General features: G+C 39.3%; 3 protein-coding genes and 1 pseudogene across 6 annotated transcripts in view; 1 reads left to right on the plus strand and 3 right to left on the minus strand.

Moving 5' to 3' along the window:
- The window catches only part of LOC136221523 (ubiquitin-conjugating enzyme E2 4-like), a 9,733-nt pseudogene extending 8,623 nt beyond the window's left edge, over window positions 1-1,110 (plus strand).
- A 1,871-nt stretch (window positions 1,111-2,981) lies between these two features.
- Window positions 2,982-4,941, minus strand: LOC136216820 (heat shock 70 kDa protein-like). Its single transcript, XM_066003371.1, has one exon. The coding sequence runs from the start codon at window positions 4,482-4,484 to the stop codon at window positions 2,982-2,984; it is 1,503 nt and encodes a 500-aa protein (XP_065859443.1). The 5' UTR covers window positions 4,485-4,941.
- Window positions 4,942-33,962: 29,021 nt separating this feature from the next.
- On the minus strand, window positions 33,963-36,631 carry LOC136221536 (protein LYK5-like). 2 transcript variants are annotated; one of them, XM_066008908.1, is made up of 2 exons: window positions 34,845-36,631; window positions 33,963-34,333 (listed from the first exon to the last, which is right to left on the minus strand). In XM_066008908.1, the coding sequence occupies exons 1-2, from the start codon at window positions 35,584-35,586 to the stop codon at window positions 34,329-34,331; spliced, it is 747 nt and encodes a 248-aa protein (XP_065864980.1). In that variant the 5' UTR covers window positions 35,587-36,631; the 3' UTR covers window positions 33,963-34,328. The 2 variants fall into 2 exon arrangements, with proteins under 2 accessions (XP_065864980.1, XP_065864988.1); XM_066008916.1 differs by lacking the exon at window positions 33,963-34,333 and having other exon boundaries at window positions 34,342-35,435; window positions 35,532-36,631.
- A 34,530-nt stretch (window positions 36,632-71,161) lies between these two features.
- Window positions 71,162-72,089, minus strand: part of LOC136221549 (E3 ubiquitin protein ligase DRIP2-like) — a 3,272-nt gene continuing 2,344 nt past the window's right edge. For all 3 annotated transcript variants that reach the window (XR_010685176.1, XM_066008927.1, XM_066008934.1), the window contains exons 6-7: window positions 71,925-72,089; window positions 71,162-71,423 (exon numbers count right to left, since the gene is read on the minus strand). The exon at window positions 71,925-72,089 is cut by the window's right edge. The gene's annotated coding sequence lies outside the window, so the exon portion shown is untranslated. The remainder of the gene's footprint in view (window positions 71,424-71,924) is intronic.

Here is a 72,089-nt window from a genome sequence, read left to right on the forward strand (position 1 = left end):
GCAGTGGCTAATCTATCTCTTACGGACTTTAACATTGTTCATACAGGGCCAGCAGTTCTTTTTTGTGAGAATCAGGCAGCACTACACATCGCCCGCAATCCAGTCTTCCACGAGAGAACAAAGCACATAGACATTGACTGTCATATCGTGCGTGAAAAATTGCAGAAAGATATTGTTCATCTTTTACCAGTCAGATCAAATGCTCAACTTGCAGATTTATTTACAAAGGCTCAACACTTACCAAACTTCATCAAATTCAAATCCAAACTCGGCTTAGTAGATATCTACACGCCTAGTTTGAGGGAGGCTGATGAAATAAAAATCAAGAATGACCATGGCTGAGTCGACAGGGTGCACGTAGGACACACAATAGCATAGCATCTTTTCTTTTTGTATTCTAGGTCACCGTTTATTGTACAGCTATTAGCCTTTCCTTTTTTGTGTGCACAGCACTCTTCTTTTGTGTATTTATACCACTGCCATTGCAGTCACAATTAATTGAAATCAAGGAGTAACAATATTCTTCCTTTTTCATTCCTCTTTCTCAAGACTCTAAATTAGATGTTCATACGTATCTAATTTAGCAAACATGGATTTAATGTGATAAAAAATAAAGGTCTGATGCATCAGTTGTCCTTTATACTTGATCCAAAACGTTAAGGGTATTTTTGCAACTTAACCGGAATTATATTATTATAATACGCCAACAAAATTTGATGTTTTGTACTTGTAATTTATTGATTAATGCTAATAAAAATGGTGTTTCCTGCAGATTCTTTCAGAAATAGTATCACTCATGAGTGCTCCAAATGCAGATGACCCACTAGTGCCTGATATTGCTCAGATCTACTTGACTGACAAGCCCAAATATGAGACTACTGCTCGAGAGTGGACTCAGAGATATGCCATGTAGTACAACTTCTCAACAATTGGGTTTCTTTGAATAAGAATGATTTGAGTTTTTTTTAGCTGAATTTTTGTATTTTCAACAGAGTTTAATGTGTGTTTCATTAATCATGTTTTAAAATGTGATATTATAATTATGTTTGAAAGTGGACCTTTATAATTGATCTATAAAAATGTAACATGGTGTGATAGAATCTATATATAATTGGCCTAATACATAAATAACCCCTGAACTTGTTCAAATGTTACAACTGCTCCCTCCAACTTTCAAGTGTAACAACTTACCCTTTAAATTTGTCTAATTGTAAAACATAACCCCAAATTAGAATTTTTTTTTGCCCCATACTTGAAGCAACCGTAAAAACATTTTTCCGGATTCGTATCACGCTAAAGATCTGATTATCACACTCCAAGAGCGTTGCAGCTTTTGTATTTCACGTGTTTCTTCAATTGCAGTCCATGTCAGCAATTTGGGGTTATGTTTTACAATTGAATAACTTTGAGGGGTTATGTTTTATAATTGGACAAGTTTGAGGGGTAAGTTATTACAATTGAAAGTTCGGGAGGGCAGTTACAACATTGGGACAAGTTCAGGGGGTTATTTGTGTATTAGGCCTATATAATTTATACATTTCCTACATGCCCCTCAAGATGGAAGTAGAGGTAAAATGATACGAAACACATTTTGATAAGGACTGGAAACATAGTATTAGAGGTGAGAGGTTCTGAGAAAATGTTAGCCGGCTGCAGTTTTGTAGAAATATGAGGTGTATGAAGAAAATCAGTTGCAATGTGTTCTCTAATCTAATGACAGTCGATGTCAACATGTTTGGTTTGATCATGGAGAATTGGATTTTTAGCGAGCAATAGCAGATTCAGAGTGTAGAATATCTGAAAATCTGTGAGAAAATCGACTTACCTTTTATTCTTAATCAAGAAGGGATTTAATCTATCATACCAAACTCTAGAAGCTCTAGAAGCTTGCTTTAAATCATACGAAGCTTTTCTTAACATATAATTTGGAAATAAAGATAAAAGCTAGAGGAGATTCTAACTCGGTGACACTAAAAGGAAAATCATGGACAATGCTCGCTAAACCATTTGCCACTCTATTCTTGTCTCATGAAAAAACACATGTTGAAACTTTGAGGCAAGACTTTTAATACAAGCTGCGAGAATAATAGAATGAGCTCTTTTTAGAATGAGGTTTGGATATATATTTAACTACTTCCTGAGTTGTTAAATTCAACCAAAAGGTTAGAAATACCTAGGCACGCCGCAAGATCGAGACCTGTAAGTAGATCCCAAAGCTCCGCATCAAAGGAAGATCACATATTAATGTTCTGCACAAAGCCCGTGATCAAGTGGTCCAAGGAATCACAAATAACTCGCCCCTGATATTAACCCGTTCTCCTTTCTGGACCATATCCCTGTTCAATTTAGACCACCCTTCCCTTGGTTTGAACCAACCAATGAGTTGCTCCATTCTAGCACATTTCTAAGCAGTGGTGAATACATGATTGTTCTTTTGGGAAGCCGATTTTACACATGGTGTGTAAATTTTTTTATTTTTGCTAAATCCAACTTGTTCAATTTTTTTGTATGTACATGTGTTATAATCAGAGTGGTCAAGAACCAATTTTAAATAGCAATGTAAAATTTTTCAAATAATTCATTAAACCTCAAGCATTACGTTTAAAGATCATATTTTTTTTTTGCTATCCTTAAAATCTTAATATTTCTCTCCTCGGAGAGATCAAATCAATCTTTAATCCACCTCTTCAATATCACTAGAGATAGTGTTACCGTTTGACTCTTTAGGCATTTCAGCACCATCCATCGGTACATCATCGACACTAGGTCGCCTGTTAGGTTTTTACATAGAAATAAATAAATGGTGGAAATAATAAAATCAAAGGATCCGCATATTAACATGTTTTCTATTTTATTTAAACCATAAACATCAAGTATATATATAAACAAAAAAAACAAAATATTTAGTAACTACTGACCTAGGCTATTAAATTTAGTAATCTCACTAATAAAAAAAACATATTAATTTTTTTTCTTAACCACTAACTTTGACTATCTAAACTTTGAATTATATGTTGAACCACCCTTGGACTGTTTACAATTATCGGACTGCAGAAGCCGTCTAGCTCCTCCAATTTGTGGTTTTGTTCGTCAACTTCAGCTAATTGGTTCCTATCTAACCATTCAATTGCCTCGTTAATTGCTTTCTCAATCTTCTGCTTGTCGATTGGGTCTAATTTTTCGGCGATCTGCTCATCTCTGACTGTACTTCTCATCTCATATATGAACATCTCTAAGGAGTCCTTGGCATGCACCCTGTTCCTCACCTCTTCGTCATGTGCTTTGTACACCTCTGCTTCTTTTACCATTCTTTCTATGTCCTTTTTGCTCAATCTTCCATTGTCGTTAGTGATTGTTATCTTGTTCTTCACTCCGGTAGTCTTATCCTCCGCTGACACATTCAAGATTCCATCAGCATTAATTTCATAGCATACATTGATCTGAGGTACACCTCTGGGTGCAGGTGGGATTCCGGTCAGCTCGAATTTGCCTAAAAGGTTGTTATCTTGTGTTCTGACTCTTTCTCCTTCATACACACAAATCGACACTCCTCCCTGATTATCGGAATATGTGGAGAATACTAACTCTTTCTTGGTCGGAATCGTTGTGTTTTTGGGAATTAAGACTGTCATTACACCTCCGGAAGTCTCAAGTCCGAGGCTCAGAGGTGTTACATCCAGGAGAAGCAAATTTTGAAATTGTTCATCTTGGTCGCAAAGAATTGCAGCCTGCACAGCAGCTCCATAGGCGACTGCTTCATCTGGGTTGATGCTTTTGTAGAGCTCTTTTCCGTTGAAGAAACATTGGAGAAGTTCTTGAATTTTTGGGATTCTTGTTGATCCGCCAACAAGAACAATATCATGAACTTCATTTTTTTCTATCTTGGAATCTCGGAGACATTTCTCTACCGGTTCCATACATTTTCTGAACAAATCCATGTTCAAATTTTCGAATCTCTCTCTTGTGATGGTAACATAGAAATCCATACCTTGCAAAAGGGAATCAATTTCAATGGTTGTTTGTAATGTTGAAGAAAGAGTTCTTTTCGCCTTTTCACACGAAGTTCTAAGTCTCGTTAAAGCTCTAGCATACGCCTTGATATTCTTCTTATGCTTCCTCTCAAACTCCGCAACACAATAATTCACAAGACTATTATCAAAATCCTCACCTCCGAGATGAGTATCACCAGCAGTAGCCTTCACTTCGAATATTCCTTCTTCAATAGTCAAAAGAGAAACATCAAGAGTACCTCCACCGAGATCGAAAATAAGCACATTCTTCTCGCTAGAGCCGGTGCCTATCCTATCCAAACCATAAGCAATAGCAGCAGCAGTAGGCTCATTAATGATTCTCATGACATTTAAACCCGCAATAGCACCAATGTCCTTAGTAGCCTGTCTTTGAGAATCATTGAAATAAGCCGGAACAGTGATCACCGCATCCTTCACAATTTCGCCCAAATAATCCTCCGCAATCCCCTTCATCTTAGTGACAACTATGGAAGAAATCTCCTCAGGAGTAAACTATTTCTCTCTGCCTCTATATTGAACAACGATCATAGGCTTGTCATTGCGGGTGGGAATGACCTTGAAAGGCCAGTGCTTAATGTCGCTCTTGACAAAAGAGTCGGAGAAACGTCTTCCAATGAGACGTTTGGCATCAAAGATGGTGTTATAAGGATTCATGGAGACTTGATTCTTGGCTGCATCTCCAATAAGACGCTCTGTATTAGTGAAGGCAACATAAGAAGGAGTAGTTCTGTTGCCTTTGTCATTCGCTATGATCACTACGCGATCATTTTGCCATACGCCTACGCAACTATAAGTGGTGCCAAGATCAATGCCAATGGCTATACTTTTTGATCTCGATGCCATGGAACAAATTAAAGTATGTGAGAGCGGTAAATTCAAGTGTAAAGAAGGAAGAAAGAAATTAAGAGATGAATTTTTTTGAGGTAGCTCAATATTTTAGTCTTTCGAGTTGAAACTGGTTAGCTCTTGAGATATCATATGGTATATATATACATAAGAAGGTAATTGTTTTTGTCTCTAACCGAATATAATTTAATTTTGTAAGTTTAACAATTTAATTTAATTAAAATTTTAGTTTTAAAAATTTATTATTTTATGTATAACTCATTATAATTCAATTTCAGCTAATTAAGTTTCCATATAAAACCAATCCTTCAAACCCTTATTACATTAAGCAATTTAATTTAATTAAATTTTTAATATTAAAAATTTATTGTTTTAGCTGTAACACTATAATAATTAAATGCCATAACGTGTTTCTTATTAACGAATAAATGATGGTTTTTGACCAGAACAAAAAACATTAAGTAATCCAGTTACATCAATATTTAAATAAAATCTAGTTGTTTTCTCATTAAAAAAATAAAGAGGCAGTTTATTAATTTTTGGATTTGTTATACATAATAAAAGAATGCTGTCAAAAAAAAAAAATACATAATAAAAGAATAAGTATATCATTAATTAAATAACTCATATTCTTAAATTAACTGTTTAAGAATATTAATGTAAGTATGAAAATGACATTGGTAATAAAATTATATATTTAGTATTTTCTTAATTAAAAATAAGTAATCAAATTTATAATGAATATATTTTTATAAAAGTAAATGGATATTAATTCCTAATTAATTAATAAATTAAAGTTTTAATAATATGTAAATTATAAACACTCAGGTAAAATAAATATTATATATAAATTATATTCATTTTTATTTAATTAAAAATAATAAAATTTATTCATATGATATTAAATTATGGGTAAATAATTTTTCGGTCTCCGAGTTTGTATATATTATACTAGTTAATCCATTTGTTTTTAGAAACACACTATAATCTCTTTGAGATTTTATATAAATAAAGATTAATTACAAATAGCTATCATGTGGTTTGGTCGATTTGCGATGTGGTACCTGTGGTATTTTTTTTTACAAACACAACCCTATGGTTGCAAAATTTTACATGTTTTTTTAATTTGGCCAAATTCGGCCGGTAACGATCTCAAAATGAAAATTTTCAAGAATTAAACTTTTTTGGTATCATATTTTCTATGGAACCATATTCTTAATTTTTCAAAATCATCATTTTTGGAGTTTTCTCTCTCTAAACATTATTTTTCTCTCTCATAAAAAACAACATTTAAATGACCTCAAACATAAAAAGTTGAAGAATTAAAATTTCTTAAAATATCATTTAGTTCTTGAAAATTTTCATTTCGAAGTCGTTATCGATCAAATTCTGACAAAGTGAACTCAAATGCAAAATTTTGCAAGCCACGTAATTGCGTTTGCAAAAAAAAAAAACCCCACAGGTAAAGGTTTCCAAATCCGTCAAACCACAGGGTAGTTATTTATAATTAACCCTATAAATAAATATAAAATTTTATAATATTAATAAGGTGAATCGCGCTAGATGCCCTGCTATTTTTATAAAATCCAAATCCACCCTAGATATAGGCGGATTTTAATGGATTTGGATCAAGCAGGACCTAAAATCATTTTTTCTTGTCCAAGTCCAACCCATTGGACGATGATCTAAATGAGAACTCGATCCCTTAAACATAGTACAACACAAATTGAAACCATGTGAAAGTATTACCAGGCCCGTCCCTGAGCCTGGGCAGGAAGGACGCCTGCCCAAGAGCTAGGGATAGAAGGGGTCCAAATATGGTATTTTTTTTTTGAAAAATATGGTATGGTAATTTATTAGTACTGGTATTAATAGGTTTAGACTTTTAAATTAGTTTTAATTTAAAAGTTAAAAAAAATCAATGTACTTCTCCGCCGTCTCTGGAGATTCGTAATTGGAGTATTGTGGATGTGGTGGACTCGGAGGGAGATTGGATTTAGTCGAATTTTGAGGCTTACCTTAATCTGAAAACGCTCCTGAAGATTCAGGGTGTTAAAGTTAGTAGTAAGGAGGAAGATGGGGATAGTCACTGTTGGTCCCTTACAAACAACGGGGCTTATTCTTGTAAATCTGCGTTTGAGGCGTTCTATCTCAATTTGGATTCTCCTCCTTCAGCTGCTTGGAAGAACATTTGGGCCTTGAAAGTTCCCTATCGCATTAGGAGTTTTCTATGGCTTGGTGCTAAAGATAAGTTGTTGACGAACGTGGAAAGGAAAAGACGCCATTTAGTAGAGACTGATACTTGTAGTAGATGCAGAGTTCAGGCTGAAACTACCTGCCATGCTCTTAGAGATTGTGTGAAGAGCAAAAATGTGTGGAGGGAAATTCTTCCGGTCCATTTGCTACCAAATTTCTTGGCCTATCCTGGTCATAGTTGGTTTATGGATGGAGTTAAGGGTTTGTTATTGCCTGAACTGGAGCATGGTGCTATTCTCTTTGCCGTTGTCTGTCACCAGCTTTGGCAATGGAGGAATATAGATATTTTTGGAGAAGGAGCAATTGTCTTTCCTAATTTAATTTCTTTTTTCTCTAAAAAAATTAATACTATTATTAAGAGCTTCAAGGAGGATAGTTTACCTATTACTAGCAAGAGGAATGTGGTTCATTTATTGGGTTGGAATAAACCTGGCGAAGGGACAGTAAAGTTAAATACTGATGGCTCATGTCTGTCGGATGGCAGGATTGCGGCTGGTGGGGTTTTGAGAGACGCTGGTGGTGCTTGGGTGTCTGGCTTTGCTCAGAATCTAGACGTGGGATCTTCCTTCACCGCTGAGCTCTGGAGAATTTTCTCTGGGCTTAGACTCGCCAAAAGTCTGGGCTTGAAAAATCTTCTTGTGGAATCTGATAACCTTGAAGCAGTTAAAATTATCTTTAAAGACGAGGCCTTGTGTTTGAGTAGCCAAAATTTAGTAAAAGGGATCAAAAGGTTATGTCCTTCCTTCGACACCATCAACTTTGGACATGTCTTCAGAAAGCAGAACAGGGTTGCAGACCGCCTTGCTGCTGAGGGCCATGTGAGGATGTTAGGAGTCTCTACTTTCTCGTCTCCGCCGGACTTCCTCTTTTCTATGCTCTCAGATGATCTAGTTGGGGTTAGCTTTCCCAGGCTAATCCCGGATTAGTTTTTTGGGTTTTTTTTGTTTTTGTTTTTTCTTTCCTTTGCCTACAAAAAAAAAACTTGATTTTTTTCAAACCCGATTATTATCTCTCCATAGTCTTTTCAAATTCCAAAATTTATCTAATATTCTTTTCAAATTCCCTACTAAAACGTTGCGCATCAATTCCCAATTTGGGAGTTTTTCCATAATTATCTCTCTCAACCATCAATCCCAACAAAATCCATAATCTACATTTCCCTTCTATAATTACACTCCAATCCCAAAGAATATTATACCTTAATATTGTCTTTCATCTTTAGTTCACCAACTATATAAATAATCAATTTTGTTCTCACCTCACCGTGAAGCTTCCAATTGCCAATGGCCTTTTTTTTAATCTTTAAGAAACGCTATCTGATTCTGATTTACTTCGATTTTCAGAGGAGATTTGGAAGAAACACATCAAAATCTTCCAATTTCAAGAACTTAATTGATAAAACCCGTTAAGGGAGGTGATTTTCGGATTTAATTTTTCATTTTTCTGTTATAGTGATTTATATGGTAAAGAGCATAAAATCTATTAGGACTATTTTATAATTGTTAAATTCGAGAAATGTTTTCTTAGATGCATTTTTACTTCATGTTGTTGCACCAAATTCAATAAAAAGTTTAAGCAATTTGACCTAGAAATATGCAAACCTCTACTTAATCACAGATCTACAAAGTTGAGAAGTAACTATATTTCTTGAACTAATTTTCTATATCAAAATATTGCAAAACTAAATTTTAAAAGTTTTGATTTCACTGAGCACTTTAATTTTAAAAGTGATTAATATTTTATTAGAGCCTTATTTGATACTTTATTTCTGGGTCTCCAAAATCTAAGAATCGGTCCTGAATATTACACAAGTCTTTTTCTAACCGTTGAACTCACCCACGTAAGGCCTTTATACATGGAGATAAGGAAATGTTAACTTTTGTTTTTTATTCTTTTCTTTTTATCACATACATAAGGCATTAATCCAAGGGAAAATTACATAGAAATTCATATTTTAAAAACTATTTACAACTATATCAAGTTATAATTTCTGATTATGTTAAACTAGTAAAATCAGTACTTTTAATATATTTTAAAGATTAAAATTTATAAATTAGAAATCAAGAATATATTTTCTTGGGTTTTAATTTATGAATTGGAGTCTAGATTTTTTAATTATGGTATAAAATCATAATATATAGAGAATAATGACATATTAAAAATTAAGTTTGGTGATATGACTTAATTGTAATTTTGTACTTAATTATGATATTCATGTATTTGACCCTTAATTCAATTCGTGATGCTTTTTTTTTCTGATTAAACTCTAATTGTTTTTTTTAAAGAGAAAAATATAAAGTTTATTTTATTTTTCTACTCTTATATTTATTATTTTATTCTATAATTATTGTGTTTTTTTTCATATTTTTTAGAATTCATATATCTAATCTGATTTTTTTTCCCAGTGTTAAATTCATCTGTCATCCATATTTTTTATATTTGTGCCTTTTCAAGTTCAGTATGAGCAGAAGTGATTTTCTCGTTATTAATACAGTATAAATTATTAGATTTATGTGACTTTAAGACTCAAATTTTTTTTAAAGGATTTAATGATGAATTTTAAATTGCAATTGTTGTTCAGAAATTTGAATATAATTTTAAACCTAATTAATATTTACTAAATAATGCAATTTAATTGACTTATTTTTCATGTGCAATTTTATGTTCTGATTATTGGATAAAACTTAAAATTAACTGCACATTTTGTGTTAATGAAAAAATTCATTTTCTATTAAAGAGGTTTGAAATTTCACTCTCTAATAAACGTTGGTACGAATCCATAATAACAAAAGACCAATTAGGGTTGGACTTGGGACTTCATCCCTCTCTGAGGCCCCATAAACCTCTCATTCCCTCCATCGACTTACAACCATTGTCTCACCTAAGCGCAACAAGTTAATCTCACCTTTAAAACCGTTTATAAAAAAAAAGTACTTTCTCTTGTAGGGGCAGATTTCACATTCTATTTTCAGTATTTTTCCCGACAATTTTACTGATTTTGACATCAGAGTGTATCCATGATTGGTTTGTTGGGGTCAATTTTACACCTGGATGCGTAAATTTTATTTTATTTTTTTGCAAAATTGAACTTGATCTTTTTTTTAAGTATATATACATGTTATCACCCATCCATAACAAATTTTTTTTGATACCACCATAAAACTTCTCAAAATTGAGTTAAATTTGGACTACAAAAGTAAAATTGGGTCGTTTTGAACAAATTTAGAGAAATTTATCCCGTATCATATATTAATTAAGTTGGATTTTATAACTAAATACAAATTTAATGAGTTAATTAACCACTTCCACCTTAATTTTTAAAAAACAGAGGACAAAAAACATCCATAACAGGTCGTTTTTGTTGAAACACATTTCCACATGATTTTGATTTGACAAAATTATTTAAGTTAATCCATGATTAAGGGGCAATTAAATTTAAGTGCTTTGATTTAATTGTACTAATATGTTTGTTCAATGTTGAGTATAAGTATAAATGAAAATAGAATCAAAAAGTAAGACAGGACGAAGTCAGCATGAGAACACAGCACAAGCTGAGTGGAGTGCAACTCAGCATAACAGAGGAAAAGCCATCTTCAGAACAAATATTTCAAGATAAAGCTGACCAAAGCAGCTGAGTGAGATGCAACTCAGTATCAAAGAAGAGAAGTCCTTCTCCAAACTAAGGCTTGCAGACAAAGCTGACCACGGAAGCTGAGTAAGAATAACTCAGAAACAGAGAACAAAAGCAACGTCAATAAAAGTCAAGCTGAGTGTTCGTCAGGACAGCATGAATGATCCGTTTGCTAGAAGACAAGATCCGACAACTGTCTCCACCAATAATAGAAACCTTGGAATTACGCACAGAGTCGATTTCGAGATGCATGGGTCAACTGTCCATTAGCTAAAAGACGAACTAGCACTAGAAGACACACCTGCGGAAAGAAGACAAGCCTGACGCCTGCGGAATTCAGACGACAAGATTGGCCTGCAAATCTGGAGCTGACCAGAACAATGTCGCAAGAAGAGTCGTTTGAATCCAACAGATAATTCCGGATTCAAATGATTGTGTCTTCAGATTTCAACTATAAAAGAACAAGTTCACTCTTGGATCTGAAGCCGATTTTTGCCAAGAAAAATACAAGAGAAAAAGAGAAACGATACAAAGCACATTCAAACAAGAAAAAGATCTTACACCAAACTCTCATTTCTGTGTAAAAGCTAGATTGATTTTGTAATCATCTAAAGTGTTCTTCATCTAGAAAGAACAAGTTTGTATCAATTGTAAAATTAAGAGAGTGGTGCTGAGTACTCGGTTTTAAGTACTCAGTGGTAGAGAAATCTAGGTGTTCGGTTATAGCACTTAGTAGGAGTTGAGTAGACGAATAGAGGAAGGTACTCTTGCATATTCAACTTCCTTGTAAACGGTTTGTGCTCTACCTTTAAAGAGCTCAGTATTGGATTGAAAAAGCCCGGAGGGACTCTGAGGACTGGACGTAGGTGGAGAGGCCGAACCAGGATAAGTCGTGCTGAGTAATTTCTAACTCTCTCAATATATCTATATATGTGTTGTCTGATTAAATTGCTCAGGATATAAATTGCAAAGCTGACACTAAGTAATCTTGGTGCTGAGTTGGAAGCTGACCTAAAGTGTTAATTCCCAACTCACAAGTAAAACAGTTCTAGTCAGCATCTGACTAAAGCTGTCTTACACTTCTCGGCCGTGCGGACCTGAACTAAGTTAAGCAACTTAAAGAATCAATTAAGTCATCATTATCTAATGAAAAAGTTACATTAGTTCTTAACCCCCCCTTGGAACTAATCACACGGGACCAACAAGTGGTATCAGAGCTAAGTAGCTCACTACTCAAAGATATAACCATCTTAAGCTGATCCCGATAAATGGCTGAGAATAGCACTCGTTTCCTTCCAGGAAATCAAACAACACAGATACTTGATAACAAGCAGAGAAATTCTGATCAACTTCCGTCCCTGTGGGGGCATCGTTGGGTTCGACGAGGGGAAGCTCCGATGCCAAAGTCAGTAAGGTGAATCAAGGGAACAAACTGAATTGACAAAGGATGTGAGAATGTGTACCTTGATAGCCTAGGGATGTAGGCTATATATAGCTAGGAAGTCGTAACCTTCAGCAACTAGAAAGTCTCCATTAATGCTCCATTAATGGTGGTTACAGGTTATCTTTAACCTGGCGGTTAGCTAATTGATAGCTCATTAATGGTCTTTATGGCCGAGTCGGCGTTCAGCCGTTACAGTGACGAATCAGGTGAATGAAGGGATTCGCCTTCTAGGTTCGCCAGCGGATCCCTTCAAACTGGATCAAGGAGATCCGCCCGCCGGATCTTCTTTGGGGATCTGTACACGGGGTTTCTCTAGGTGAATATCCTTTTTGGTCAATGGGATAATATCTCAATGTTATCAGAAGCCCCCCCAAAAGTCCCTTAAAGTCCTTTAGGGCTTTTGAGCTTCCGCGCGCCGTCATGAACACCTGTATTAATGTGCACTCTATTCGATGCCAATCGAGGAGTGACACGTGTAACGGGCGCACTGTCCTAGGAAAGAGAAGACGTCATTCTTTCTCCCTTGCTTTCTCTCTCTTTTCCATTTCGTCTTCACTTTCTTCTTTATTGCTCGAAGCTTTTCCTGGGAATTTCAGAGTTCAAAGCTTTTCGATTTCATGTAAGTTCATCTTTTCTTACTTGATTTGTTCTGAATGTTTAGGAGTTCTTCTTCATCTTCTAGATCAACTTCGGAGCTTTTTAATTCGTCCCCTTCCCCTGAAATAGTAGTTGATTTTAGTTGGACCACTTTGTCATCAGAGAACTCATCTTCCTCCGAGGACTCCATTAGCTCTGAGTTAGCTGGGTTTTATAACTTGGCGTGTAATCGCTACCAAACTCGTTCCACTAGGAATCAAGTTCTTTCTACTTCTTTCTCCGGTACCGTTTCGGCCGCTAAGTCCAGGTGTTTTCCGGGGACAATGGCCTCTTCTTCAATCCAACCTAGGAAAAAGAACCATCGAGCGGAGACTACTCCATCACGTATGAGTGCCGCGGATCTAATGGATCTGGCAAATCGCTTCCCTTGGATCAATAACTATGAGACTCAGTTAGCCGCAGCCCATCAACGACCCTCCTGTCCGCCTAGCGGTTTTCTAACAGTATATTGCAGTCATGTGGAGAGAGGGTTCCGACTTCCTCTCCCAAAGATGATGGCGGACATCCTCTCCTACTTCGATATTACGGCCAGCCAACTGCATCCCAACGGTTGGTTGGATATTGCTTTAGACTGCTACCTCGCCTCAAATTTAGGAGTGGTATATACGGGTCGTATCTTTAGAGCTTTCCATAAACCCTCGAAACGGAAGTACGAATCCTATCTCACTTTCGCCAAATTCGGAGTATATTCGCCATTTAGTGACAAAATGTCCAATGTCCATTGCTGGGATGAGAAATTCTTCTATGTGAAGATGAAAGAGGGCGAATCACTGGGATTTCCCTCATTTTGGAATCCCAAGCCTTTACACATGGCGGGCGATATGCGAATATTGACCGATAGTGATGAAGAGGTGGCGGAGCTCATGAAGAAGATCAAGGCGGATGCATGGATATACGCAGATGCTTTAGCCTTCATGATGAGTGATATTCTGTTGATTCGCCGAGAGGGGGAATAGTTCATTTACTCGAAGATTACGCAATTTGATCAAGGTAACCTTTATTTCGTCTTGAACCTTGATTACTTTACTGTTTTCTTTGGCAGGGGTTTATCTAAGGCCAATCACGCTATTGCAGAGAAACGTAGGAAGTTCCTAGAGTCTGAGGCGCATAGGAAAGATCAAGCGGTAAATCCTCAAAAGAATACTGGAAAACGCCCTGCAGAAACAGCGGTTGAGCCGCCACTAAAAAGGAGGAAACCTGCAGCTTCTGGAGGTTTTAAGCTTATGGCGGATGCCATGAAGTCCGCCATGCCTGTAGGGGAGATGGAACAGGTAAGTTGCCTTTTATTTTTATCTGTTCATCAAGTTTTGGACTTGAGTTTTGACCCTTGAATGTTTGTGCAGATGGCGAAGCCTGATATGGGCGGATACTGGTCCGCTAAATATGGCGCTCAAGGATCTTTTGAGAATGAATCCATCATAAACGACTTGGATGAGGCCCTGGGTCAGGTGGGCAAAGTGCAAAGGAATCAGAACCAAATTCCTGGTTCCATTCATGCGCAAAAGGGGAAAACGGAGCTCCTTATGGTGAGTCCCCTAGAAAGGATTTCTTTTTGTAGAGAAAGTTGTTCCTTTGCTCTTTTCTTTCAACGAAACTGTTTGTTTTTTACAGATGTATACCCGCATACGTGCCATGGAGGCCGAGCTCCTTCAAGGTGTGGCGGATAAGGCAACCATTGAAAAATTGGAGAAAGAGGTAGCGGATGCCAATGCGAACATTGCTTCTGCTAATGCGAACCTTGCCTCTGCCACAGCCGCCTTAGTCCTTAGAGACGCGGAGATCGAGAAGCTAAAGGAAAAGATTGTGACAGACGCCAAGAACCATGAGGACGCCCTAGGAGAAGCTGAATATACGGGTGGGTGAGCAAGCCTTCTATTATGGCGAACTGTTCATGGCGTACTTTTCCCTGGCGCATCCCGAGATTGATTTTATAGATCCACAGTTCGCCGTCCCCGAACTAGAAGACGTAGCCAAATATGAAAAAATGTCAGACGCTAAGGAATACCTCCGTGAATATGTTCGGAGATGGATGAAGGGACCCATGGAAGAAAGCAAACCTTCCACTAACGTCACGCTAGTGGAGCTTGAGGAAGTGCCCCCCAAGGCGGGTGAAGAACCGATCACTGATAACGCCCTTCCTCTTGGTCCCACATCTTCCGTGGAAAAGGAGGTACCTTTGGTTGGCGTATCTGAGGCTGTGGAGAAGGAGGCTTCCCAGGCAAGCATCGTAAGCAATGATAGTGTAAAGGAGGATGCTCCCATTATTACTTAGTTGTTTACTTGTGATTTGTAAAAAATCGTTAAGTACAATTTGTTTTAATCCTTTATGGCAGCTATTTATTTTACTATTACGTTTGCGTAAGTAAATATATAGGCATCTAGGATTTATTTTGGAGTAGGTGGCCAGCCATACTCCATTGCATGGACCTTTGTGAAGGTTAGAAGCTGTTTTATTCCATTGAAGGAAGTAAAGCTGCCTAGGGGATCAATTTGCTACCTGTCTTTGAGGTGAAGTGATCCGCCCGTAGGACTTGTGAATCCTTTTTTGGGAAGGATATGTAAGAGAGTGTAAAGACCTTGCGTCCAATGATCGTTTTAACTCTATCGGAGATTGGGATCCTCTTAGAGATGGATCCGCCCATAAGATAGATTCTCTTATGTCTAAGGAGAAAAAGTAGCTATGAGATAGCGATACTTTGTTAATGCGGAGAGCGTTGGATGCCCCCCTTCTTTTTAAGACTGGAATATTGATATTGCTGCAATAAATTTTTAAAAAGAACACAGATAATAGAACAAATGATGTTTATTAATGGGAGAAATGCTTTATTACAGCAAGCAGGTCTTATAGGTGAGCCTCGTTAAAACCTTTAGTAAGAAAAACCACATGGGAAAAAGCTTACTAAAGGAAAAAGAGTACTCAAGACCATGTGTACACCTCATTTTCTGACAAAATATTTGCGGAGATTTTGGAGGTTCCATGTGCGCGGCAATGTGTTACCCTCCATGTCCTGAATTTTAAATGTGGCGGATCCAATCTTGTCCACTATCTGATACGGACCCGTCCAATTGAGCCCTAACTTGCCCTTGCCTTCTCGAGACTGGATTTTTTCGGCCTTTCGGAGCACAAGGTCACCCACATTTAGATCCACAAGCTTGGCATTTTTATCATGGTAAGCGGTGATCCGTTGTTTATACGCCGCCATGCGTACATAGGCTTGGTCTCTTCGATCTCCTACCTGATCCAGACTTTCCCTTAGCCTTTTGCCGTTGTCCTCCTCACAATAAAAGGCCACTCTATCGCTTGGACCTGTATTTCGACTGGGATCACAGCCTCTACACCATGAGAGAGGGCGAATGGTGTTTCTCCTGTGGCCGTCCTAGGAGTGGTGCGATAAGCCCATAAAACGCTCATCAGCTGATCCGCCCACTTCTTATCATGCTCTCCCAATCTCTTCTTTATCCCTTTTACGATCGTCTGGTTCGTGACTTCGTTCATTCCGTTGGACTGGGGATAATAAACGGAGGCAAATCTGTTCAGAATGCCCAACTCTTCACAAAAAGTTTTGAACTCGCTACAGTTGAACTGTGTTCCATTATCGGTGATAATGGTATGCGGAACACCGTATCTTCCTACAATGTTGTCCTTGACGAATTCCACCATTCATTCTGCAGTGATGGATGAGACAGCTTCGGCTTCTACCCACTTGGTGAAATGATCCACTGCCACTACCACATACTTCCTCTGTCGGCGAGTTGGAGGGAATGGTCCGACGATGTCTATTCCCCAGAGGGCGAATGGCCGTCCTTCTACGATGGGCCTCTGGAGATGTTTGGCAGTATGTGATTCATTCGCATGAATCTGGCAATTATGACAAGATTCTACCAATTTTTGTGCATCCAGTTCGGCCGTGGGCCAGTAGAAACCTGCTAACCTGGATTTCTTCAAAATGGTGGCGGATGCTTCATGGGCCCCACATGATCCCTCATGTAGCTCCTTGAGGACTTGTTGTCCCTCTTCCGACAGAATGCACTTTAACCAAGGGTGGCTAAAAGATTTTCTATAAAGGCCATCGTTGATCATGGAGAAATAAGCCGCTCTTCTAACTATCCGTCGTGCCTCTTCCTTATCCTCAGGTAAAGTTCCACATAGCAGATATTGGCGAATGGCCGATCTCCAATCATCTTCTACTGTTGTGAGTAGGGATACTTCCTCTGAAGCGAAGGCTGGAGCTATTTTAACTTCGAAGGGACATTGTGGATCTGTCCAGTTCTCCTCACTAGAGGCCATTTTGGCTAAATGATCTGCCTCAGTGTTGGACCCGCGGGGTACATGAATCAGTTCCCATTTGGTTTCTTTTGCCTCAAGGTGATCTAGCAATTTTTTGACTTCTGCTACGTATTTGGCCAAAACATCATCTTTTACCTCGTAATTCTTGATTACTTGATTGACCATTAGTTTGGAGTCGCTATAGATCACAATCCGCTCGGGAGTGATTTCTTTGAGTAGGCGTAATCCCAATACCAGAGCTTCATATTCAACAGCATTATTAGTTGCATGAAAATTCAATTTTTCCGCGTACCGTAACTTTATGTATTGGGGACCCTTAATCACAATGCCTATGCCCGCTCCATTCGCCGAAGAGGCGCCGTCGGTGTACATTGTCCACTCTTCCATTGGAGGCTTGGGATGATCTATCCCCTCTTCAGTGAATTCATTCACAAAGTCTGCCAAGACCTGACTCTTCAAAGCTGACCTGCTTTCATATCTCACATCGAATTCACCAAGGCGGATTGCCCATTCCATCAACCTCCCAGAAGTGTCCGGCTTCTGTAACACCTTTCTCATCGGTATATTTGTTCGAACCACCACAGTATGAGCCTAAAAATATGGCCTAAGGTGGATTACTGTGGTGACAACAGCCAGCGCCATTTTATCAAGCTTAGAATATCTGGTTTCGGCATCTTTCATAACCTTGCTCACATAATAAATCGGAAACTGCTGGCCATCCTCCTCTTGTATCATGACTGTGCACATGGCTTTATCCGTAACCGATACGTACATGTAGAGGTCCTCTCCTTTCACCGGCCGACTCATCATGGGCGGTTCCGTGAGAAACCGTTTGATCCCCTCAAAGGCCTTTTCACAATCCTCGTTCCATTCGAACGCCTTTTGTTTCTTGATAACCTCGTAAAAGGGCTGACATCTGCGCGCTGAACAGGAGATAAACCTGCCCAAAGCTATGATCCGCCCGTTAAGGCGTTGCACTTCTCTGATGTTCCGTGGTGCTTGCATTTCTAGGACAGCCTTAACCTTGTCAGGATTTGGGCTAACTCCTTTTTCGCTGATCATGAACCCTAAGAATTTTCCATACGTCGCACCAAAAGTACACTTCTCCGGGTTCAGCTTAATATTGTGGCGTCGGAGTACATCCAGTACCTCCTTTACATCATCTGCATGCTTTTCCACGGTTGTGCTTTTAATGATCATGTCATCCACATAGACAGAATAGTTATCACCTTTACTATCTGCGAATATCTTGTTCATAATCCTCTGATAAGTGGCACCCGCGTTCTTAAGCCCAAAGGGCATGACTTTGAAGCAATAAGTGGCCTGATGTGTTACGAACGAGGTCTTGATTCTATCTGAGGGCTCCATGGGGATCTGATGATAACTTGACTTCACATCCGTAAAGGAGTACATGGCGTGACCGGCGGTTCCGTCCACGAGCATGTCAATACATGGCAGAGGATAGTTGTCTTTGGGACAAGCTTTATTGAGATCCGTAAAGTCAATACACATGCGGTAAGATCCGCCCGCCTTCTTTACCAGAACGATGTTCGCCAGCCATTGAGTATAAAGCACCTCCTCAATAGCGTTCACCCGTTGGAGCTTGGTGATCTCTTCTTCTATCACCTTCTGCCTTTCGAGGCCATGGTTTCTCCGCTTCTGAGCTACAGGAACTGCATTTTTATCAATGTTGAGCTTGTGAGTGATCACGTCTGGACTAATTCCGGGGAGAATCTCATCCTTCCATGCGAAGACATCCTCCGCTTCACGGAGTACCTTGGTGATTGCGTCTTTAATTTCGCCCTTGAGCCCTTTAGCCATTCGCACCTGCTTTTCATCCGCCATAAGGTACATTTCTGTCTCGCCCAAGGCCATTGTGATGAGCTCCTCTTCATCCTCCTCTTTAGATTGGGGGCGAATCATTAGTGATGCCGAATATGTCTCCTGGGCCACCTTTTGGCTACCTCTAATCATTACACCTCCCTTGGCCGTGGGGATGTAAAGCGTTAAGTGGCGTATGGAGATAAGGGCTGCTACTTCAGAGATAAAGGGCCGTCCGAGGATGATATTGTAAGCTAACTGACCATCCAAGACAGAAAATTCCAGATCACCTTTCCAGACTTGATCATCGTCTGTAAGCTCACAATCCAGAGTGACTTGGCCTTTTGTTTAGATAGTGTGTCCCGTCACTCCTAGGATATCAACCACAGTTGGCTCTACTTGGACTGGATCAATCATGAGTTTGGCGAAAGCTCGTCTGGTGATGACATTGCACGAACTTCCAGTATCAATCATCACTCTTTTCATCTTCCGGCCTTCCACCACCATAGTGACGACCAATGCATCCGCATGGGGAGAGATTTCAGGACCTACATCGGCAAAGGGGCGATTTAACGATGTTCTGTCAAGAGCGGTGGTCTTTGCCTTTTTTAGCATTGGTTGGTATCCAGGTCCGCCTGCTATGACATTAATGGTACCCTTTCCCTTCTTCTTTGGGTCCTCTTTGGATCTATCGCCATCTCCTTTCTTGCCATCACTTTGGATGAACCGATCCAATTTGCCTCTCTCAATGAGACGCTCGATTTCCCGAGCTAACTCCCAACATGCATCGGTGTCATGGCCATTTTTGCTGTGATATTTACAATAATTTTTAGGATTTTTACCAGTATTGGTGTACTCCCCCCCTTCTGGTTCGGGGTATGAAATGCTCCGTTTGTGTTGACTGTTCTCGATCCACATAAGGACTTCACTTTTAGAAGCGTTGAGAGGTGTGAAATAGGTGACAAACGTTGATTTGTTCTTAGAACCTCTTTGCCTGCTTCTAGAGGAAGAATCCTGATGCTTGTCTTTGTCTCTATCTCGATGGCGAGATTCGCCCTTGTCCCTTTTAGGCGATGACAGTGATCCTCGGCGAATGTCATCCACCTCGATAAAGTCTTTACAACGCTCCATCAATTCTGCCATGCTGGTGGGTTTCTTTCGAATTAGATCTTCTTGCAAGCTCTTACAAGTGGTGTTTCTCACAAAACATTCCACTACTACGGAGATATCCACATCAACGATTTGTATGCACAATTGGTTAAAAGTGTCCACGTACTCCCGAAGGGATTCGTTCGCCTTCTGCTTTAACTCAAAAAGCTTCCCTGATTTAACCACTGGAGGAATACAGCCGGTGAATTTAGCGCAAAATTCCCTGCTCAATTGATCAAAACTGTTTATCGAGCCCGGAGGTAGAGACTGAAACCACCCATAGGCTGGACCCCCTAGCGTGGTGACAAACATTTTGCAGAGCACCGGCTCGGTGGCACGGTTGAGTTTAAGCAGTATTCGGTATTTTCTGACGCGAGCTTCCGGATTGTCAACACCTGTATATATAGCGATATTAGGTATTTTAAAAGCTCTATCTGTTTCCTCCGCCTCAATCCAAGCTGCGAAAGGCGAATCTCTATTGGCGAACGGATTATGCCTGGCATTTTCCTCATTCATACGGAGTACCAGAGCTCTAACTCTATCATCAAAATTCTCCGGATCCGCCCTTGGGCGACCCCTTCGTGGAGATCTGCTTGGAGAGGAAGAAGAGCTTGACCCAGATGATGGATCTGATGGCGAACGCCCTCCTCCGCTTCCGCGTCCGCCTCCTCCTCCGCTACTACCTCCTCCGCCCCCCACCTGGGGGAGCTTGCCCACTACCCCCTCCATGGCTTGCCGATGGGATGTGCCCAACATTTCCTGGGGGTGGCGGCGGCGGTGGTCCACTCAAATGGGGTGTCTCCTTTGGCCTTTTACTCCGTCTACGACCAGTAGATGGGGGCGATCGGCCACGACGGGAGGATTTCGGTCGTCGAGGCGAAGGTGATTTAGACCGCCTACCTTTCTCCTTTCTATGTTTTTTGTGTGTTCGCCCTTCAGATCTGCCAAGGGAGAGATTTGTCCGTGGGCGCCTCAGGATTTTGGACCCACCTAGATTTAATCCAGGACCCGTAGATCCGCCCGGAAGGGTTGAATCATTCCTTTGACTTCCTTCTGCGCCATCAGGGAATAACTCCCGATTGATTTGACGTTCTCCACCTGCTGCCGTGGTAGTTACCATAGAATCCGTGTTGTGAGCTTGGAGAAATGAAGAACTCTGGGCGCCCGGTCCAAAGTTTAACAAGGGCCAAGATGATACAGCCGATGTGGACGCCATGCTCCAATGCGGAGGGAGGGTCATAAACGACCGCAGGCGATTCCCTGTCTCGAGTCCAAACCGCTCTCCGATTGCTTGTGCACACATATTGATGAAAGCATCAGGGTTCATACTACTTTCGACGTGCGTTGCAGGAGAAGTTGAATCTGTGCGGCCAGCACTAGATGGTGTAACTAATGGTGTTTCAATCCCTGAAGAGGGATTCTGATCTCCAGTTGTCATAGTTTCTTAATATGAACGAAAAAACCTTTGTTTGATTAAGGATTCCACCTTCACCGCACCAATTGATAACAAGCAGAGAAATTCTGATCAACTTCCGTCCCTGTGGGGGCGTCGTTGGGTTCGACGGGGGGAAGCTCCGATGCTAAAGTCAGTAAGGTGAATCAAGGGAACAAACTGAATTGACAAAGGATGTGAGAATGTGTACCTTGATAGCCTAGGGATGTAGGCTATATATAGCTAGGAAGTCGTAACCTTCAGCAACTAGAAAGTCTCCATTAATGCTCCATTAATGGCGGTTACAGGTTATCTTTAACCTGGAGGTTAGCTAATTGATAGCTCATTAATGGTCTTTATGGCCGAGTCGGCATTCAGCCGTTATAGTGACGAATCAGGTGAATGAAGGGATTCGCCTCCTAGGTTCGCCAGCGGATCCCTTCAAACTGGATCAAGGAGATCCGCCCGCCAGATCTTCTTTGGGGATCTATACACGACGTTTCTCTAGGTGAATATCTCTTTCGGTCCTTGGGATAATATCTCAATGTTATCAATACTCCCTGAGGGATTATCAATTAGTCGGCCACCCTTGTTTTTCAGATCAAATTATACATTTTGGAAAAACAGGATGAAGAACTTTATTCAAGCTACAAACATGAGTGCGTGGCTTGCAATAGTTCAAGGCCCATATGTGCCTTATAAAACTGTTGACAATGAAAAGGTTGTCAAGAGTGAGACCGAGTGGTCAGAAGATGACCTTAAAAAATTACAAAACAATGCTTCGGCTATCAATATGCTTCACTGTGCGCTAGATGCTGCAGAATACAATAAGATTTCAGGTTGCGAGTCAGCACAGGAAATATGGAAGAAGCTCGAAGTGACCTATGAAGGCACAAGCAAGGTCAAGGAATCCAAAGTGAACCAACATATGAGATTATATGAACTGTTCGAGATGAATGAAAATGAAGACATCTCGGAGATGAACTCAAGGTTCACCAATATTATAAATGAGCTTAAGAGACTTGGAAAGAACTTCACGGAAGAGGAGTAGGTGAAGAAAATCCTAAGAAGTCTTCCTAAGAGCTGGCAAGCTAAGAAGACAGCTGTGGAGGAAGCTCAGGACTTGACCACGTACAAATACGACGAGCTGATCGGATCTCCGCTGACTCATGAGATCTCTATGAAAAATTTTGAAGCTAAAGAAAAATCAGAGGACAAGAAGCAGAAATCACTTGTCATGAAAGCTGACTCAACCGAAGCTGACTCATCAGATGATGAGGAGATGGCCATGTTCACTAGAAAGATGAAGAAGCTGTTCAGAAATAATGAAAAGAACAACAAGAGGCCATACAAAAGAGGCGATAGGTACAAAGCTGAGTCCAATGACAAATACAAAAAGGACAGCTCCAAGCCTGTCACGTGCTTTGAGTGCCATCAAACTGGGCACATTAAGTCAAGCTGCCCTAACTTAAAGAAAGAGAAGAAGGGAAGCAAAAAGGCAATGGTGGCCACATGGAGTGATAATGATGAGTCAAACTCATCAGAAGCTGATGCGAATGAGACAGCAAATATATGCTTTATGGCCGACGACGCTGTTGATCAAAGTCAATCTGAGCAAGCTGACCTCTCTGACGGTTCTGACCAAGAGGAACATTCCAATGAGGTAACATCTCTACACTTGCTTAGAAATGAAATGGTTAACGCCCTGAGTGACTTATATACACTGACCAAAAAGTGTAACAAGAAAATAAAGGCACTTAGCAGGCGGTGTGACGAGATTGAAGAGGTCAAACTCAGTGACCTTCGATATCTTCTCCAAGACAACTCAACTTTGCATGACAACATGGAAATCATGCACAAGTTTGTCTCGGAAGTCCAATCAGACTCAAAAAAACTGAAAAAGGATGTCACAACCCTACAAAACCAAATAAAAAGTTCAACTAAAAATAAATCCCGTGCTGAGTAGTCAAGTACTGGTCAGCATAGACAGTTCACTCAGTGTGACTGTTGTGGGAAAAGAGGACACACAATAGATGTGTGTTGGTATAATAAGCGGACTGTCCAATGTGACTTCTGCGGAAAGAAAGGTCATACCACTAAGGTATGTTGGCATGCTCAGCACAATGGTGCTGACCAAAGACAAAGTCACCATAAAAGGGTAACTTATTGTGACTTCTGTGGTAAACAAGGGCACATCATAAATGTATGTCGTCACAAGATAAGATATAATGCTTCACCTGTTCGCACTAACAAACGAGGACCCAACAATAATTGGGTACCTAAAGATGAATAGTTTAAAATGCAGGTGAGCCTGAGATGCATGGTGAAATCAAAACCGTGGTATATTGACAGCACATGCTCGAGGCATATGACTAGTGATGAAACTCAGTTCATCACACTTGAGCTTAAACGAGGTGGTAACGTAAACTTTGGAGACAATAAAAAGGGTAAGATAGTTGGATCAGGTACTATCGGAGGTAACCCTACTATTGAGTCAGTCTCCTTAGTTAAAGGTCTCAAATATAACCTATTGAGCGTAGCTCAGCTGTGTGACAGCGGTAGAAAGGTTGTATTTGATGCCACTCAGTGTCGGATACTCGAGGGAAAAACAAACAATTTAATTCTAACTGCCCCTCGTGTTGACAATGTATATATGTTGAGTTTAGAAAAACAGTTTTTTAAAAATATATGCTTAGTGTCTAAAGAGGATAACTCCTGGCTATGGCATATGAGACTTGGTCATGTAAGCATGGACCTCCTTGCCAAACTAGCTAGAAAGCAATTAGTTGAGGGATTGCCCAAATTGAAATTTGAGAAAGATCAATTATGTAATGCTTGTCAGCAAGGTAAACAAACGAAGAAGTCTTTTCAAAGTAAAAATATTGTCTCAACCAAGAGACCATTGGAATTACTACACATGGACCTTTTCGGACCTGTCCAGTCACTTAGCTTGGGCAGTAAGAAATTTTCCTTAGTCATTATAGACGATTTCTCTCGGTATACTTGGATCATCTTGCTAAGTAGCAAGGATGAAACATTTGAGATGTTCACAACATTGATTAAAAAGCTTGAAAATGACAAAGACCTAAGAGTAGCTCATATTAGAAGTGATAATGGCGGAGAATTCAAAAACCAACAGTTTGATGAATTCTGTGAAGTCAGTGGCATTGACCATAACTTTTCTTCTCCTAGGACGCCTCAATAAAATGGGGTAGTTGAAAGGAAGAACAGAACAATAGTCGAAATTGCTAGGACAATGCTGAGCGAAAATAGGCTTCCAAAGTATTTCTAGGGTGAAGCTGTCCACACAACATGTTATATACTGAATAGAGCTTTAGTTAGACCTATACTCAAGAAAACCCCTTATGAACTTTGGAAAGGACGAAAGCCCAACATTGGCTACTTTCGTGCCTTTGGGTGTAAATGTTTTATACTTAACACAAAAGATAACTTTGCTAAATTTGATGCTAAAGCTGACGAAGCGATCTTTTTAGGGTACTCAACTAACAGTAAAGCATATAGGGTATATAATAAACGAACTCAAGTTGTAGAAGAGTCTGTCCATATCGAGTTCGATGAAACTGACCCTACAGGAAAGACAACTCAGTCTGCTGAAGATGAACCAAGCTCAGCTTCCGCTGACCAAAATGGAGCTACTGAGTCGTCACCATAAGGGCTGACCAAAGGTAAACACGAACCCGAAATTACCTTTGCTGACCAATCTACTCCTGCAGATATTGTAGAAACACCTATTATGTTGGGGTTTAGTGTCCTATAGACAATTGTTCTAGGATACAAACTTAATGTAAATGAATTGTTCTTTATATCATTTGTTTAATGAGATATATGTTTTATAACTATATAAAGGCAATCCCTTTTAAGCACTAAATAAAGTCTAATAAAAGGAAATCCGTAAGTTTATTTAAAGTGATTATAAAGTGTTCATACAAGCATGAAGTGAGACAAAACTTTATAGTAAACAGATAAACTTAAAACCACCCTAAGTCAAGTGATATGTTTGGGATTGACATATCACTGTTGAGACTTATATGTAACAATGTCTTCTGTCCGACAGAAAGCTGATCTCACAAGCTTCATATATACAGATATCTGGACAGTTACATAGATCCGATGAAACGTTGTTCATTAGGATTGGGGATCCGATTTGAGATAACAGGATGGGTAGATTCATCCTTGTCACCTGTTCATCTCATTGGTATTAATAGGTATAACTAATCCTCAGACTCAAAGGAATATTAATTGGTATTCTGGATTACGGAATGTGATGCTTTGACTCTGGTGTAACACGATCCTTAACAGAGATGACTCTGGGGTGTGAACAGTAGACGTTGGGTATCACAGGAAGTAATTGCGGAGTCGTTATATATTGGATTGAGCATTTATCACTCAAGATAAATGGGAGATACATCCATGGATCGCTTGTGGAAGACTCGACTCTAAATCCTTGCAAGGTGATAGCTTAAGAGTAAGAAATACAGATTTCACTTAACCTATCTTTTTGAGTTGACTCGGCCTGTACAAGTAAAACGAACGTCTCGCTATATGTGACTTGACACCACCCATAGTCATAAGATTCAGTTCAAGGATGTAGTTGATAAAGGATCGAATTATACTGTAACTAATACGGAAAGGTTAACGAAAGAATCAACTTGTCTTCTTATAGCTCTGGGGGAATGATTACGGACTTGCTAATCACATACTCTGTACATCATTCCGTTATGCAAAGATTAAATATAATTCTTTGAAAATTAATTTAATAACGTTGCATACGGCTAGAAGCAATAAGAACCTAATGGATCACACATAAGACTTGGAACCTAAAAGAGAGATAGATGTTAATTAATTGATAGAAGCCCAATTGAGCCCAATAAGGCCCATGGACATAAGGGGGTCGAAATTCATGTAGTGATATACATGAATAATTAATTTGATTTTGTTAATCCTAATTAGATTAGGAATATGAATTAAATTAATTAAGAGATAATTAAGTTAGGAGTTTTAATTAGATTAATATACTCCTATTATTATCCAATAAGGTTATTATTATTATCCTTAATATATTAGATATATAGTGAGATAATAATTAGGAATTCTATTCCGTAACCTAATTCTATCTAACTAGGGATTAGATACAAGAGATTATAAATACCCTTTCCCTTGAGATTTTCGAAATCCAAGCAAGCCATACCCTACTTGTGATTTTTGAAATTCACCTAGTCCAAGAGAGAGAAAATTCGACACCCCTAGCTCGAGGACGAGATTTCTCTACGGCTTCGTTTGATCAATTAATTTTCATCTATTTCTTTTATCCTTGATCTTGTGTTGATTAGTTAGAGGCAATCTACTTTGGTTGCTATTCAACGGTTGATACTAAATTAATCTTCCCGTGTTTTATTTCGTGTTTGGGAACTCGAAGAAGAAAAACAAACAAAAGGGAGAAATTCGTTTTACTACTCCTACATCAGGTCAGTTCACGATTTTGCGGATTCCCGGATATTGAACCGTCGGATCGTCGCGATTTTTGGACAGGAGCTTCTAGACGTATTCTTCCACTTTTCCACCGAAGGGATTGTCGTTCAGAGGTCTGGAAGGTCTGTTTCAAATAGGGGCAGATTGGTAGACAGTTTCTATCTCTTTTGAAGTTGTGGGCACTTCGTTTGCAATGGTAGATAGAACTTCTAAAAGGTATTTCTTCTTATCCTTCTTTATATGAAATAACGGTTAACGGATCTTGTGGTTAAATGGAAATAGGTTAAAAATTTTATATTTCCGCTGCTATACCTTAGCCTAATTTCCAACATATTCTAGACAACTCAACATTGCCCAAAGAAATCAAAATTCCAAGAGGTCATTCGGAGAAGTCCATTCTTGATGCTGCTGAAAACAAGCTGATGACAAGAGATCAGCTTAGAAAATATCTCAGCAATGTTGCATTCGTGTCGGTACATGAACCAAAGAACTTCTCAGAAGCTGAGCACGATGAACATTGGATCAATGCTATGCAAGAGGAGCTTGATCAGTTCAGAAGAAACGAGGTATGTGATTTAGTACCAAAACCTAGGAATCAAAAGACCATAGGAACTAAGTGGGTCTTTAGAAATAAACTAGATGAGCAAGGAAATCTAGTCAGGAACAAAGCCCGACTTGTAACCCAAGGCTATAGTCAGCAAGAGGGCATTGACTATGGTGAGACCTTTGCACCTGTAGCTAGATTAGAGGCTATACGTATATTATGTGCATATGCTAGTTTCATGAATTTCAAGCTATATCAAATGGATGTTAAAAGTGCTTTTCTTAATGGATTTATAAACGAAGAGGTATATGTTAGTCAGCCTCCTGGGTTTGAAGATCCAAAGTTTCCAAACCACGTTTATAAACTCAAGAAGGCATTGTACGGCCTGAAACAAGCACCTCGTGCTTGGTATGAGAGGTTGACCAATTTCCTGCTGACCAGGAACTATGTCAGAGGTAAAGCTGACACAGCCTTGTTCATTAAGAAGAAGGGTAAAAATACTCTACTAGCACAAATTTACGTAGATGATATAATTTTTGGTGCTACTGACGAATCTATGTGCAAAGAATTTAGTAAAGAAATGCAAACTGAGTTCGAGATGTCTATGATGGGCGAACTCAACTTCTTCCTTGGACTTCAAATCAAGCAAGGGAAGAATGGCATCTTCATTAGTCAGTCTAAGTACGCCAAAGAAATGTTGAAGAAATTCAATATGGAAGAATGTAAGCCCATATCAACCCCAATGGGTACTGACACTGTCCTTTGTGCTGACGAAAAAGGTAAGCCTGTAGACAGCAAGTTATATCGAGGTATGATTGGCTCTCTACTTTATCTTATGGTAAGTAGGCCCGACATTCAGTACTCAGTGTGTTATTGCGTGAGATATCAAGCTGACCCCAGAGAATCTCATCTTATAGCTGTAAAAAGAATTTTTAGATATTTGCAGAGCTCAGTTAATGCAGGTTTATGGTATCCAAATACAAATGACTTTACACTCATTGGATACACTGATGCTGACTATGGACGAGATAAGCTAGAGCGTAAGAGTACTTCAGGAGGATGTCACTTCCTTGGAAGCTGTCTAGTATCTTGGTTCAACAAAAAGCAATCATCAGTGGCCTTGTCAACAACTGAAGCTGAGTACATTGCTGCTGAAAGTTGTGTGGCTCAAGTCCTATGGATAAAGCAACAACTTGAGGATTATGGTGTAAAAACAGAAACAATAGAAGTCAAATGTGACAACAAGAGTGCCATTGACTTATCCAAAAATCCAATTCAACACAGCAGGATGAAGCATGTCAGCATAAGGCATCACTTCATAAGGGATCATGTACTCAAGGGTGAGATCAAGCTGACCTACGTTCCTATAGATGAACAGCTTGCGGATATCTTCACAAAGCCTCTGGCTCGTGAGCAATTTAACATACTAAGGGAAGCTATCGGTATGTATAATCCTCTTCACTAAAATTATATGTTTAAATTGAATGTTGAGTGATTACCATGCTGAGTGAGTTGTGCTATATGAGTAACTATTACATGCTGAGCTAAGTATGAACTATATCACTCCATGCTGAGCAGACATATATACTAAGTGATTAACACAAGCTGAGTTGCTAAGCACGCGAACATTCCTTCTACGTAAAACTGACTTCCTAGAATCTCAAACGTTTAGGCTTATCGAAACTGAGTAAAACTCTTATGCACAATAAATGCTAGCACGCGCATTAATAGCCACCTAGGATGACGTAGGCCCAATAATTAGAAAACACATGCGCCGATTGTGTCATAAATGCCAGAATTATTGTCGATTGATCATCTCGAGGTAAAACGGCTACTCCAACGTATCAGATCAACTCGATTTTTCTATAAGTAGTGGACGAATTCCCACTTGTATCTCTTTACACTCAAAATTTCTGGCATTCAATCTCTCACTCTCAAATCCCAGAACCTCTCTAAAAATCTTGAGAAAATCATGTCTGATTCTCAAAACATCTCCGGTGCCGATTACGACCAAAATGGCTCCGATGAAAATCCTCCATCTCCCGCTCAGCAGGAATACGTAGAAACCTCAGGAGAATCTCAAGGTCACAGTCAGCATGACTAATCTAAGGTCATCACTCCGAGTAAGAAACCCCAAGCTGACCAAGCAACACCATCTAAGAAGCAGAAAAAGGGGAAGGGCAAGATACCACAGGAAAGAACCTATTCTTCGGTCTACAACAGTGTGAGGGGATACAAGATAGACCATTCCCGCTGAATGGTCAATCATATGAACTCCCTCCAGGGCCAACTCAACACTTTGTCAACTGCGAACTCACTCTATGCAACCTCTGCTGAGGTTCATCAACTCTTTACCCAGCTAAGTTCTCAACTGACCGGGACTTGTGAATTAGTCTCCTCCTCCTCCCAGTGTTCCATTGAGCAAATTAGCGAAGCTGTTCGCCTACTCAACTTGAGTAAAGAAGAAATGGATACTGACCAAGTCAAGACTAATGAGATACTGTAGTATTCTTAAGCCACCCTTAACCATGTCCGCTATACAAATGCCCAACGTCAGTTCTATGATTCGGCTTTGCTCAAAATGTACCATCAATCATATGCCAAACTGACAGAATCCATCACTTGGATCGAGAAGTCACAGGAGTATCTATTGAGCATGCTAAGTGCTAATATTATCCCTACTGCCACGATGGACGATGGCATGGCTGTGTTTGACGGTCTTCGGGAGAGTACGAGTCAACTCCGAGCATACTTCGCAAAACTCACTCGTGCTGCTCTCCGCGAGATATTTCTTCCCCCTTCATCTGATGCTGGCAAAATGGGGGAGAAAGAACAAGCTGATGGAACTCATCAAATGGGGGAAGCATCCGACAGTCAGCAACAAAGAATCGCCAAAGGGAAAGGCAAAGTAAATCCTGCTCACCAAGCTCAAGTCAACAGGAAGAAATAGACTGGCTAGTTGTAGCTTTTGACTTGTAGTTATGTTTTGTTAATGAAGACCATCTATTCATGCATCCTTTATTCAAATTGACAAATCTTATGTGATGCTTACTTACTTATTGTGCTATGTGTTGATCTGTCTTAATTGAACAAACAAACAAAATTAAAATGGAATATACTCAGTACACATTTACTTTGATACATCCTTTCATTTGCTCTGATACATGATTAATAAGCTCTGATATAATCCGCCATAAACTCTGATACCTAAACTATCCATGTATCAAACTGAGTAAAAATATGTTCCAAAATTTCGAACTCTTCTGAAAGCTGACCTAGGCTCATCTGAATTAGATCTTGGAAGGTCTAGAATTGAACTTAGTCAGTATAAGCATGTCTTAATTTTACTCAATTAAATCTTAGAAGGTTTAGAGTTAATTTAAGTCAATAGATGCAACCCTTACGGGGGAGCAACTTCAGAAGAATGAAAAATAAATCAATCATGGGGAATTTCAAAAATGAGTTCCATTAATTAAATATTTTGCCAACATAAAAATGGGGGAGTTTGTTGAAACACCTTTCCACATGATTTTGATTTGACAAAATTATTTAAGTTAATCCATGATTAAGGGGCAATTAAATTTAAGTGCTTTGATTTAATTGTACTAATATGTTTGTTCAATGTTGAGTAGAAGTATAAATGAAAACAGAATCAAAAAGTAAGACAGGACGAAGTCATCATGAGAACACAGCACAAGCTGAGTGAGATGCAACTCAGTATCAAAGAAGAGAAGTCCTTCTCCAAACTAAGGCTTGCAGACAAAGCTGACCACGGAAGCTGAGTAAGAATAACTCAGAAACAGGGAACAAAAGCAACGTCAATAAAAGTCAAGCTGAGTGTTCATCAGGACAACATGAATGATCCATTTGCTAGAAGACAAGATCCGACAACTGTCTGCACCAAAAATAGAAACCTTGGAATTACACACAGAGTCGATTTCGAGATGCATGGGTCAACCTGCGGGAAGAAGACAAGCCCGACGCCTGCGGAATTCAGACGACGGGATTGGCCTGCAAATCTGGAGCTGACCAGAACAATGTCGCAAGAAGAGCCGTTTGAATCCAACGGATAATTCTGGATTCAAATGAATGTGTCTTCAGATTTCAACTATAAAAGAACAAGTTCACTCTTGGATCTGAAGCCGATTTTTGCCAAGAAAAATACAAGAGAAAAAGAGAAACGATACAAAGCACATTCAAACAAGAAAAAGATCTTACACCAAACTCCCATTTCTGTGTAAAAGCTAGATTGATTTTGTAATCATCTAAAGTGTTCTTCATCTAGAAATAACAAGTTTGTATCAATTGTAAAATTGAGAGAGTGGTGCTGAGTACTCGGTTTTAAGTACTCAGTGGTAGAGAAATCTAGGTGTTCGGTTATAGCACTTAGTAGGAGTTGAGTAGACGAATAGAGGAAGGTACTCTTGCATATTCAACTACCTTATAAACGGTTTGTGCTCTACCTTTAAAGAGCTCAGTATTGGATTGAAAAAGCCCGGAGGGACTCTGGGGACTGGACGTAGGCGGAGATGCCGAACCAGGATAAGTCGTGCTGAGTAATTTCTAACTCTCTCAATATATCTATATATGTGTTGTGTGATTAAATTGCTCAGGATATAAATTGCAAAGCTGACACTGAGTAATCTTGGTGCTGAGTTGGAAGCTGACCTAAAGTATTAATTCCCAACTCACAAGTAAAACAGTTCTAGTCAGCATCTGACTAAAGCTGTCTTACACTTCTCGACCGTGCGGACCTGAACTAAGTTAAGCAACTTAAAGAATCAATTAAGTCAGCATTATTTAATGAAAAAGTTACATTAGTTCCTAACCCCCCCTTGGAACTAATCACACGGGACCAACAGTTTTCACTCGGCCAAGGAGGCCGAAACCATCCATAATATGAATGGTTCCGATAGTTGGAGAGGCCTGAGTCTCTCTAGACCTCTTCCTATCTCCGTCCATGTACCTAGGGATCCAATCCCAGTACAAGTCAACATCTGAAAACAGAGTCAACCATCGAACTCTTGAACCCTAACCTAATAAATTAATAGTGGCGAACAAACGAATGCTAATTAACATTATAATATTATACCACGCCCTTAACATTTTATATTAAATTAATTAAGTAATAATTATAAAAATAATATTAATATTCAAAATGGAACATGTGAATTTGGATTATAAAAAGCTTGCCATACTCTTAACTGGAAGTTTTTTCTTTTTTTCATTCTATACAAACTTCAGATCTTCCAATTCGGTTGCAAAGTTGGATCACAAAACTTCGAAATCAAATTTTGCAACCGGAAAGTTGGTCTAACATAATTGTGACCAAATACGAAAATTCAGAAGTTCTGGTTCACTATTATCTAAATCCTAAATCTATAATATCATCAGAAGCCCTGTCTAAAGAAAAGGCTGCTATAAGCGCAATATCTAAAAATCAGAACCACACTCAGTAGATAATACTTGTCGCTGATCTGAACTTTGCTTCTGATATTAAATATTGCCTATGTACTCTGTAAACGAAAACACGCCAAGTGAGAATAATTTTAAAAAGGTTAAAATTAACCAATAATGGTAAACGACTGTGGCTATAGAAATTTAACTATATGCTCTTGGAACCAATCCAAATCAATGGATTATGTACATAAAAAATTGCTAAACAGGGCTCACACGACGTGTCAAACAACAATACATCGTGTGGCTCCAAGAACAACAACAAAGAAAAGAAGCAAAGGCACGCACACGACATGTGGCAAAAAAAAAAAGAGGGTTTGCTTCATTTAATTAATTCATATGGTGTGTGAGCCTTCCTGTAGATACCCATTTTTGTCCGGACCAATTTTTAAGTTTTTAATAAATTTCACTCAAAATTTGAACAATTCATGAATTATCCAGAATATATGGTATTATCTCGAAAATAATTTATTTGGGAAAAATTGTGCTATTAAGGCTAATTTGTCATATTTCGGTAAAAATATCGAATTATATTCAAAATGCGACTTAATAGAATTAAGGTATAATTTTGACCTATTATGAATTTTATTCGAGATATGTTCCTCATATTTTGAATAAAATTGAATTTGCTTGAATTCGAGTTATAATTTATTAATTAAAGTTCAGATGTCAATCAATCGAATTAACATTTCAATGAGTATTTATTTGTCGTAAACTATATTTAGAAACGTCTATAGTCTGAATTGCGAATTATGATGTAACATCGTATATTAAAGTTAAAGTTAATATTGACTTTGGTTACGATTTATATTATAATTAAACATTTAGAATATAGTTGATTTCTAAATAATGAATTATGACAAATGGATTAAAAAATTGAGAAGTTAATAAATTAACGACAATTGAACGCTTAAAAAGAAATTTTCGGTAATAAATAAACATTGCATTATTAATATAAATATTTCTCTTATTATTTTAGTTTTTTACAGTAATTTTGACGGATCTAAAGACCGCTCACCAATGTCTGAGATACCCAAAAATTCCCGCTATCCCCGAAAAGCAAGATCAGAATTATTCGTATGAGTCCAACAAAATCCAAAGCACAGGTAATTGTAAGTTCAAGCCCGATTCCAAAGCACGGGTAATTGTCAGTTCAAGCCTAACAAATTCCAAAGCTCGGGATTTTGTCCGTACGAGTCCAACAGAGTCCACTCGGGTCAAAAATAATTCAAATTCAATCCGGGTCCGCGTCAAATTCAGGTCAGAATTCAGTCCAACGGCGTCAGTCTGCAAAAAATCACAATTACAGGGATCAAATGGCATTTTTGCCCAAAAAAATCAATAATTCAACACAGCAGGGATGATATCATTCAACAGTCATCGAGAAGTGAAAATGGGCAAGCAGATTGACAAAACAACCCTCAAGGGTACAGTAGGGAAAAATGATGAAACTCAATAATTCACAGTAAAATTTTACTATAAATAGGGGAGTAACGAGGGAAAAACATCTGTAATCTCAATGTAAAAAGGGAGAGCAAATACAAAAATAAACCTTGTGGTTTGATCCATTTTCGAACTGCATTCATTTGGTTTAAAAGTTTGCAAAGTGGTATCATGTACTTCATTCCGTTAGCAAACATAGACATTTTTATCTAACGGTGTTAAAAATACTAAGATGGTAAAAATGCTAAGATGGCAGTCAAAGTCTTTGTCTGAAGAGTAATTTTGTCATTTCAAATACTTTTTCCAACTCATCATCTCGGTGCTAAGGAGACTGAAATCTGGTCAGAGATCCTACTCTTTTCCGACCATGCTTTTGAAGCCAAATACAACTTTGAAATCTTCCCTGCCACGCGGCTCATATCTGGCCGTTTATCTTCTTCCACGTGTACGCACTCTAATGCTAGACGTACTAGCTTCTCCGCCACCTCCACCGGAAACGAGTCTTTCATCCTCCTATCTATCCACCTCCTCAGCCTTCCATCTCGTCCTTCTCTTCCTTCCCCATCCTCAACAACGCCACCGTCTATCACCGCTTTTGCTGTCTCTATTAATGAAGTTCGTGTGAAATCTCCTCTGCTTTTACTGTATTTGTATTTGAATGGCTCCTCACCGGACAATAATTCTAATATAACCACACCGAAAGCATACACGTCTGATTTCTGCGTAGGGATTCCACTGGCTTGAAATTCCGGCGACATATAGCCTCTCACGCCTTCGAATTGCATACTTCCGCTATTAGATCTCTTCAATTCTTTCGATCTATCTTCTTTACCTTGTAATTCGTCTCCGTCTTCCTCGCTTATTTCTCTGATTTCATTCAACACGCTCTTCTTCTTCTTCTTCTTCTCTCCGACCTCATTCTCAGGAGCTTCCCCACACAATTGTGCTGTGCCAAAATGACATAATTTGGCGCTGAGATCTGGCTCCGTAATGATAATACTACTGCTGTTGATATGGTTGTGGACAAGAGTTAAATACAAACCTGTTTTGTTGTGAACATAATCAAGTCCGTCAGCTAGATCGGCGGCTACTTGCATTCGCGAGTCCCACAAGGATAGAACCGTGAAATTCGGATTCCTCTTGTTCCTTAAACAATCGGCGAGATAGATTGGGTTTGTGGAGCGAGGAAGAAGACGACAGTGAAGAAGAAGAAGAGGAGTATGAGGTGTCAATTTAGAATTGGAGGATTTTTTAAAATTTTAAAATATAAAGTATTTAAAATGATAAAATTATCCTCCAGACTTTTTGACTTTGAGTGCCACCTCAGTATTTTTAACACTGTTAGATAAAAATGTCTATATTTGCTAACAGAATGAAGTACATGGTACCACTTTACAAACTTTTAAATCACATGGGTGCAGTTTGAAAATGGGCCAAACCACAAGATTTATTTTTGTACTTTCCCCAAAAAAAAAAATAACAGGTGAAAAAAAAAACAATTTCGTCTGTAATAGGAGGAGAGCTTCACTGTAACAAGGGTGGAAGGCAAAAGAACAAGTCCATCTTCAACATTGTAAGATTAAACAATCAATCAAAAGAGCAAGGTTAACACATTTCTAGTCTATTCATACATGTGTATATTTATATGAATTGTCTCTAGATCATTGCTTCTTCATCATTTCTATCACTTTTCATCATTAAAACAAGAACATAGACTTAGGTTTCATTCCCGGGCGAATCGGTTTGAAGGTCCGGAATACCCTCCAGAGCCTGTAATGGCTCTGGTTGCATTCCTAGAACCAGTTTGAGAGTCCTAAAAGACCCTCTCACACAAAGAAATCAAACTCATTTAAGTAATAATGGAGGTTAGAAACAGGGGATAGATCATCACAAAATCGAACCAACACAGTGAACAAATCCATAGACATCTCAAAGCCAAAATCAAACCAACACAGTGAACAAATCCATAGACATCTCAAAGCCAAACGTCAAACCAACACAGTGAACAAACCCATAGCCATCTCAAACCCAAACAAACTCAGCAAGCATTTATCTCAATTTGAAAACCCAGAATATTTCATATGCTTAGAGGAGTTCCTGGAACTCGCAAAAAGACCCCAATAGAAACCGAAATCGGAAAGGAGAGGAAAGAGTCACAAACCTCAGGAATTCACCTTTGCATGTAGATTGTATATCGACTGAACCTCCTCAGGCTACTAAACTCTTCATCGGAGGCGGAAGTCACCGCCGCTGTCGCCGGAATTAGTCCGATGGAGCCTCCTAAAGGCCCGAAATCGAACAAAAGCCATAGACCCAAGTTAAGAGTGTGGATGAGAGTGAAATCAGCTAAAAGGGAGGTCGGAATTCATGGAGCCGAGGAGAGGGAGTCGATCGCCACAGGAGAAGTGAGGGGGGGAAGGAGATGTCTGCGTAAGTGAAGAAGGAGAGAAGAGTATGGGATCTAATATGAGAGATGTGGAAAATCAATAAGATAAGTAGGGGTTGGGCTTAGAAATAGGATTATAATTTTTGGGCTTTTAATTAGGAGAAATAGGAAGCCCATTAGGGGGCTATTTCAACTAAATTGTGTTAGCCTAAGTTTAATTACGTAGTTTCGGGAGTCGTCGACCCGAGGTAGTTAATCATATAACCCGAACATCACCCGCTAAATGGCGTCACAAATAAGTTAGGCTAAAAAATATATGATTAAAATTCCCCTCCTCCTAAGATCAAAACATGGATCGACTTGGGCTGGGTTTAATTTGTTAGAACTCTCTTTAGCCTGTTTTATCTTCGTTATTGAATAAGTAAATTTTTAGGGCCGATTTAGTCTAACGAAAATCACCTATTCATTCGTTTCATTTCATTGCAAATTAATTGGATCTCCTTTTGTTTTAATTCGCCCAAATCATAAAAAGAAAATGATAACAAAAGGGAGTGTGAATGCCTCGTGGGTATGTGATACACACGACTCTAAAATTAAAAAAAAAAATAAAGTTGACCCAAAAATTGAAATCTGTCCGAATTAACACGAAAAAGGTCGTTTGAGACCGTGAAGAATATATATTCACCCTTTATTAAAATCTGTGTCATATATGTGATATATCTAAAAGTAATTTCAATTCGACGGATGCAATTACGCGTATGTTGTATACGCAGTTCCAAGTCAAAATAAACCAATTCGAGATGTTATCTCAGATCAATAAAACAAATCAAATTAATTCGGATCGATGCGAAAACGTCATTCGAATTTATAACTAAATCAATTCGGATCGATGTGAAAACGTCATTCGAATTTATCTCTGAATTAATTCAAACTGATGTGAAAACGTCATTTGAACTTATAAATTAGATTAATGCAAATTGATGTGAAAACGTCATTTGAATATTAAAATTAACTCGAATTTATGTGAAAACGTCGTTCGAATTTATAACCATATCAATTCGGATTAATGTGCAAATGTCATCCGAATTCATAACTAAGTTAATTCGGATCGATGTGAAAACGTCGTTCGAATTTATAACCAAACTAATTCTAGTCGATGTGAAAACGTCATTAGAATTCAAACCTAAATCCAATACCCAAAATCCACGAGTGCATGGTTTATATCGACAATTCAAAGCAAAACAAATAGCAAACACATGATATCACAATAGTACCGATACGTCGGGCGGGGTAGGGTGAGATCGCATCTCTTCCCTACACGTAACCGGAAAAACGAACCTAAATCTCTCCGAAGATCGTCCTTACCAAACCTAAACCATACAGAGTCAATCCAAAGAAATAGGGCGACCAATCACGCCCGCACATGTATTTCCAAGTGATGATTGGTGGCGACTCGAAACCTTAAAACACGAGAAAGGCGGATCGAGCCGACCACGCACCCCGACCTGCGAAAAAATCGGAAGCCATGGTGCGACACTTCCAACACGTCGTGTGGATTATCGAGTCTTCAGCCCACATGATGTGTCAAATGCTCCACACGACGTGTGGTATCACTTAAGCAACAAGCTCTTCCATTTCTATTGTTGTTCTAATTATAAGTCTGCCACTACTTATTTAAAATTCTTGCCATTATTCTATTTACTAGTTTGCCATTAGTTTATTTTGTAGTATTTTGACATTGAATGCCTTAAGATATGCTAGTTGGCTTTAGGGGATTTTAAGTATTTTCTAGCACAAGGTTTAAGGGGTATATAAGCCATTCTTTTCATAATGTAGGCATCTTTTTATGAATTGAAATCAAAATCACTTCTTATGAGTCCGAGTTCCACACATTTGAGATTGTTTCCTTCAAGTTTTAACTTGAGAAGAGTATGAACCTTTACTAGTTTATGATTAAACTATCATTTCGTGTTCGATCTGTATCAATTTGTATCAGAGCAAATTGTTTCATGCCTAATACTTCAAAGAATCCCATAAGAAACCATAGAGGCTTATGACAAGAAGATATTTGAGTTGAGACTTGAAGTGAGGGAGAAAATAAGAATTGCAAATGAGCAAAAAAGGAACTCAAATGAGCAAATGAGAGCTACCATGGAACAAATGAAGATACACTTTCAAGTCATGCTCCGACAATCCTTGGGAGCGCATCCAAGAAAAAATAAGAGAGGTCCTAACACGCCACCAACAACCGCCGCCACCACCACCTCCTTCACATCCACCTAGGAGGAATTCGTTTTCACCACACCTGAATCCGAGAGGCCAGAGGCCATAAGAGGTAAGGCGACATAACTATTTACTAGTTGATGAACATGCTAGTGATAGTGACGAGTATGAGTTTGATGATTTACATTATGGGCACAATGATGATAAAAAATTTAGGGTTCATTACGAGAAATCAAATTGGTGGGAATGAGCATGTTAGAATCCCATATAGAGCTAATCTGATAGAGATGATGCATTTAAATTGAAAGTAGATTTGCCCGTCTTTAGTAGCGAGTTGGATATAAAATGTTTTCTTGATTGGTTGTCGGAGGTTGAATGGTTCTTTGAGTATGCGGGAATTTCATATCAATGGAAAGCGAGATTGGTTGCCTATAGGTTAAAGGGTAGAGCTTCAGTATGGTGGGATCATATTAGGGAAGAACGAAGAAGAGGAGGTCGGGAACCGATTCGGTCTTGGTTACGAATGAAAGTGATGTTGAGGGAGAGATTTTTACCACCAAACTATGGAACAATACCTCTATAGTTCATATCAACATTGTGCATAAGGGAGTCAGATTGTGCAAGAATACATATTTGAGTTCTTAAAGGTATTGGTGAGAGCTCAATTGTCGAAATCTAAGAGTCAAAAGACTTTGAGGTACCTAGATTGGTTGAGATACAATATACAAGACAAGATTAGGACTTAAATGGTAATTCGGGTCCGCGATATAAGGAGTTTAGCATTGAAGGTGGAGTCCCAATTAAATATGCAAAGTCGAAAGGGTTATCGACAGATAATCAATGAAGGTTCATCTATTAGTCGAGAAACACTTAGGCTTCTAGATAAGGGACAACAAGTGGTGAGTTCAAGTGGGGCTAATTCTCATAATGTTGTGAGAGCACCACCAAGAGAGATGAGACCACTAAGGGATCACCACCACCTCCTAGAAACAGTAACCCCCATGTTAAGTTGGTACCTTTCAAGTGTTTTTGATATAATGAACTGATGCATCGTTCTTATGAGTGTCCTAAGAAAATAAATGCTAATATAGTGGAGAGGTACGAGGATGACTATGATGATGATCCTGATTGGTGGTGTGTATTTTGAGCCCCTTAAAGATCCAGATGATAGGGAGTTGGATGAGACTCATGCCATACATATTGTGAGGAGGTTATTTGTGTCCAATTGGGTTGAAGAGGAACAACGACACCAATTGTTTCGAATCCGATGTCTAGTGCAAGGAGAGAAGTGTAATGTCATCATTGATAGCGGGAGCCAAGAGAAAATAATTAGCAACACCATCATAAAGAAGTTTAGGTTGACTGTAGAATCGCATTCTAGCCCATATAGTGTGGGGTGGATCAAGAATGTTGGGGAACTTTGGGTCAATCAATGTTGCAAAATGCCTATAGCTCTTGGGGATTATGAAGATGGAGTGTATTGTGATGTAGTGGACATGGATGCAAGTCATATGCTTTTGGGGAGACCTTGGTAATACCGGAATTCGTAATACCAATAAGATCATGAAGGATGGGGTGAAGTACATACCCACTCCTATTTTAGGAGAGACAAACAAGAATAAGGCAACCCTAATTGTGCGCTCGACTTATAAGTCTTTCATTAGGGAATGCAAAAAGAGCCAATTGTGTATATAGTGATGGTGAAGCATAACAGAGGGGTGCAATAAGAGGAAGAACATGAGTTTCCCAATCAAGTGAGTTCGATGCTCGATAAGTATCATGATCTATTTCCCGAGGTGTTTTCATGTGGGCTACCATCAGTGTTCTAAAAATCGGGCCAGGCGGCCGCCTAGGCAGAGATTTCCATAACATCGCTCCGATTTTCGTTAATAGGGCGGATCAAATCGGCCGCCCGCTTTATTACCGCCTAGGCGGATCAAGGCGGAGCGAGGCGGAACGAAGCGGTGCAAATAGTAAATCGCCGCCTAGCGTCTTTACCCGCCTAACTTGTTACACAGTTTTATATATGTTTTTTGTCCTATTACCTAACCAATCAAAACACTCGATTGAATTAAAATTTGAACCTCAAACAAAAGTAGAAATAATAATAAAAAAATATATATATATATGAGAGGGATCAAGTGAGAACCCTCCCCTAAGTGAGAACTCACCTTAGGTGAGAACCACCCAAAACTACGTAGTTTTGAGTAGAAAAATTAAGAAAAAATGATGTTGCTTACTAGGGGGGTTCGAACCTAAGACCTGTTCATCTACACTCCATGTTGTTTACCATTGAGCCAATTGCTGTTTTTCTATATTATTTCGCATGCTGATTAATATATCATCTCCCTTTTAGCTTCTATTATTTTTTTTTTAATATTTGACGCATGCACTTATTAATATCGATTAAATATGCATAATAATGAATTATTAATAGAAAAAAGGAAATGTGCATAATAATGAATTATTAATAGAAAAAAGAGAAATGTGCATAATAATGAATTATTAATAAAAAAAAATCCAATAACATGCTTTAATTTCTTATTTATTTAATTCCTTTATATTTTTGTAATTTATATTACATAAGAAAATATATTTTTTAAAACATACGTTAGGACATATATTTTAACTTTTAAAACACGAACTATGAAGTTTAGAACGTACGACATATTTTTTTAGAACATATGTTATGTTTTTTAGAACATGTGTTATGTTTTTTCGAACATGAGTTATAAATTATATTATAGAACAAATGAAAAAAAAATCCAGATATCTACTGATTTTTTAGAACATTATACTTAATTTTTAGAACACAAACTATATATTTTTTAAAACATACGTTATAACATATATTTTAACTTTTAAAACACGAACTATGAAGTTAGAACGTACGATATATATTTTAGAACATACGTTATGTTTTTTAGAACACGTGTTATGTTTTTTCGAATATGAGTTATAAATTATATTATAGAACAAGTGAAAAAACGATCGAAATATCTACTGATTTTTTTAGAACATTATACTTAATTTTTGGAACACAAACTATATATTTTTTAAAACAAACGTTAGAACATATATTTTAACTTTTAAAACACGAACTATGAAGTTTAGAACGTACGACATATTTTTTAGAACATATGTTATGTTTTTTAGAACACGTGTTATGTTTTTTCAAACATGAGTTATAAATTATATTATAGAACAAATGAAAAACCGATCGAGATATCTACTGATTTTTTTAGAACATTATACTTAATTTTTGGAACACAAAATATAAACTTTAGAACATGCGTTATGTTTTTTAGAACATACATTATGTTATTTAGAATATGAGTGTTATAAATTATATTATAGAACAAATGTAAAAATGGTCCATATATTTACTATTTTTTAAAACATTATACTTAATTTTTAGAACATAAATTATAAAGTTTAGAATATATGTAACAATATTTAGAACATCGTCCTTAACATTTTAAAATATAAATTACAAAAATATAGAGGAATTAAATAAATAAGAAATTAGAGCATGTTTTTGCATTTTTTTTCTATTAATAATTCATTATTATGCATATTTCTTTTTTTATTAATAATTTATTATTATGCACATTTAATTGATATTAATAAATGCATGCATCAAATATTAAACAATGGAAGCTAAAAGGGTCGTAATATATTAAGCAGCGCGACACATAGTATATAAGAAAGACAATTGACTCAGTGGTAAACAACATGGAATATAGATGAACATGTCCTATGTTCGAACCCCCTAATAAACAGCAGCATTTTTTTAAAATTTCCTTACCCAAAACTACGTAGTTTTGGGTGGTTCTCACCTAGGAAAGGGTTCTCACAAGAGTCATCTCCTATAAAATTAAGGAAAAAGTTTTATTGGGACTAAACCGTAAGAAATATCGTTTTGACCCAAGAATTAAAGTTTCTTAGAATAATGTTTTACATGTTCTGGAATTTTTTGAGAATTTTCTGGACACTTTTTTTCTTACCGGAAAACGCCCACCCGGATTCCGTTCACCGGAATTTTTTTTACTTGAGCTTCATGGATCTTAAAATGATCGTTTAATTAAGACGAGTCCAACGGTATAAAAGTTTTTAAAAAACGAGGTTGGAAAATTCGGAAAAATGCATTTTAAAGAAAAAATAAAACAATTTTCTCTTTCCTTTTATTTACAAATTTGTCACCTCCTTTTGGTTAATTACAAAATTGATCATTGTCACAAAATAAGGCTTGTCACACCATAAGAGATGTGTCATACCTGATCTTTCCTATATATATATATATATTTCTTTTGTCCTATTACCTAACCAATCAAAACACTCAATTGAATTAAAATTTAAACCCTCAAACAAAATTAGAAATAAAATATACTAAAATATTATCTATTCCTAAAATATTATTTTGTTACACAATTGATGTGTTATTTTTATTTTTAAGGATATTAATATAACAAAATATTACAATATTTATTTTTTTTATCTTAAATATTTATTATTATTATTTTTTAGATAGTATAATTTATATTTTAATTGTATTTATATAATAATTTATTTAAAAAAATCAAAAATTCAAAACCGATTAATCACCAATTAATCTCTAAGGCCCCTGTCCGCCCGACTAACGCCTAGCGCTTTTTACAACCTTGCTACCATTTGATAGATATCCAACATTATATTGATATGGTGATGGGAGCTAGTTTGCTGAATTGATACGGGCATCTAGTCGACTAGATGAGAGGAGACGAGTGGTGGAAGAAGCCGGGTCAAAGGGGCAACACACCAGAGCAAGGCGATTATGTGAAAAATATACCCTACACGCCGTGTGGGAATCCTACACACCGCGTGGATGCTAAAAATAAGCATCAGAAACTCAACAGCTAACCCATACACCGTGTGAGAAACTGACACGCCATGTGAGATCTTTAAAATGCCTTAAAGAATAGATTTGGCCTTCACTCCACCTTTCCCTTAATTACAACTTTGCAACCCTTTATTCATCTAGCCATTATCCTATTTTACAAGTTTGCCACCCTTTTGACCCTTAACTTTACCCTTATGTAATTTATCAATTTGGCTTTGATATGATATAAATTTATCTATTTCTTTGTAATCATTTAACTTTTCATTAATCAATATTATATCTTCTTTGAAGCTTTGTTAAGGTTTTACACCTTCAACAAGAATTCTTATTTCCTATGGATTTAGCATGTGAATACAGGATTACCTCCTTCTAGTTTAGCTAGAGAAGAAACTGTTGAAACACCTTTCCACATGATTTTGATTTGACAAAATTATTTAACAAGAATTAAATCTCCATGATAAAAATATTCTAACACATTAAATTTAAATGCTTTGATTTATTCATACTAATGTGTTTGTTCAATGTTGAGTTGCTTAATCTATAAGACATTAAGTTATAAGGCCCAAAGGCCCACAAGAGAAAGTCAAGCTCAAGTCAACGGATGAAAGCTACACGGCCCAAGATCAAAACGCAGCTCGTATTGAACAAAATGCAAGCTCAACTTAGAGAAGGATCGAGAAATCTTCGACCAAAAGCTGCTGAGTTAAACGACAAGGAAGTCAGGTCAGCCGCTGACCTAAATGAACTTGAAGACAAAGTATTTCTACTTTGAGTAAAGTTCAGAAGACGCAGAAAGCTGTCTGGAAGACTTTGCCATAAATGTTGAGACATTCTGTCTTGCCTGACGAAACGCTGCTGAGCACTTCCGAAGACAGAAGATACAAGAATTTGATTGGCCGAGGACGCTGAGCACGTACTGAGTGAAAGCGACAGGAAGCCGTTTCCCTCCAATGGTTATTTCGAAATTTGAAATTACCGGTGCATCAAGTGTCACTATAAATAGGTCACTCAAACACTTCATTCGATGCAGATCTTCAATCAAGTCAAAACGCTGACCAAATTGTTATTCGAAGTTCTGTGAGAAAAGCAAAGCAAATCTTACACAAATTCTAATCCTGTGTAAAAGTCTAGAGTGATCTAAATCATCTAAAGTGTCTTAGCAATTGTTGTTTAGGACAAACAAACACTTATCATTTCTAGAAGTATATAAAGGAGAAGCTGAGTACTCGGTCATAGTACTCAGCGGTAGAAATAGGAGTGAGTAGAGGAATAGAGGAAGGTACTCTTGTATACTCAGCTTTCTATTGTAAAAGGTTTGTGCTCTACCTTTAAAGAGCTCAGTAGAGGATTCTGAAAAGCTCGGAAGGAATTCCAAGGACTGGACGTAGGCGGAGAGGCCGAATCAGGATACGTCTGCTTAGTAATATCTTTCTAACCCTGATCTCCTTAAATTATTGCTTGCTATAATACTGCCTAGTTAAACACTAAAAAGAACATAAGCTTAGTTGAGTGAACTGAGAAGCTGAGTTCAGGAATAGACTCAAGTGCTATCTCTTGACTCGAGGACAGATTCAGACTTAGTCACCTGTTGACTAAGCTTGTATCTGAAACTTACTCAGTGTCACCGTGCTAAAAGACTTCGAGAAAGTCTAAGTTAAGAATTAATAGTCAGCATAACGTGAAATTTTTTAGAATAGTTCCTAACCCCCCCCCCCCCTTGGAACTAATCTTGTCACGTTACACGGGACCAACAAGTGGTATCAGAGCCTAACAGCTCACTGAATAAGATATAACTATCTTGAGCTGATCCCTACAATGGCTGAGAACAACACTCGTTTCCTCTCAGGAAATCAGACAACTCAGATTCTTCCTGAGGGACTGTCCATTACCAGGCCTCCTCTGTTCTTCGGGTCTAACTATACCTTTTGGATGAACAGAATGAAAAACTTCATTCAGGCAACAAACACGAGTGCATGGCTTTCCATAGTCCAAGGCCCGTTTGTTCATGTTGAAACTGTTGACGGACAAACGTCTGTCAAAGCTGAGGCTAAGTGGTCAGAGGATGACCTCAAGAAACTGCAAAATCATGCCGCCGCCATAAACATGCTTCACTGTGCGTTAGATGCTGCAGAGTACAATAAAATCTCAGGTTGCGAGTCAGCACAGGAGATATGGAAGAAGCTGGAGGTCACTGATAGGGGTCAAAAACCCCTATCTTTGGGTACGGTTTTAGGACGGGTTTTAGAGTTATTTGGTTAATAAGCGAGAAATTCTCGCATTTAAATGCTTTTGTGTGAGTTAGTTAGGAATTGGAAACGTTCTATTTACTTTTCGTCGTTTAGGCTCGTTTTGTGATCAATTGAGGCAAATACGGCCGAAATAGCTTGCATATTAGAATTCCGTTATCTTTTGAAGCTAATTGGTCCGTCAAAAGTCGCACCAAACGAAGAGTTTGCTCAAAATAAGCAATTGACGGATCAATTTGGCTTTTGGACTAATGTTTTCCGGAGTTTTTATGCGTGTGCAGGTGTAAGTTCGGACGAAAAAGGGCATAGAATTCATCAAGCTTGAATCGAGCATGCTTCGGGTGAAAACGCTCGGCGAGCAGGGCCCCACGGGCCATTTCTGCTCGCCGAGCAGGCCGCCAGAGGCCTGCTCGGCGAGCAGGGCGCCAGGCGCCTGCTCGGCGAGCAGGGGGCTGCTTGGCGCGAGCAGGCCTGCTCGCCGAGCAGCCCTGCGGGAATTGATCAAAAAGACCAATTCTGCCCCCACGAAGCCACGTTCGGCCCCACGTCTTCCTACACCAACTAGGACACGAAAATAGGTCAAAACGAGGCCCGAGACGCGTCTATAAATAGGATTTTTCCATTGTAAATTAGACATCTTTCGTTTTTGTAAATTATTTTAGCTTTCCCCTTGTAATTCCTCTCCATCTTCTCCATATCTTCTTCAACCTCCATTGAAGCTCCTTCAAAGCTTTTCCTCGAGGAATCATCAAGGTCCGTCCTTAAGATTAAGTTGCCGGCTGCAGAGTAAACAGGTTCCCTGAAAGGGATTTTTGTATCTCCTTTTATCTTTCCTTGTTTGTACTCTTTGATACAGTTGCCGAACTTGACTTATTGTATCTTGTGACAATTATCTTCGCCTTTAATAATAATTTAGCTCTTGTTTTGTTCTATGATTAATTGTTTAATCTCTGTCTTACGCTTTATTCAATTGGTTTAACTCATTCAAAAGCCCCAAAATCTAGTAGGCACATATTGCGAGCTGAATCTGACCTAGTCAGAGCCTAGGAGATTGACGACCTCTTAGTTGATTAAGCGCCAATTTACTGAGCCTTAGACCTAGTTTCGGCCTTAGGGAATCACGCGCTAGGAACCTCAGGAGGGTAAGTAGGGTTAATCGCCTTGAATACAAGTGACTCAGATTAGGTTTTTATTCAATAGACTTGATAATCTATCTTCATTGTTATCGTTCATACCATGTTCCTTCGGATAATTTCATTAATGAAAGATCAATTAGGGGTAGAGTAACTTAGTTAGGCGTAGAATAACTTAGTTAGAATTAGATAACTTAGCTAGGATTAGTATAATTCAACCTAGGAGTAGATTAGTTTAAACAAACCAACTCAAAACCCCCTAAGCCTAGATAACATCCGAGATCGAGTAGCTCGGTACTTGCAGAAATAAATCCTGTGGACGATAACCTGGACTTAAACCAGAAATTTATTACTTGATAACGACGGGGTACACTTATCCCTTAGTGAGTTCTCATCTCGAGTGAGGTTTCGCAGAAATCGCATCAAGTTTTTGGCGCCGTTATCGGGGATTTATTTCCTCTGTAATATCGAACCAAAGGTCGACTTGTTAGTTTAGGCATTCTTTGTGAATATCCTTTGTTAATATCATATATACTTGTTTATAATCATGATTCTTTTTATTACGTATCTATACCGTTTATACTTGTTTATATACACATATTTATATATACTCATTTATGATAACCATCCTTGTTAATACTTACGCTTGTTTATATTCGTTTGTACGAACATATAGTTATTAATTTCATCTATACATGTCTGTATGTGTTTTTATACTGTTCTTATACTTGTACAAAACTGTATGATTTGTATGATTTCCCTTCAGCTTTCATTTATTTCTGTATTTATCTTTTCTCAGCGTATGCCTACGAGATCAGCGAAAATACCGGTTGTCCCTCTTAACCCTGAACTTGAACGTACTCTTCGCAGGAGCAAACAGATCGGAAAGCTGAAGCAAGATGAGATCATCGAGCCTATCAAGCCCATCAAGATGACTGACAATGAACGGAACAATGAGCGGAACCCTGAGAACACTGGACCAGAAAGCGACACTCGTTTGATGAGTGAGATCCTGGCACCGCACCGACATCAGCATCTGTCAGGCATTGCTGCTCCAAACATTCCGGCAAACACATACGAAATCAAGTCTGGTATAATTCACTTAATCCAACAGACCGGTCTGTTTGGAGGAGAAGCACACGAGAGCCCGAATGATCATCTGGATCGCTTCCTAATATGCGCAGACACTGCAAGGACCAATGCGGTCCCCTAAGATGCTGCTAGACTGAAACTGTTCCCGTTCTCTCTGACGGGGCAAGCTTTGGAATGGCTGAGAACACTGGAGCCCGGTTCAATCACGACATGGGCAGGGTTGGAGAAGGAATTCTTGTCCTACTACTTCCCTCCCTCGAAGACAGCAATGCTCAGGGGTGAGATCACATCCTTCCACCAACCCGAGCATGAGGCGCTCCACACATCTTGGACTCGATTCAGAAAAATGCTGCGCATGTGCCCTCATCATGACATACCCAAGCATCAGTTAGTGAGCGTCTTCTATCACAGACTAACACCCACCAACAGAGCCATTGTGGACTCCGCAGCGGGTGGAGATTTGTTTAGAAAGACAGCAACAGAGGCATATGACATGATTAACGAGCTGGCCAGGAAGAGTGTGCAGTGGCAAGAACAGAAGCTCACCGGCCCCACAAGGCAGCGGGTATTTGCTGTGGAAGAACAGGAACAGAATCCGGTTGTTGCAGATTTGAGTAGGAAAATGGACGTACTGTTGGCTACGCTCAGCCGACCTCCCACCTGCGTGCACTGTGGCGGCGACCATAATGGAAAGGATTGTCAAGCAGGTAGCCCTTTCGCTGGAGATGGGGTGGAGATGGTCAACTATGTTGGGGGGCAGCCGAGATACAATCAGAACTATAACAACTCCAACCCCAACAACTACAACTCCTACAACAACAACAACAATGGCAACTACAGGAGGCCTCAGCACCCGAACCTCTCTTACGGGAATTCAAATCAAAATGTGCTCCGACCTCCTAGCAGATTTGTTCAAGAGCATAGAGAGCAGGGGCTTGGCATGCCCCCATACCAACAGAAAAATCAAGGGCCAGTGCAACACCCTAAGGAATCTGACGAAGTGATCACTCTTTTGAAGGAGATCTCGGCTAGGCTTGCCAACAACGAAGCCTTCTGCAAGGATTTGAGCAATCAGGTAGCTCAGATTAATAGGGACAGGCAGGAAAAGCCACAGGGTTCTCTCCCGAGCACAACGGAGAAGAATCCAAAGATCCTGAGAAAGGATTGAGTACGGGGGAGAAATCGGGTTCTCCTCGGTTTTTAATTCAAAGTTTGAACAATTCCATTATGCATTCCTTTTTCTTTTTGTTTTAATTTTCCTTTATTGATTATTGAATTTTAATCTCGTTGTTTATTTGCACTGTCAAACTTTGTTCCCTCGCACTCTTAAAAAAAAAGAGAAAAAGAAAGGAAGAAGAAATATAAAATAAAAGAAAAAAGGAAGAAAGAATAAGAAAAGGGGGGGGGGGGGTGACTCATCATCACCTTCTTCTTCTTCCATTCTCTCTTCTTTCTTTTATTCTATTCTTTTCTTCTTCCATTCTTCTTCTCCTTTTGCTTCCCCAAACCTAACCCCCCAAATCCACCATTCTAACCCGAATTCAAGATTTAAGGTATGAATCTTTACCTATTTTTGATTTCTAACATGTTTCTAGGCTTAGATTTTAGCTTAGGGTGATAATTTTTGAGTTTTAAGAAAAACCTAAGTTTTAGGTTTCTCTCTCTTTTCTCAAATTAATCTCTTGTTTGCTTTTAAATTCTTGATTTCCTTGCAATTTGTGTTGACATGATGATTAATTTATAGCTTGGGTGTGATTTCCATTCTCAATTTGTGGATATTTGGAGAAATTGCTCAATTTGGGTAAAATCCCCATTTTAGCTCAAAGTTCAACTATTCAAATTATAGTTAGAAACGTATCAATGGAGTTGTGAATTGCATTCTTTTTATGTTTTAGTCATTGGGTATCTCCAATTTTGCATGAATTTGTGAATTTCGGGTGAAATACTTAGGGACCAAATACTTATGGTTTAGTCCCTAAGTTCCTAAAGCTATGATTTTTGCCTATGAATGGTTGTTTGGGGGTTTATGTTGAAACTTGTAAATATGTTCTAACTCTTCCATTTTTGGTCTATTCCTCAGGAACTATAGGTCGGAAAGGCAAAGCTAAGGTCGTCGTCGAGAATGAAGCCGAATCTGAGGTCGAGTTCGACGAAAGCCTCCAAGCTAAGTATGATCCACCCTTTGGTCTTATTGATGAACGTGAGGGAATATAGTACGATAGGTCTTCCAAGCAAGACCTTGCTACACACATAGTTGTTGATCAAACTTATTTATCGAGTATAGGTTTAAAGAAGGATTTCAATGAAATCCTCAAATTCCACGGCTGGTATAGACTAGCCACCAAACAGACTCCAGTTTATCACAACTTTACCATGGAATTCTTGACCACTTGGAAAAAAGAGCTACCCTTGGGCGGTGGGAAACACTCTTTTAGACTAAACGATAAACCCTACCGTCTCGATGGCACCACACTAGCAGCCCTAATGGGAGTTTATAACGACCCAGAGGCAATCTCAGACTTTGAGAAGCCTATAACAAAAGATATAGCTTGGGAACAACTCACAAGCATATCAGACTTTAACTCCCAGACTGCTAGCCCAGTCGCTCTCCTAGACCCACTTCTCAATCATGTTCACAAATTTGTGGCCCACAACTTATTAGGCAAAAACGAGAGCAATAAAGTCTCAAAGACGGAATTGCTCATACTATGGTGCGTGGCCAACCACAAACACGTGGACAATGTCAAGACCATATTTGAAGGCTTCTCAAGCCAAACAAGTAGAAAACGCGGTTCCTTAGGCCTTGGGCACTTAGTTACCAACCTACTTGAGAGCCAATTCAAAAATTTGGACAATCCCGAAATTGCTATTTACCCCACTTTGCTTAACTCCAAGTTTTTGGGGAAATCTACTTTTCAAGAAGTCTTAAACAGGAACCCAACCGGAGGAGCAAGCTCTAGCGCAGGGGGAAGAAAAAGTGCACGAGTTCCACAACAGCAAAGGGACGAAGAACCTGAGGAAGAAGAACCTGCGACAGCAGGAGACCAAAGGGAACACCAAGCGTCGGGGACGGAGGCCCAGTTCCAAGCCATCAACACTATGATGGCAGAAATGCGAGATCTTAACCTACGGACCTTTAACACTGTTCAGCAGATGGACCAACGGTTCACCAACTTTGAGCAGAACATGGACCGAAGGCTTTCGGGTCTTGAATACGTAGCAGCAGACTACTGCGAGCGCTACAACATGCCTTGGCCATACCCCCCGGCCGATCAGTAAGTTGTCTTCTCCACCCTAACTCTTTACACTCGTACTTCATGATTTGTGATGCAATGTTGGAACTTATTGCATGTTTTAGTGTGAGGAGGAGGGGTAGACAAACTTACAAAAATTGTATAAATTTTAAATTTTTGTTGCGTCGTGTCTAGTTTAGTTTAGCGTTTTTAGGTTTTGTTTATGTTTTTGCATGTTTAGGACCTAAGACCGTGAACCTCTTTCGAATCTAAACTTCGTTATTTGTCTTTGAGGGCTGAGAACCGAATCTAAAATTGCATGACAACTAGTTTAGGCGTAGGACACAACTCTTGTATCTGTAAAAGTATGATCTAAAGTTTGCATTTAGACCCTACTTTTGAAGAAATGCTAAAATCATTACTTAGGTAGATAACTTAAGAATTGAAGGCTTGTGATATTAAACTTGAGTTTGGGAAAAACTAGTAAACACAAAATTGAAACCCAAAGAATTGTGAGCTGAATTTGAGCCTAAGAGCGAACATCAAAAAGCTCTTTTTCTTGACATTTTTGTGTGAATGCTTTGACTTGTGGAAGATTACAGATTTTGCACCTGATACTGTGTTGAACCTACATGCAATGATTTGAGATGATAAACGATGAATCAGCCTCATTAGAATTAACCCTTTTCTTTACCTTATTTTCTTTTTTTCATCCACTCTAGGAAGCCCCTTTGAGCCTATATTTTTATAGTTTGTAGATTTTTCTTTCGTTCTAACCTGTTTTTGCAAACCACAACTTGGTTCGCTACTTAACCCAAATTTTTTGCAAAGCTCGAATTGAGCCTTTGTTTTCTTCTAGCGCTTTATCTTTGTTTATGGCATTACAGTAGCAAGCCAAAAGGCTAAGAAGTGAATGAGCATCACTATCCCAAAAAGAAAAAAAAAGAAAAAAAAAGAAGAAGAGAAAAACAGAAAAAAGAAAAGAAAAGAGACGAACAAGAGGGAAGAACTTCATTCCCCAGTTCCTAAAAATAAAAAAAAACGTCTCAAGAAAAATCCCAAAAGAAAAAAAAATAAGGGATGAATAAAAAGCTCAGTCACTTCGTATTTGCTAAAGCCATTTTAACTTTGTTTTTGTAGCGCTAGAACTTTTAACCCTTGTTGTACCTTTAACCCTCTAACCACATTACAACCCCAATTAGAGGCTGTTTTTGATATCATCGGAGTCATATAGCATAGTAGAGGAACTCGGATGAACGTGCAAAATCAACGTAATCCTAAGCAAGAACATAAGCCGAGAGTAAACACTTTAGCCACCAAAATTGTGTGAATGAGTGAACTACCTATGGTGAGGTGTTTTACTTAGCGATCCCCTTAAACTCGTTTAATTGAACATGTGTCCATTTGCTTAAAACTATGACCCATGATAATTGAAATGCGGCTTTTGGATATCGTGTCTCTACTTTGTATTTCCGAATGCATATAATTACAGATGCTCGAAGTTGTGTCAAGCACCTAGTCAAACCGGGAGGTTTTCTAGCTTGCTTGTGATGGCGGGTTTAGTTTTTAGTTTACTTGGGGACAAGTAAAGTATTAAGTGCGAGGAGGTTTGATAGGGGTCAAAAACCCCTATCTTTGGGTACGGTTTTAGGACGGGTTTTAGAGTTATTTGGTTAATAAGCGAGCAATTCTCGCATTTAAATGCTTTTGTGTGAGTTAGTTAGGAATTGGAAACGTTCTATTTACTTTTCGTCGTTTAGGCTCGTTTTGTGATCAATTGAGGCAAATACGGCCGAAATAGCATGCATATTAGAATTCCGTTATCTTTTGAAGCTAATTGGTCCGTCAAAAGTCGCACCAAACGAAGCGTTTGCTCAAAATAAGCGATTGACGGATCAATTTGGCTTTTGGACTAATGTTTTCCGGAGTTTTTATGCGTGTGCAGGTGTAAGTTCGGACGAAAAAGGGCATAGAATTCATCAAGCTTGAATCGAGCACGCTTCGGGCGAAAACGCTCGGCGAGCAGGGCCCCACGGGCCATTTCTGCTCGTCGAGCAGGCCCCTGGTGGCCTGCGCAGGCCGCCAGAGGCTTGCTCGGTGAGCAGGAGTCTGCTCGGCGAGCAGGCCACCAGGCGCCTGCTCGGCGAGCAGGGGGCTGCTCGGCGCGAGCAGCCCTGCTCGCCGAGCAGCCTTCCCTGCTCGGCGAGCAGCCCTGCGGGAATTGGTCAAAAAGACCAATTCCTCCCCCACGAAGCCACGTTCGGCCCCACGTCTTCCTACACCAACTAGGACACGAAAATAGGTCAAAACGAGGCCCGAGACGCGTCTATAAATAGGATTTTTCCATTATAAATTAGACATCTTTCGTTTTTGTAAATTATTTTAGCTTTCCCCTTGTAATTCCTCTCCATCTTCTCCATATCTTCTTCAACCTCCATTGAAGCTCCTTCAAAGCTTTTCCTTGAGGAATCATCAAGGTCCGTCCTTAAGATTAAGTCGCCGGCTGTAGAGTAAACAGGTTCCCTGAAAGGGATTTTTGTATCTCCTTTTATCTTTCCTTGTTTGTACTCTTTGATACAGTTGCCGAACTTGACTTATTGTATCTTGTGACAATTATCTTCGCCTTTAATAATAATTTAGCTCTTGTTTTGTTCTATGATTAATTGTTTAATCTCTGTCTTACGCTTTATTCAATTGGTTTAACTCATTCAAAAGCCCCAAAATCTAGTAGGCACATATTGCGAGCTGAATCTGACCTAGTCAGAGCCTAGGAGATTGACGACCTCTTAGTTGATTAAGCGCCAATTTACTGAGCCTTAGACCTAGTTTCGGCCTTAGGGAATCACGCGCTAGGAACCTCAGGAGGGTAAGTAGGGTTAATCGCCTTGAATACAAGTGACTCAGATTAGGTTTTTATTCAATAGACTTGATAATCTATCTTCATTATTATCGTTCATACCATGTTCCTTCGGATAATTTCATTAATGAAAGATCAATTAGGGGTAGAGTAACTTAGTTAGGCGTAGAATAACTTAGTTAGAATTAGATAACTTAGCTAGGATTAGTATAATTCAACCTAGGAGTAGATTAGTTTAAACAAACCAACTCAAAACCCCCTAAGCCTAGATAACATCCGAGATCGAGTAGCTCGGTACTTGCAGAAATAAATCTTGTGGACGATAACCTGGACTTAAACCAGAAATTTATTACTTGATAACGACGGGGTACACTTATCCCTTAGTGAGTTCTCATCTCGAGTTAGGTGAGGGCGCATCAGTCACCTATGAAGGAACCAGTAAGGTCAAGGAATCCAAGGTGAACCAACACATGAGGCTGTACGAGTTGTTCGAGATGAATGATGGTGAAGGAATTTCTGACATGAACTCAAGGTTCACCAACATCATTAACGAACTCAAGAGGCTCGGCAAGAACTTCACTAAGGAAGAGGAAGTGAAGAAAATACTGAGGAGTCTTCCCCAAAGCTGGCAAGCGAAGAAGACAGCCGTTGAGGAAGCCTAAGACTTAACCACCTACAAGTATGATGAGCTCATCGGATCTCTGCTGACCCATGAGATATCAATGAAGAACTTTGAGGTGAAAGAAAGAGCTGAGGACAAGAAGCAAAAGTCTCTTATTATGAAAGCTGACTCCACTGATGGTGACTCATCTAATGATGAAGAAATGGCCATGTTCACAAGAAAGATGAAGAAGTTGTTCCGCAAGAATGACAAGTACAGCAGAAAGCCATTCAAGAAATATGACAAATACAAAGTTGAGTCAAGCGACAGCAAATATAAGAAGGAAAGCTCAAAGCCTATCATATGCTTTGAATGTCATCAAACTGGCCACACCACCAACGTGTGCCGTCATAAAATGAAATATGATGTATCACTTGCTGTGCCTAACAAATGAGGACCCAAAAAGACTTGGGTACCTAAAGATAACTAGTTATATTGCAGGTTGGCCTAAGGTTTGCGGAGAAGTCAAAGTTATGGTACATTGACAGCGCATGCTCGAGGCATATGTCGGGTGATGAAACTCAGTTCATCACACTTGAGCTTAAACGAGGAGGAATCGTAAGTTTTGGAGACAACAAAAAGGGTAAGATAGTAGGGTCAGGAACCATTGGTGGCAATCCTACTATTGAGTCAGTCTCCCTAGCCAGAGGACTTGAATATAACCTACTAAGCATAGCTCAGCTGTGCGATAGCGGTAGAAAGGTTATATTCGATGCCACTGGATGTAAAATACTCGAGGGGAAAACGAATGAATTGATTTTAACCGCCCCTCATGTTGACAATGTCTTTATGCTGAGTTTAGAAAAGAAATTTTCAAAAAAATATATGCTTAGTGTCAAAGGAAGAAAATTCCTAGTTATGGCACAGGAGACTTGGTCATGTAAGCATGGACCTCCTGGCCAAATTAGCAAGAAAGCAATTAGTTAAGGGACTGCCTGAACTTAAGTTCGAAAAGGATCAATTATGCAATGCTTGTCAGCAAGGAAAACAAACCAAAAAATCTTTTCACAGTAAAAACATCGTCTCAACTAAGCGTCCACTAGAGTTGCTACACTTGGATCTTTTCGAACTAGTCCACCCGCTGAGCTTGGGTGGTAGGAGATTTTCCTTGGTCATTATAGATGACTTTTCTCGGTACACTTGGATCATCTTGCTGAGTAGCAAGGATGAAACCTTTGAGATATTTTCAACATTAGTTAGAAATCTTGAAGATGATAAAGACCTAAAACTAGCTCACATCCGAAGTGATAATGGTGGAGAATTAAAAAACCAACAGTTTGTTGAGTTTTGTGAAGCTAGCGGCATTGACCATAACTTCTCTGCTCCTAGAACTCCTCAATAGAATGAGGTAGTTGAAAGGAAGAACAGAACCTTGGTTGAAATAGCCAGGACAATGCTGAGTGAGAATAGGCTTCCAAAGTACTTTTGGGGTGAAGCTGTCAACACAGCCTGTTACATACTGTTAGGCATGAAATTGACTAAGTTTAACTTGATATTTATAAGGGATTTGGGTGTTATTTATGCTATATTGCAAAGAATAAGGACTGATTAATGTCTTTATGCAGATTAGTAAAGATAAATGCTAAACACGCTGGAAACAGCTTGTTTCGCTACGGGCAAGGAGGAGTGGAGCCTTTCTTATGTCCAGCGGTCAAACGCCGGATTATTCAATGACGGACAGCGACAGATCAGAGGTGACAGAGGCAGAGACAGAGCAGCAGGTGGAGAAGTGTAGAGGCGGCATTACCTAAAGAAGCATGATGACATGAAGTATCAACCCTTGAGTGTTCAAGGGTCAAAGGATCTTTAATCATTTCAGTTTATTTTTGTTTTAGTTTTTAGTTGACTTATTTTCTGGAAAGGTACGAAGGTTGTACCATTTTGCCCCTGTCTTTCTCCTTTAAGTAGGCGTAGCAAAGGAAAGATAGGGAGTTCGGAACTTTAGTGATTTTTAGAAGTAGAATAGTTGTCTGTAGAAAGAAAGAAAGGAGAGCTCGAATGGAGTCTCTTCAAGTTTCAAGAACTACCGATTACTCACTGCTCGATATGAGTGAGTAGTCTATTTTGAATGGGCACGGCCAGACCGAGCCGGTAATGTAAGTTTTACATCGTTTTTAATGAATATTTAGTGTTTTGCCAATACTGTGATTGATGAGGATTTAAATTTCATGCCTTAGCATTTATGCATGTGTTAGATGGATGATAGGACACTGCTTACATCTTCACTGATATCTCTATTAATCTCCCAACCTCGAAGCTGACCAGTTAGATGGTTGTGTCAAGGGTTTTCTTAATCAGAAATGCAGTTTTGTTCTTAATGCAAGAAAGAACGTATCTTTAGGACGTTAAAGGTTCTAGTAAATCTTAGGAGCTTGAGAACACACGAAAGTTGACTCAAGCTCACATTAAAACTGATACTTTGGCTTCATTGGCATTATCTTGTATTCATTGGAATGTTGTAAGGCTTAGCACAACCTGTTCGGCAGTGTCGAGCCTGTTCTATTTTCTAAATCATTACCAAGTTATCTTATTTCTTACTGCGTCAGTCCTCTTGCATCCTTCGTAACCAACATCACACAATCAAATTAAAAAGGAGAAACATGTTTGACCCACACGCTGTTTAGCAACAATTTCTGATATACATTTGAATCTCAATCCCTGTGGAGACGATACTTAACTTATCACTTTATTACTTGTATCTAGTGCACTTGCTAGAGTCTCATTTGAGGACAACAAGTTTTTGGCGCCGTTGCCGGGGATTGAAAGCAACAAACTTTATCTGAAATTTCTGTGAAACAAGGTGTTTTTAATCCATTTGCTAAGGCGTGCAGGAAACAAAGAAGTTCTTAACCTGTTTATGCGTAGAGCTGGACCTCCTGTTTTTCCTATCGATCTCGAGTTAGAGAGAACGTGTAGACGAAACAGAGCGAGAGCCCGACATGCTAGACAGAGAGAAAGACAAAGAGAGAGAAGAATGGCTGGAAGGGTACCACCCGAACAACCAGTTCAACCAAACCAAGAAAAAGAAGGAGAGAATAACAACCCTCCTGTTATGCGAATCAGAGATTATTCGAGGCCAACCACAGAGGGACATTCATCATGTATCGTGTTACCCAACGAGGGGAACAACATGTTCGAAGTAAAGGGGTCCATGATACAGATGATCCAGGCCTCCGTATAATTTAATGGGTTTCAATCTGAAGATCCAAATGGGCATATTCAAGAATTCATCACGTTGTGCAACACATTCAGATCGAACAGAGGTGTTTCTGACGATGTAATCAGATTGAAGCTGTTTCCTTTTTCCCTGAGGGATAAAGCGAAGAACTGGCTAAGAAATTTACAGCCAGGAACAATCACAAGTTGGGAAGAGATGGCGCGAGCTTTTCTGATGAAATATTTTCCACCACGGCAAGCCATAAAACTGAGAAATGAAGTGTCTCGGTTCATACAAGAAGAGGATTAGTCGCTGGCAGAAGCTTGGGAGAGATATAAAGAGTTATTGAGAAGGGTGCCAAATCATGGTATTCCTATGTGGATGCAAGTGCAAAATTTCTACAATGGTGTGACCAATATTTACAAAATTCAAATCGAATCCATTGCTAACGGTAACCCAGAAGATCTTGAGCCACAGGCTTTGTATGACCTTATTGAGAAGGTAGTCAGCACAAGTTACAACTGGCACTCAGCCAGAAGTGAAGGGAAGAAAATGGGAAATGATGAAGTTGTGTCAAAACTGACAAGTCAGGTAGAACAGCTTGCCCGACAGCCGCGGGAAAGATAAACTGTCCCGGAGTTAAGCAAGGAAAGGGCACACAGGCTGAATGTGACTACGCAGGGTATAATCAAAGGAACCAGCCTAACCGTTATTCTAACACATACAACTCTGAAACCAGGAACCATCCAAATTTTGGATGGACAGGCCAACCAGACCAGCTGGGACAACCACGGTATCAAGACCAGCCAAGGTATCAACAACAGCAAGGAGGACAGTACCAATGACAACCTCAGCATTAATACAAGCAACCTGTGCCACCAAAGGAAGACGTAGAGCCAGATATGAAAACAATGATGATGCAGTTCATGAAACAGACACAGGCATCGATCAAGAATCTAGAGACACAAGTTCACTAGATAGATGCATCCACATCAAAAGGAAAAGGAATAATGCCAAGCAACACAGAGCCAAATCCTAAAGACGATGTCATGGCAATCACCCTAAGGTCTGGTAAGGAAACTCAACCAATTGTTTTGACTGATAAGAATGCTGAGTGTGAAGGAACGTCCAAGGAAGCTGAAAGGGAGCAGGAACAGGCCGTTCCCAGTAGTGAAGAAACAAGGAAGGCAAACTACATAAGTAAGCTGGACCAAGAGGAGGGAGAAAGAATGTATAAACCACCACCACCGTATGTTCCACCTGTGCTATATCCAACGCATCTAATCAATAAAAAGATGGAAGAGCAAAATTCGAAAGTGTTGGATACCTTAAGGAAGTTACACATCAACATTCCTTTCGTAGAAGCACTGGCACAGATGCCGACATACGCTAAATTCCTCAAAGACATCCTGTCGAACAAAAAGAAGCTAGAGAACATTTCCATGATACAACTCAACAGAGATTGTTCGTCAATACTCCAAAACAAGCAGCATCTGCCCAAGAAGCTAAAAGATCCAGGGAGTTTTTCGATTCCTTATTCAATTGGAAAGCTAAATATTGAAAATGCACTATGTGATCTAGGGGCTAGCATAAACCTCATGCCGTATTCTGTATATGTAAAACTTGGATTAGGAGAACTCCAACCTACTCGTATGTCTATTCAATTAGCTGATCGTTCAGTATGCTATCCTAGGGGGGTTGTGGAAGACGTGCTAGTCAAAGTAGGGAAATTTATTTTGCCCGTTGATTTCATTATAATGGACATTGATGAAGACTTGCATGTTCCTATCATCCTAGGTAGACCATTTTTAGCCACAGGCAGGGCATTGATAGATGTAGGCGAGGGACAATTATTTTTAAGGATTAATGGGGAAGAAGTCATCTTTAAGATGAACGAGGCAATGAGACGTGCAAATAATAATGATGACACATGCTGTTTCTTGGATGATTTTCAAAGTCTTTCTACTTTGCAGGAAGAGGACACTTTAGAAACTTTATTAGGAGAAGAGGTGAACATATGCGAAGGAACAGGCTGTTCCATTGAATCCAGCCTACCAGCACCTCCTTTCGATCCTACTGTTCCTACTCATCAAGAGCCACCGGAGATACCAACTGTACCGGTGACTAAACCAGAATTGAAACCGTTGCCTGCACACCTAGAGTATGCGTTCCTTGAACCACCTAGCAGAAGTCCGGTCATCATATCCTCAAAGTTAACTCCTGATCAAAAGGCGCAACTCATGGCGGTTTTGTGAAGAAACAAGGACGCAATCGCATGGAAAATTGATGATATAAAAGGAATTAGTCCTGCAGTCTGTGTTCACAGAATCTTGATGGAAAAGGAGGATAAACCAACTGTCCAACCGCAACGCAGATTGAATCCCCACATGAAGGAGGTTGTGCGAAAAGAAGTGATCAAGCTTCTCAATGCTGGCATTATTTACCCAATATCTGATAGTGTATGGATAAGCCCTGTTCACATTGTGCCAAAGAAGGGAGGAACAACAGTAGTCCTCAACGAGAAAGACGAGTTGGTGCCCACAAGAACGATTACAGGGTGGAGAGTTTGTGTTGATTATAGAAAGCTCAATGAAGACACGAGGAAGGATCATTTCCCTTTGCCCTTCATTGATCAGATGCTGGAGCGGTTAGCAGGATATGCTTTCTATTGTTTTCTCGACGGATATTCAGGATACAACCAAATCGCAATTCATAGTGAGGACCAAGAAAAGACAACGTTCACATGTTCGTATGGGACTTATGCTTACAGAAGAATGCCGTTCGGATTGTGCAACGCTCCAGCCACTTTCCAGCGATGTATGATGTCCATTTTTCATGACATGGTGGAACGGACCGTATAAATATTCATGGACGACTTCTCGGTTTATGGAAACTCATTTGATAGCTGTTTAAACAACCTCGAAGCTGTGCTTGTGCGATGCAAGGAGACTCACTTGGTCTTAAATTGGGAGAAGTGCCACTTCATTGTAACGGGAGGAATTGTCCTCGGGCATAAAATTTCAGAGAAAGGGATGGAAGTGGACAAAGCTAAGGTAGAGGTGATAGAAAAGCTAGCTGTGCCTACCAATGTAAAAGATGTGCGAAGTTTTCTGGGGCACGCAGGGTTTTATCGCAGGTTCATCAAAGACTTTTCAAAGATTGCGCTTCCTTTGTCGGCTTTACTTCATAAGGAAGCCGAATTCTCTTTCGATGCAAACTGTGTGAAGGCGTTTGAGCTCTTAAAGACCAAGCTGATCAACTCGCCTATACTGGCAGGACCGGACTGGGAGCAACCTTTTGAAATGATGTGTGACGCAAGCGATACTTGTGTGGGAGCTGTTCTTGGACAAAGGATTGAGAAGAAGTTCCGGCCTATTTACTATGCAAGCAAGACATTAAACGAAGCCCAACAGAATTATACAACTACCGAGAAGGAACTTCTTGCAGTTGTGTATGCCTTCGAAAAATTCAGACCCTACTTAGTGCTATCCAAGGTTGTTGTTCACACAGACCATGCTGCGTTGCGATACTTGTTTGCTAAAAAGGATGCTAAGCCGAGGCTGATCCGATGGTTATTATTGCTTCAAGAGTTTGATCTAGAAATAAGGGATAAAAAGGGAATGGAGAATGTCGCGGCTGATCATTTGTCAATGATTGATCACCAAGGCAGTCAGGAACAACCAGAGATTGTTGAAAGGTTTCCAGACGAACATCTATACACTGCACAGTCTGCGCCATGGTTTGCCGATATTGCCAATTACCTAGCAAGTTCGCTCAAGCCTCACAAACTGTCCACTAATCAGAGGAGAAATTTTTTTGCTGAAATTAAATATTACTTTTGGGATGACCCTTATCTTTTCAGGTTGTGCACGGATCAAATTATTCGAAGATGTATATCGTAAGAAGAGGGACAGGATGTTCTAAGCCACTGTCATGACCGTGAAGCTGGAGGACACCATAGCGCTAGCAGAAATGCAGCCAATGTCCTTCAATCAGGTTTTTTCTGGCCAATGCTTTTCAAAGATGCCCATCTGTTCGTTAGCACTTGCGATGAGTGCCAGCGAACAGGCAACATCTCGGCTAGGAATGCTATGCCCCTCAACAACATAGTTGTTTGCGAAATGTTTGACATATGGGGCATAGATTTTATGGGTCCATTACCTACATCCTTAGGAAATAAATATATCTTAGTTGCTGTAGATTATGTGAGCAAGTGGGTTGAAGCAATGTCTAGTCCCACCAATGACGCCCGTGTGGTAGTAAAATTCCTGAAAAGGCTGTTTGCCAGATTCGGTGTCCCACGAGCAATCATTAGTGATCAAGGAACCCACTTTTGCAATGCCAAATTCGAGAAGCTGATGGGAAAGCTTGGAGTCTCTCACAGAATTGCCACACCTTACCATCCACAAACAAGTGGACAGGTAGAGATTTCCAATCGTGAAATCAAAAGAATTTTAGAAAAAACTGTAGGCAATTCTAGGAAAGATTGGGAAAACAAGCTAGACGATGCTCTTTGGGCATATATGACTGCCTATAAAACACCAATTGGAATGTTTCCGTTTAGATTGTTATACGGAAAATATTGTCACCTTCCTGTGGAAATGGAACACAGGGCATTTTAGGCATTAACTTTCTTAAATTTTGAGCAACAGGCTGTTGGAGATCAAAGAAAACTTCAACTCTGCGACATGGAAGAGTTCAGGCTGTTCTCATATGAGAATGCCGTGAATTACAAAAACAAGACCAAGCTGTGGCATGATAAAAAAAATCCAAACAAAAACATTCCAAGAAGGTCAGAGAGTCCTCCTGTACAATTCAAGACTCAGGTTGTTTCCTGGGAAGCTAAAGTCAAGATGGACGGGACCTTATACGGTGCACAAGGTGTTTAATCATGGAGCAGTTGAGATTGGCAGGGAAGGTCAGGAACCTTTCAAAGTGAACGGGCAAAGATTAAAACCATATCTAGAGAACGATCACACAAGGAAGATTGATACCGTTCATTTCCAGGACCCCCCGAGCCAGTAAAAGCACAAAAGGGTGTTCGCTACAAACACCAATTGTAGCATAAGTAATTTTGCATTTTAATTATTTTAATTTGGTTAAATAGTGTCAAGTGTAGTAGATTCATTTAACGTTGAACTGTGATTCGTAATAAGTATCTCATGAACAGGCACAGTGGTAAAACTCAAACCTTTTCCTAAAGGTGTAGTTTTACAAATGTACCTGTTCCGTAGGGGAGCAGTACCTTGGGAAAATTGGGCGGTAAAAGATAATATAAGTCAGAAAAAGTAGAGATGTCCAATCATATCCCAATGGGCACTCATCTCGCCTGTCTTCCTCGATGAAATCAAACGGATAGGGAGCAATTAATTCGAAATTTAAATCGTGACCGTTCGTCACCCCTACGCCTATTTCGAATGAACATGCCGTTTTGCCAATCTGTCAATGTGGCGTCCTCTGAATCGACCTCATAATCACAGATTGGCAACGGGATGTTTCTACTCTCCCTACTTAAGAGCTCTGCTTCATTACGGTCATTCGCTCACTGTATTTTTTCTTTCTTTTCTTTTTCTTTTCTTCGTTCGTTCTTTTCATTTAGACATTCCATGCTTTGTGCCCTTTACCACTGGGAAACATTATTTAAACTCGAACACAGCATGAGAACCCGTGGTTCAGGAAAACACGTAAAAGTTGAGGGCTCATCCAAGAAAGAAAAATCGAAAGGGAAGATGACGGAGCCCAATACTGTAGCTTTTGTTCCAGACGAAAAACTGGTAAAGAAACTTTCCTAGTTCAAAGACGCGACCGTGCAGGCTTACTACGAAGAGCTGGCTAAGCTTGACTTCGGACCCATCCGAACAGTTTGTTGGGAAACCCTAAGGCGGCTAAAGCTTGATGCTCGTGTGCGCGCACTCATGGAGGCAGGCCACTTTGGATGCTTCTTTGAGATGACGGAACCTGCCTATCGGGAACTGACACTCAAGTTCTTGGCCACCTTTAAGCACAACGTGGAGATAACCGATCCTGAGGAAGAGGGAAAGTTCAGCTTCCGACTCATGGGTCACTCCCAGAGGCCTTCGCTCAACTTGTTCAACCAGATGTTAGGTGCTGCCGATGATGATGACCTTGAATCGGAAAGCTACAAAGAAGCATTCACCAAGACGCCAGATGTCTTTGACCCTACAGCTTTCTGGGAGTCAATTTCAGGGCAGAAATACTATGATGGTAGCGTGTCCAAGGCTTCCAATGTTGATGACTATGCAATCCGCTATTTGCACAAGCTAATTTTCGGCACAATATTTGCCTGAGAAAATCAAGCCACCATGCCACATGCAGATCTCACCGCCTTGTGGAGTATGAAAGTTGGGCCGAGAATGAATCTAGGCTACTGGTTCGGAGAATACATCAGCGCTTTCTGCAAGAAGAACTCTTCACTCATCTGTTGTGGGAGCATCATCACCAGGATTGCTGAATCGATCTGAGTTTTTAAACCCGAGGACCACTCTCTTCTCACGATTGTGAACCACCCAGACCAGATTGACCTCCGGAGCCTACAGAAGATGCTGTTCGGAAAGATGGTAAATGGGAAGTGGGTGTGGATGTCGAACTTTGTTACATCAAGGCAAACAGAAAGCCGAAAAAGGAAAAGCGAACCAACAGTGTCGGTCTCATCGGATTCTGAATAGGTCGAGAAACCAAAGGACCTGGCCTTCTATCAGAAGTGTGCAAAGCTTTCCAGTGAGGATATAATGGACCGATTCAATGCCTTGTGTGCCCAAAATCAGGAAAACTGCGAAATGATAGTCGCCATGGAACAAAAATACGAGTCACAACAGAGGTCGATCGACATGCTCAAAACCATTTGTATTGAGGAGCATGGCAAGGAAAGTCCCTCTGGTTTTTCTGAAAAGAGTCCGGTAAGAAAAGTGCCTGAAACACCTGCTAGTGCTCATGTTAATGCTAATGCTGGTACGTCCTCGAAAGAGGATGGCATTCCTACCACTGTGGATAGAGAGGTTAACTCCTCTCTCTCCCAACCCGCCTGATCTGTCCAAATTGTCGCTGTCCTAGCATCTGGTAACCTCTAACACCCTGACTCTATCATGTTATGCTCTACCTGTATTATTATGCTTTCATTTATCTACAATCTACTGCCGTGTTAATAACATTGAGGACAATGTTTGGTTTTCATTTGGGGGTGGGGATTGTGTATCACAATTTATGCGGGCATGACATGATTAATGCTTTAAATTTTGTTTGTTTAATTAGTAATTTGATGTAGAACAAATATCCCTTAAGAATCTCTGTTGCATATGTCCTTGGTAATTATTGTGATGCTTGTGTTCATTTTCTCTTCTGCCTATTTATTCACCATCTAGTCAATTGTTTTGTGTTCAGCGGGAATCAAAGAACAGACTGTGCATGTTTTGATGTAGTAGTTTAGTGTTACTTGCTTGTTTGCATTTTGTGTCCCCAAATCAGGAAGTTCCAAAAAATTTCAAATTTTTAATTCCTCTTTCAAAATTAGTAACCCTTGCCTTACTGCATTTTCCCAAATATAGTGAGAACTTGAGCCTAAGATTGCATCTATGGTATGCATTGATTCTTTTCTGAGTGGGCCAACGCTCACTATCTTTAGGGAGAATTTGCCTTGGTGCCCTGTTGAAATGGTGATTGGTTCTGACTCTCATAGGAGGAAAAAGGCATTTAGTTACCCTCTCCGCTACACAAAAAGACACATGTGCTTTGCACTCCAATGATTAGGATAACCAAGTCGAGCCATGACATGTTCTTTCTGAAAAACCACGAATGATATCCCTCTCCTTTCACTTAAAACTCTAAAACACCATGAGTTCTGTCTTATGCTTCGAAAAGCCACTCGTTTAAAATAAGAATCACGTGCTTAAGTTATACAAAAATAAACGGTTGAGCAAATATTGCTTAGGAAAAGACTGAAAGGACTCGGGAATATAATGTGGGGAGGAAGGAGCCTTAATGAAATAACAAAAAGAGTACTGGGTTATGAGGAAACAGGTTGTGTAGATAAGCAAAAAGGGTGAATAACAGTAATCAATGTAGGCTGCGTAGGTTAAATAAATTGCAAAAAGATAGAGTTCATACACTGAAATAGCCTTTCACTGTCAAACCTGAACCTAAGCCTAACATTACAACCTTTATAAAGTCCTTTGGACTATGTCTGGAGGAACTTTGACCCTTAGATTCGGGACCAATAGGTAAACTCGCACCCTAAGGGTGTGGTGTCTGTGGTGAGGAGTGAAATCGCATTCTTTTTCCTATGGTAAGTAAATGTCATTCGAGAGTGAGTGAATTATTCCATTCCTTAGTGAGGCGTGTTTGGCAAGTAGGTAACTCCTTATGAAAGAGGACACAATGTTTAAGATTTAAGGAAGTTCTCGACCAAAAAGGACACAATGTTTAAGACAAGCTTTAACTCTTCCTTGAAATCTTAGCATGCATCTGTTCATTTTCCTAATTGCACCATACAATCTTTGTTTTCCCTCTTCACTCTCTGAAACAAATTTCATTCCTAACTCTTCTTCTGATTCCTTCTTACAATTTGTTGCTTGAGGACAAGCAAATGTTCAATTTGGGGGTATTTATTAGGCATGAAATTGACTAAGTTTAACTTGATATTTATAAGGGATTTGAGTGTTATTTATGCTATATTGCAAAGAATAAGGACTGATTAATGTCTTTATGCAGATTAGTAAAGATAAATGCTAAACACGCTGGAAACAGCTTGTTTCGCTATGGGCAAGGAGGAGTGGAGCCTTTCTTATGTCAAGCCTGTTCTATTTTCTAAATCATTACCAAGTTATCTTATTTCTTACTGCGTCAGTCTTCTTGCATCCTTCGTAACCAACATCACACAATCAAATTAAAAAGGAGAAACATGTTTGACCCACACGCTGTTTAGCAACAATTTCTGATATACATTTGAATCTCAATCCCTATGGAGACGATACTTAACTTATCACTTTATTACTTGTGTCTAGTGCACTTGCTAGAGTCTCATTTGAGGACAACACATACTAAATAGGGCTCTAGTCAGACCCATATTGAAGAAGACCCCCTACGAACTTTGGAAAGGACGAAAACCCAACATTGGATACTTTCATGCATTTGGTTGTAAATGTTTTATTTTAAATACTAAAGACAACCTTGCTAAGTTTGATTCAAAAGCTGATGAAGCTATATTTTTAAGCTACTCAACAAACAACAAAGCATATAGAGTTTTCAATAAACGAACTCAGGTCTTAGAAGAGTCAGTACACATTGAGTTCGATGAAACTAACCCTGTAGGGAAGGTTAGTCAACCGACTGAGGATGATCCATACTCAGCAGATGCTGAGCAAAGTGGAGCCGCTGAGTTACCACTTCAAGGGCTTACCAAAGGTAAAAACGACACTCAAATTGTTTTCAATGACCAATCTAAACCTGCAGAGATTGTTGAAACACAACCAGCTCAAGACACTACACTACCAAAAGAAATCAGAATCCCAAGAGGACACTCTGAAAGAGCCATTCTCGATGCTGCTGAGAATACCCTGATGACAAGGAATCAACTCAGGAGATACCTCAGCAATGTAGCATTCGTCTCAGTTCTGGAACCAAAGAATTTTTCAGAAGCTGAGAACGACGAGTTCTGGATGGGTGCAATGCAAGAAGAGCTTGATCAGTTTAAAAGAAATGAAGTTTGGGACTTGGTGCCAAATCCAAAAAGCCAGAAGACCATAGGAACTAGATGGGTCTTCTGCAACAAGCTAGATGAACAAGGGAATGTAGTCAGAAACAAAACAAGACTTGTAGCCCAGGGCTACAATCAGCAGGAAGGTATTGACTACGGTGAGACCTTCGCCCCAGTGGCAAGGCTTGAAGCAATTAGAATATTATGTGCATATGCCAGTTTCATGAATTTTAAATTGTTTCAAATGGATGTCAAAAGTGCATTTCTTAATGGAGTTATAAATGAGGAAGTCTATGTTAATCAGCCTCCAGGGTTTGAGGATCCTAAATTCCAAACCATGTTTATAAACTCAAAAAGGCTCTGTACGGTCTCAAGCAAGCACCACGTGCTTGGTATGAGAGGCTGACCAGTTTCCTGCTGACTAGAAATTATGTCAGAGGCAAAGCTGATACAACCTTATTCATTAAGAGAAAGGGTAAAGACACCCTGCTGGCTCAAATATATGTTGATGGCATCATTTTTGGTGCTACGAATGAGTCTATGTGCAAGGAGTTTAGTAAGCAGATGCAGACTGAGTTTGAAATGTCAATGATGGGAGAACTCAACTTCTTCCTTGGACTTCAAATTAAACAAGGCAAGAATGGCATCTTCATCAGTCAAACGAAGTATGCTAAGGAGATATTGAAGAAATATGAACTCGAAAATTGTAAGCCAATATCTACCCCAATGGACACTGACACTGTCCTCTGTGTTGATGAAAGTGGTAAGTCAGTAGATAGCAAATTATATCGAGGTATGATTGGCTCCTTACTTTACTTAACAACTAGTAGACCGGACATTCAGTTCTCAGTATGTTATTGCGCTAGATATCAATCTAACCCTAAGGAATCTCACTGCATAACTGTAAAAAGAATGCTTAGATATTTGCAAGGCTCAGTGAATGCAGGTTTGTGGTATCCCAACACTCATGACTTTACACTTCTCGGATACACTGACGCTGACTATGGACGAGATAAGCTGGAGCGAAATAGCACTTCAGGAGGATGTCATTTCCTTGGAAGCTATCTTGTGTCATGGTTCAGTAAGAAGCAGTCGTCAGTAGCCTTGTCAACCACTGAAGCTGAGTACATCGCTGCTGGAAGCTATGTTGCCCAAGTCCTTTGGATCAAGCAACAACTAGAAGATTATGGTGTTCAGACCAAAATGATTGAAGTCAAATGCGACAACAAAAGTGCCATTGACCTATCAAAGAACCCAATCCAGCACAATAGGATGAAGCATGTCAACATAAGGCATCACTTCATTAGAGACCATGTACTCAAGGGTGAGATCAAGCTGACCTATGTCCCAACGGATGAGCAACTTGCCGATATCTTCACCAAGCCGCTGGCTCGTGAGCAATTCAACATACTTAGAGAAGCTATCGGTATGTTTAATTCTCTTTAATAAATTCTAAGTATAATTCATGCTGAGTGATTAATTACATGGTGAGTGGCTATACATGCTGAGTGCTTTTACTGTGCAAAGTTATAAAAACTGACCTATACACTCAGCACTTGAACTGCTGAGTAAAGCAACTTGCACAATTAGGGTTCGCACGCATATTTAAGTAGCCTCTAGGATGATGTAAACGTCATCATTAGTAAAACCACGTGCCGTTTCTCGCAATTAATGTCAGTAATAACTGACTATCGATGGTTCAAATTCCCACCGTTCTCCCCGACCTATCAAATCAACACTTACCGGCTATAAATAGTGAAAGATTTCTCACTATTTACTTTCTACGCTTGATTTTTGCACTCGAACTCTCTCTCTCAAATCTCAAATCCTTCGACAAATTCCTAAGAGCTCTTCAAGAACATCATGTCTGATTCCCAGAATCTCTCCGATGATTAGTACGAAAACACCCAATCAGATATCAATCCTGCTTCTCCACCTGAGCAGGAGTATGATGAAACCTCAAAAGAGGAGGCTCAAACGGGTCATGGTCAGCACGACAAACCCATGGATGAAGTCAGTATCCTTGGTGTTGACCCCAACACTAAACATTCAACTCCTTCAAAGAAGAAGAAAAAGGACAAGGGTAAGAAGCCTAAATAAAGAACCTTCCTAACTTTGTTTTCTGATGTTGAGAACCGCGATGTCGTTCCCTCACGATGGTTCTCCAAGAGCTTCGTTGAAGCTGAGAAACCCTACAATGAATGGATATCCAAGAATGGATGGACTAAACTCTTTTCTCTCAACAGACTGACTTACCCGAGGCTAGTGACTGAGTTCTACTCAAATTTACTGGTTGCAAAAGATGATGTTGATTTCATGGTCACATACGTAAATAACAAACGAATCATCATCAACCCCTTATACCCGACCACACTCTTAGACTTAAAGGAGGAAGGAGCTGAATTAAGGAAAACCAATGACTATAAACGAGTCAAGTACACTGCTGAGTTCTGTAAGCCAGAAGGACATGTAGGTGAAGTCTCGTGCACTTCACTCAGTCAGCACCAAAGACAAGCCCACTACATCCTGACCAACTACTTGTTCCCAAAGGTCAACGCCACATCTTCCGCATCCAATTTCGAGCAGTGCTTCCTCTGGCACATACTACTAGAAAAATCCTGATTTCTGACGGAAAAATCCGTCAGAAATCAATCAATTTCCGTCCAGAATGGATTTACAGACGGAATGGCTAACGGAACAGAAAGGGAAAAAATGGCCCACGCAAAATTCACTGACGTTTTTCTTGACGAAACCTTCTGACGGTTGTCTGACGGAAAACCGTCAGAAGTATAGACGGATATTCTGACAGAATTATGCATCACAATGTCCCGACGTTTTCATGACGTTTGTCCGTCAGACCGTCTGACGAAAAACGATAGACAGATTGAAAACGTCAGGAAGTTTTTTCCGTCAGAAGATCCAATTTCAGATGGAATTTTCGTCAGAATGAACCAAATACAATTAGGCTCTTTTGCCGGATGAAATTCCATCTGAATTTGATTTTTTTTTTTCATAATATATTCAGGCTATATATTAATCTATTTTAATTTTAGTATATATGTCATTAAAATTAAAATTAATCCAAAACCAGAGAAATAATTACAAAAATAATCAAACTAATTACATGATACTAGTAACATACAAAGTTATTAGGTCGTTTACAAAAAACAAACATGTGTGCAAAAATGCACCATGTATATACAACTATCAAAATACTATGCCGCAAAATCGTCCTAATTAATTAGGTAGTAGTAATCTAAAAAAGTACTTAAATCCTATACAAAATCATGTCAAAAAATCACCATGCATATCGAAAACCATTTGATGATGCCCCTTCAAGACTCGTAACCACCCGAACCTGTAAAAGATGAATTCATTGAAAAGTGGTACTGAGAAAATGCAAACCAAGGACAAGAGTAAGACAACATATAAAACAAACATAAAGCAGAGACCAAACAAAACTAAAGCAACGACCAAATTTTTCATTTCAATGTCAATTGCATGATTCTAATAGAGATAATAATAACTATTATGTTTCTATATACAATAATGCTTCGGTAAAATAATTGCACCTCAACCTCTATAATAAGATGTGGGTATAACTAGTTAACCATGAATTGCAGAAGAAGAAAAAAGTTCATGGTATCTTAATTCTCTCCTGTATCTTAATCCTCTCCAAAATATTCAAGCCTCTATATTTCCACAAAGAGAATACCACAAAGCACACAATCTGGTTGTTAGTATTTGTCAATGAAAGCAATTCATCAGCAGAGGATACAGGCAACTACAGCACGGAAAGATTTCACAGTAGACCAAATAAAAATGTAATATGAATGCATGTAAATCAAGCGTTGCTTACTTGGCATCCTGGACAGAGTTTGGGCAAAGTCAGCTGTATATTTGACATGTTCACTAAGACACCGAGCCCACCTGTTCTTATCAGGACTCTCAAGTATTATGGATTGAAGCGTAACTTCAGGAGGAACTGCATCAGATTCTCTCCTAAAATCAAATAGATGCCCAT

This window comes from Euphorbia lathyris, chromosome 1 (assembly GCF_963576675.1).
Source record: "Euphorbia lathyris chromosome 1, ddEupLath1.1, whole genome shotgun sequence".
In the NCBI taxonomy this organism is placed as follows: Eukaryota; Viridiplantae; Streptophyta; class Magnoliopsida; order Malpighiales; family Euphorbiaceae; genus Euphorbia; species Euphorbia lathyris.

Bases quoted from the DNA above. Each gene is read 5' to 3' on its own strand.
- LOC136216820 (XM_066003371.1), bottom strand. From the start codon at position 4,484: ATGAAGGGGATTGCGGAGGATTATTTGGGCGAAATTGTGAAGGATGCG.
- LOC136221536 (XM_066008908.1), bottom strand. From the start codon at position 35,586: ATGCAAGTAGCCGCCGATCTAGCTGACGGACTTGATTATGTTCACAAC.